The sequence below is a fragment of the Eleutherodactylus coqui genome, chromosome 2 (assembly GCF_035609145.1).
Source record: "Eleutherodactylus coqui strain aEleCoq1 chromosome 2, aEleCoq1.hap1, whole genome shotgun sequence".
Taxonomy (NCBI): Eukaryota; Metazoa; Chordata; class Amphibia; order Anura; family Eleutherodactylidae; genus Eleutherodactylus; species Eleutherodactylus coqui.
Window position 1 is genome coordinate 283,739,838 of NC_089838.1, and position 51,375 is coordinate 283,791,212.

At 46.2% G+C, this 51,375-nt stretch overlaps 2 protein-coding genes across 3 annotated transcripts; one reads left to right on the forward strand and one right to left on the reverse strand.

Annotated features, from left to right (window-relative positions):
* The first annotated feature begins 11,878 nt into the window (after positions 1-11,878).
* CNNM3 (cyclin and CBS domain divalent metal cation transport mediator 3) lies at positions 11,879-36,375 on the forward strand. Of its 2 annotated transcripts, XM_066593100.1 has the most exons (9): positions 11,879-13,387; positions 17,433-17,576; positions 22,661-22,813; positions 23,849-24,018; positions 24,102-24,198; positions 24,297-24,403; positions 25,783-25,918; positions 29,857-29,924; positions 35,856-36,375. In XM_066593100.1, exons 1-8 carry the CDS (start codon positions 11,953-11,955, stop codon positions 29,904-29,906), a joined length of 2,292 nt encoding a protein of 763 aa, XP_066449197.1. In that variant the 5' UTR covers positions 11,879-11,952; the 3' UTR covers positions 29,907-29,924; positions 35,856-36,375. The 2 variants fall into 2 exon arrangements, with proteins under 2 accessions (XP_066449197.1, XP_066449196.1); XM_066593099.1 differs by lacking the exon at positions 29,857-29,924 and having other exon boundaries at positions 11,883-13,387.
* ANKRD39 (ankyrin repeat domain 39) lies at positions 36,007-43,420 on the reverse strand. The gene is made up of 4 exons (XM_066593101.1): positions 43,262-43,420; positions 40,916-41,019; positions 38,066-38,269; positions 36,007-36,683 (listed from the first exon to the last, which is right to left on the reverse strand). Exons 1-4 carry the CDS (start codon positions 43,362-43,364, stop codon positions 36,546-36,548), a joined length of 549 nt encoding a protein of 182 aa, XP_066449198.1. The 5' UTR covers positions 43,365-43,420; the 3' UTR covers positions 36,007-36,545.
* Positions 43,421-51,375: the final 7,955 nt, after the last annotated feature.

The window sequence follows — 51,375 nt, forward strand, 5'->3', positions numbered from 1 at the left end:
TGCAGGTATTAAAGTGAATGGGAACTTTTGCCTGTAGTACCAAGCCTGGCCACTGCTGTGGGAAAAGAGCTGTCTGCCTCCTGCAGAAATCTGCTCGGTGCAGGAACACACCAGCCCAGAGAACAGCTTATTGCTAAGAGTCCTGTACAGCAGATCCTTGCCAATGTACTATTGATGTCCAGTTGTGAGCTATTGATGGTCTATGCCCTCAGGATAGGTCATCTCTCCCTTAAAAAGGGGAAGGATCCAAGATAAGCAACCAGAATTTCTTTGGGAAGACCATGGAGCTGCACTGACCTAGCAAACACCCATCAATCTGCTATTGATGACCTATCCTGAGGATAGACCAGCAGTAGGTTACAACTAGTTGACTCCTTTAATTTATTTTGCAGTTTTCAGTCTCCTCCATAAGACCATATGGAAAAATACATTGTAGTACGGTGGATGGGTGCAATGTATAGCAATCAACCTGCAGACCAATTTGGTCTGCAAACCAATTTTACCCTTGACCTTGTCTGTGTATGACACATGCAGACATTTTTACTTTTGCTCTTGCTCTAGATTATCTGACCACACAATCACTTTATTTTAATGGTACTTTAAGAAGGTGCATTCATGATGGTGTTTTAGGCCGAATGCACAAAGCTGGGTCGGAGCCGGCGGATTCCAACCCTGTGCCCATCCGGTAACCCCTGCGTACCTCTCCAGATTCTTCATAATCTGTATTGCAGATGTGCGGCCGACGCACATGCGCAGTACAAATTATGTCACATCGTCACTAGGCGATGCTGCGGATTACGTGACCTTTTCGCAATGACTATTGTGGAAGAGCCGCGGATCAGAAGGCTTCCATTGACTTCAATGGAAGCCTTCCGCATGGAATCCGCGCTAGAGTAGAACGTGTTGTGATTTTTTTTTTCCCCTCCTTGAGCAAAAAAATCGCAATTGATTTCCGCTCGTAGACATGGAAAGGTGATTTTCCATAGCATGTTTATGGGCGGTACTTGCTGCGGAATCCGGGGATAGACGCCCACTCCGGATTCCGCAATTCAAATACGCCCGTGTGCATTGGGCCTTAGTCGCATTCACCATGTTAAAATGAAAAGGATGGGGTTCCATAGAACATCAAACACATAGTATAACAGTTAGCAGTTGGTTTTTAAGCTCTTTTGATATGTTCAGCTTGATATGTTTTCAGTCCACTTCCAAATCTGGATACGGAATTCAAACCTGCCCAGACCAATAGTACGTAATTAGAGGGGTTGTCTGGTTCCTGGGCAACATTCGCCGGATAGCTGCAACCGCATCAAAACAAAAAGTTGTACTTACTCCTCTGCTGTGTGGACCCTGCGTTGTAGCTCCGTCATCCTTCCAGTGATTGTCGTGGAAGATGACGGAGCTACAACGCAGAATCCGCAGAGCAGAGAAGTACAACTTTTTGTTTTGTTTCAGTTGCAGCTATTGAAGTGTTGTACGGTAACCCGACGACTTCTTTTAAGGTAGGAGGCGAATGGAGAAAACTCGTTGACTCTTCGTTGAAATATCCCTAGTTCCAAGGCCTAGACTAAGCCACCCTAAGCAAGTAGACCAAAGTAGCATACCTTGGCCGCTGTTGTTGGTGTAGCACTTAGAGGGAGAGGTGAATAACCTGTAACAGCACTCATTAGGGATAAGAAGGGGTCTTTTCACACAAACATAAATACGCAATAAATAACTTCAATGTGTTTATTCACATCTGCGTATTTTTCACTTTCGGTTGCGTAAAAAAAACAACATGGCCTATCCTGGTGCATATTGCGCACCAAAATAGCCCATTGAAATGATGTGCATTCACTGCCTATTAACGCATGTAAAAACAATTATGCATAGGCAAAAATACGTGGGGAAATCGTCGTATTTTGGTCCATGAATACGCTGCGTATTCATGGACTGAAATACGCAATATGTGTGTAAAAGAGCCCAAAAGAGTGGCGGAGTCTGTTACTACAGGAGTGAGTGGTGCAACTCTACTGAGGTTGGCCATGGACCTGGCGGTATATTTCATTCTCACCAGTTTTATCGTTGTTGGAAAGTTTAATTAAAGTATATTACATGGAAAGTTTTTGTTATCCATGAGCTGTACTGATCAGTAATGCAAATGGTTAGATATAGAGCAGGATGCTCTTGACCTCTATCCACACCTTTACTTGTGGGCATGAGCCATAGTTTTGTGACTAGAGTTAGCATAAGAATGGGTTATACAGGGTCGGCCAAAAGTCAGTGACCCAGTTTTCAATTTTAAAAGTTGTGTTTAAGATAAAAGCAACATATGTCATAGGTACGGCCAGTGGGAATCTACACAATGGTGATACGGTCAGTCTAGTTTGAGTTATATTCAGCTTAGAACAACATTTTACAGTTAAAGGGGTATTCCCAAAATTGACTTGTCACCTATCCATAGGCTGGGTGATGAGTCTGATCGGTACAGGTTTTACCACTGAGACCACCATCCCTGAGAATGGGAGTCCCATGTCCCCCTCTTCTCCTCACTATACCCCCCGCAGTGATGTGCAGACTGGGACTGATGGAAATAGCCAGGTACAGGCGCTGGGCTCTTGACATCAGGCCAACTGAAGATGAATGGAGCAGCATGACGCTTGTTCGACCGCCACTCCATTGTGGTCTCCTCACTGCTGGGGATGCAGTGGGCCCGCAGTGTGGAGGAGGGGGTATAAAGGAATCCTATGCTTGGTGATCGGTGAGGGTTTCAGCGTTGAGACCCCACCACTCAGACTTTTATCATCTATCCTATATGTATCTTAGAGAGAAAATGAGATTGTCAGCCCCCTGTGGAGAAAGGACCTACGAGTGGTTACAATGGGTGTAAAATGCTGGAGAACATGATCAAAAAGTATACATTATAATTATCTGCATAAAAAGTTGAATAACTTTGAAAGTATATTGCATGATTTATCTTGTACTGGTCCTAAGTTTTGGGCCTCATGTGAGTAGGTCGGATTCCACGTGCGGGAGCATGCAGCGGAATTAGACCCTGCCCGCAGCCAAGGACTGTTCTTACCTGTGCAGGTCTTCACTGCGGATGTGTGCGGAAGCGCTGTCCGGCGCAGATGCGCAGTAGAGGTTTAAAAATGAATAATCTTTTGCTTTCCCGCAGAATCCACAACTGTCCGCAATTCAATTGCGGGCGGGCCTCAGATTGGACGGCTTTCATTGACTTCAATGGAAGCAGCCCGTGTGGAAACTGCAGCAAAATGGAGCATCCTGCGATTTGTTTTCTCGACCAGAAGATACGCAAAACAAATCCTCATGCTTCAATTAAGCTACGGACGCGCATGTCTCCCTATGGGCAGCTTGAATTGCGGACCGTCCGTGCAGGTGCCCCCGCATGGATTCCGCAATTCAAATTTGCCCGTAGACATTCGGCCTTAGCCTGTATTATGATTTAGAGCTGCATTCACAATTCAGCTGGTTATTAGAGCCAGTCATCAAGCTTTTGATGGGCGCACCACTTATAGTTGACCTATAACATGAGTCTTCTCTAGATCAGATTCCTGAAGATTTGCATTCTGGGAACTGCAGGCACTGTATAGTAAAGGCTTTGTTCAGATATTAAGCCAGTAAGGAGTACGAGGAGATTTCAGCTTTGCAGGCTGCAGAATTGTGAATGCAGCTCTGGGCTGTAATAGAAGCTGTAATTTAGCATCAATATGAGAGGAGGAATGCATTTATATTTAGAAAGTTAATCAACTCATGCAAATGAGCTAAAACAATCAACAATGGTTCATTGACAGATGTATGCAGGATAGTTCAAATGTTACACATGATCACATTGTTATTGAAGTTCATTGTTTCACCTGTCAGGGGAATGGAACAATGTCAGTAAGCTGCAATCACTTTGTGTTACAGATAGGATCTTGTCCCATATAAGTCAAGAACAGCAGTTGTCTGAAAATCACTTGCTGACAATGTAGCAGCCTCCGTTTTTGTTCTAATGACAAGTACTATTTAAATTTAAAAAATGCTGCTCTGTTTCTTTAGGTTGCGGGATATTACAAATATACACTTAAGGAGTTGTCCAACTTTATTTTTAGTTTTTGTTTTTTTTTTGTTTTTTTTTTCAAACAGTTGACCATGCCATAAAATAACAAAATAAACCGTACTCGCCTCTCTTCTCCTCCCAGGAAATGGCAGACTCGCTGTTGCGACCCTCCGGTCTGTGCTGATAGCGGAAGTCAGGTGACCACTGCTGCCAGTCAGAGGCTGCAGCGTCGTTGTTTGCATGGTGGCGGATGTGAGTGCTGATGCCAGGAGAACGAATGTTTATTTTGCGGCATCTGGCTGCAGCCATCACTTGACTTCCGCTGTCGGAACAAATCGGGAGGATGACGGGAACCGCTGTGCTGTTTGCCGGGAGGAGAAGAGAATATTGAGCTTTTGTTATTTTATGGCATGGCCAGTTGTTCACTACTTTTTGGTTAAAAAAATTAAATATATATATAATATATTTTTATTTGTTTTTCTTTAGATTAAAGGGGTTGTCTGAGACTAGAAAAAAAGGGTCTACTTTTGTTTCCTCCGCATGAAACGGAGCAACACTTGTATTTGTAGCTCGGTCCTGTTCAATTGACTTGAACTGTGCTGCAGTACCAGATACAGCCTATGGACAGGCGGGGAAATACGGTGATCTCCTAAATCCTTTTTCGGGTTTGTCCACTCGCAGCCGATATGTTGCTGTTTTTTTTCTGTGGTGGATTAGTTCGCAGAAAATCTTCAGTGTATTATGGCAGCTGCAAAGTGAGATTTTTACCAAATCTCATCCACAAGCGGTGGAAAATGACCCACGGTACAAATTTCAAATCCGTGGTATGTTAATTTATGCTGTGGTTCTTCACCACAGATTTGACCCCTTTTATTGAGGGGGGCAAGACCCATGGCAAATCTGTAGCGCGTACAGATTTTGCTGTGGATTACCAGTAAAATCCGCTCTGTGTAGCCAATACCCATAGAGCGTGTTTTTCGGGTACTAAATTATACTCTAAGAGCTTAAAATGGTAATATACTTCGTAACAGACTGACCATTCCCATGTTGCTTCTCCAGCCATTTCTGACCCGCTTACGAATTATATGCAATGCCTTGGCGTCCCCGTGGACAAATTGTCATACTCTGGGTATGTCCTTGTGTACACTTTGTAAGCCATGTAGGCTGGCAGAGGCTTTGTGGGAAGAAAGTGACAACTTTTTTTTTTTTCCCCCAACTTATTTATTTTAAAGGGCTTCACTGGGACTTAAGGTAACTTTTTCTATTGATGACCCATCCTCAACACAGGCCGTCAATGGGAAAAATCTCCAAAGTCTCGGACAACCCCTCTAAAGCAATTCAGGTACTCTTACACAAGATGAGTGTTGGACGTGGAAGCACCAAACAGTCGTTCCAATTACTTTTTGCTCCTCTCTTTTTACACAGGAGTGATGGTCGTTCGATGAATGGAGGTGGAGTGCGCCAAAGATCTCTTCCGGCCGCCCGCCTCCATTCAAAGTGGACAGATGAATGACTGCCTGTTTACACTGAGCGAGAGAAGTCGCTCACTAGTTGGTGAGCTGAAATGAAGCGACTAATGAACGGCGGGTCCTGTGTTTACGTGGGACATCTATCACTTAAGATTGCTTGCTTGAAGGATCTTTCTGCTGATAGATGGTCCGTGTAAAAGAGCCCTTAGATTCATTCTTATAACATGAGTAACCCCTTCAAAAATAGGTCTCATAGATAAAAACACGGAATGGTTTCCCTATACCAACCAATCAGATTGCAGCTTTCATTATTTCAGTACCGATTTGGTATATGAAAGCAGTGATCTGATTGGTTACTACGGTCACTAGTCTGGATACGAGGCCCGCTGTGTTCCTGGCATTACGCACAAGCCATACATTGTTTCGTGCAGGATCCTTCACTGCTGTCGTAGATCAGCGGATCGCAGGATCTGATCCTTCTTGCTCAGGGATATTCCTGTTTACGGAGTTCCAGAAGAAGGGAAATGGTTATTTTTATTTTTTTTCCTTGTTTCCTTTACCCTCAGGAGGGGTGATGGGTGAAAAAAGTGTGTACGATTTATGATGATTGTAAATATATAAATTGTTTAATTATTAAAGAGTTTATTATTTAATTGTGTTGTTGGGGGACATTTTGTAGCGGCTCCATGTGGATTGTGGCGTACACAATTTTGACCTGTAACTGGGATTATTCTTATATTCCATGTCAATTTTATTACTACACATTAGTGAAAATATGGTGGATATACTCTGTGTTTAAAGTGCCAAAAACTGTCCTATGTGGACAATTTTACAAAGCTTTCAGAAATTTGCCTTGATGCCGGTAGCAACCAATCACAGAATAGCTTTCATTTTTATAGGGCAGCTTAAGAAATAAAAGCAAAGCTCTGATTGGTTGCTACTGGCCCCAAGATTCATACTCTATATTACTGTTAAAAGATTTAAAAAAATCGCCATCCATTTAATGCCAATACCTTAACTTGGGTATTAGTATGGGGAACAAAATTTGCCTCAGACCTAGTAGTTGTATTCTGGCTGGCAACTATCTAAGTTGTACGGGTGCCTTCAAACAGTGACTCCTTTTCAACTCGGCGCTTTCGCTTGATCACCCTAAGCCTCGGCAATACAGCGCTGCACCCTCGCAGTCATCCTGATGTCGACCGGCTGCCACCTCACTGCTGCAGCCAATCAGAGGCCGCCATGCCCAGGTACTGTTCTGGCATATCTGCTCGCAGCATCTGAGCAGATATGTCAGGAGAACGACAAATAACCACTGTTGGCCTCCGATTTATTCCACAACTTTTTTAGGTGTTTTGAATTGAACAATTATTTTTTGATAGATAATCGTTCCAACGAGCGAAAGTAAAAGTTTATCATTCAGTCAAAATGTGAGCGAACGATGAATGAGAATTTGTTTTTATGCTTGCTTAAAATGGAAGAGCGAAAAGCGATCATTGGCTCGTTTATGTCCATGGGAGGATTTGATTTATGGAATCCGCACAGGTCACCCGCAATTTAAAGTTCCCATAGCGAAGCATTGGCATCCGCAATTGAATTGAACCCTTTCCAATCCACTGTCTGACCTCTGAAGACATTATGATTTAAGGCTGTACAGCTCCGATGTTGGAAGACGTCCGTCGAGGTTCTCTTACTGTATAGTCCCAGCCTCTCTGATGTCAGAGCCTATCCAACGTGTCACCTCATGCAGTACTGGCTTTAGCCAGCATATAGCGCTGTTGTATAACAGCAGAAAAACAGTAAGCCTCCTAGGAAAACCAGGATACAAATTGGATTGGAAAGGGTTAAGCATGCAGATTTGATTTGCCGACCATTTGGTGCGGAAAACAAATCGCAGCATGCTCCATTTCAGTGCGGATGGGCTCAATAAAAGTCAATGGGTGCAGGCGATCCACAGTGCATCCTCAAATACAATTACGGATGCACTGCATAGTTGAAGGCTAAAATCGATTGGGGAGGTGGAGAGAAGGCTTGAGGGTGGTGGGGTTGCAGATTTTTTTTTCTGTGTGGAAAAACCATTACAACTACAATCTCCCGCAAATGGTTTCCCACTGCGGAAATCCGCATGCGGAAACAGATCCTCCTGTGGACGTGAGGCCTTATGGTTCAGTCTTTCGCATTTGCTTATACAGTGAATGTGAAAGACCGAACGATTCTCGTTTGAACGAGCCAACGATGTATTTGCCGGTCTATTCAGGCTGAGCGAAAGCGAATGAGCCAGCGGTGACGTCACTCATTCAAACGAGGATCAGCTCATCTAAAAGCAGCCAAAGAAAGAGTAGACCATAAGCCTGCAGCGTTGGATCACCGGGGGTGGACGGGGAAGTAATGCTAGTTTTGTAACCGCTGTTTGTTTGTTTCTTAAGGCTGGCTGTCCACGGGCGAGTTGTCATTGCGAGATTCATGGCGATAAATTGCCTGCGGACCTCGCATGACACGCTTTCCCTAGGCTAACTATGGAAAGAGCAGCCCGACGTCCATGAGCAGAGAATCATAGCGATTCTCTGCTCGTGGGATTAAAATCGTGGCATGCCGCAATTCTCTGTGGTGAGCCTAGCTATTAGATAGGCTCATTGCGGAGACCTTTTAGAACCCCCCCCCCCCTCCCCTACGGCGGAATATCGATAGCAGTATTCCGCCTTTGCCGTGGGCAGGCAGCCTAAGGCTAGGGTCACACAGGGCGGATTTGTTGCGGTTTTGCTGCGGTTTTTCCGTTGCGGTTTTGACGCAGCAGAACTGCTTCTGCGCCAAAACTGCTTCAAAGGTGAATTTTGGCTTGCGGATTTTGCTGCGGATTTTCGTGCGGAAAAATCCGCAAGCGTTTTTTTACTTTTGTCGCGTATTTGGTGCGGTTTTGGCTGCGTCCATAGAGGTCTATGGACAAAAAAACGCTGCGGAAACGACCTAAGAATGAACATGCTGCATCTTTTAAAACCGCGCCGCAGTTGCATTTCCGCACTGCGGCTGTGCGGAAAAAATCCGTCCTGTGAGAACAGCTTTTTGGCAAATCTCATTTGTGCTGCATTGCACTGCAAACGCAGCGGTTTTGCTGCAGTGCGGATATGCAGCGGCAAAACCGCGTCAAATCCGCCCTGTGTGAACCCAGCCTAAGGCTTTGTATAGTAAGTAGACACCTCCTGAAAGGGTCGTCCACAAAGTGTATGTTCTGCAGTGCAAACACATAAATTGCCGTGCCGCAGATATTTAATTTGCACTGCAGTCCTACACGGCTTCTATGCGATGTGGGAACATATCCTTGCACACGGGCAGGTTTGCATTACAGAATCTGCAGCGGGTGAAAAATCGCATCATGCTCCCGATTTTGCACAGACGGCTTCCATTGGATTCAATGGAAGCCGTCGGATCTGCGGCTTTCCACAATTGACATTGCGGAAAAGTCTCGGATTCTGTCATCGCTAGGCGTTTAAAAAAAAAAATCTGTACTGCGTATGTCCGACAACGAGCCGTGTGGACCATCCGCAGCACCGAAAAAGCGAAGGAGTTACAGGTATGTGTGGACGCTGATGCCGCCGCCGCATATGGCATCTGACCTGACCGTGTGCATGCGGACTAAGTTTGGGACACCCAGCCATAATACGCTTGTCTGAAACTGCTTTGTGTCAATAAAGCTTTTAATCCGGTTCTGATGAAAAGTTATACAAGGTGGGCCACTGAAGGGTTCCCCAGCAGCAAAGAAACTCTTTGCTGACCCCAGTAACCAATCACAGTGCAGCTTTTGTTTCTTTCACTGCTGAGGTCAAATGAAATCTGCTCTGTGATTGGTTGCTATTTCACTGCTGAGGTAAAAATGAAGGCTGTGATTGGTTGCTATTGGCAACAGACATTTTCTCTTAGCTTTTGTAGGAGTGTGGTGTCGGTCTACTTTTTAGTGGCCACCATGTCATATATTTTGTCTTATTACATGTTACTGGAAGGTTATCTGAGGGTTTGGCAGCCGGGTGACGTATTCTTTATACTCGCACGCCTCCGCGATCCAGCGCTGTCTCCCCTCTGCAGTAACCATGCAGCACGAAAATCCCATCTGTGTGCTCTCCCATAGACTTGCATAGACGAGTGCGTATGGGGCTCTAAAAGTCCCCCAGTGAGGACAGTGTTAAACTAAAAAAAAAAAAGGCTATATTTTTGGGCAGTTCCGTTTTTCTGCTCTTAGTCTGAAATAGAGAATGAAAAGATGATGTGAATATATTATATAGCGATCTGGACTAGAGGGGTTCCCTCCTCAGCCACAGGGGTAGGGGTTGTCCCAATGACTTAATAAGTGTGCACCTGCTTTGGTGGACATGATCAGGATCAATAAGAATGTGTTGGTTCATTCATTGACAGCAAGCAGAGATTGTGCAACTGAACAAAGTATATGAGGAAGCTGCAGAACTCTCTATTCTAGAACGACTGCACCATAACTTCAGACGCTGAGCTGAACACAAATACTTCTGCACTCCTTATCGCGCCAAAGTTGCAGTTTAATGCAATTTAGGTTACTTTTACATCCAACCAAAAAAAAGTTCGACAGAGCAAACGATGTCCCGGTTTCCCCGTTCGCTCGGCCATTCAGCTTACACACGGATAAATTGTTCTTTGTCCTGTTCAGACGTTCACTTCTCTATCCGTGCCTGAGAACGGCTGAACCATCGGGGGTTAAGGTTGGGTTCCCATGGGATGGAAATCCCGTGGAATGTCTGCAGCGCGACCACACGAAAATTCCGCAGTGGAAAGGCTGCTTCAAAACCCACGGCTTCTCCACCTGTATTCTGCTGCGTAAATCTCTCGCCATAGAGGAGCGAGCCCGCAGCGCAAATGGGGATACAAGTCGCATGTTGCAGATATGGGTTTCTGCGCGGCTTGTCCACAGCGGACTGCTGGCAGCATGTGAATGGGATTTTTGCAAATCTCGTCCACTTTGCTCCTCAGTCTCGGGTTTCAAAATGGCTACAGAACGCAGCCTCAACCGAGCGGTAAGCGAATGTGCAGATGATTTTTATGCTCTCGTTCAATCATCGCCATGTTTCCACTAAGCGGTTATCGATCAAATACAAATGATCCACTGATTGATTTTTTTTTTTTAAAAATGATCCTTCCATGTAAAAGTGCCCCTGAGGACTGTTCACGCGGGCGGAAGCACATTTCACTTATGCCCGCATTTTTCAGTCAGGTCCGTGTTTGCGCACACGAAAAAAAATTGTGTGTACATGCACAGCATATACTCAGGTTTACTACATGTGACTTGCGCATGTACGCACGCCCATTCATTTCAATGGGCTCAGGCTCTTGCGGTGTGCACCAATAGGTCATGCTGCATATCTTTTTACTTGATCGCATCTCGTGAAATAATACGCTCATGTGAATGAACCCCTTTGCAAATTTGCACTTGTACTATACTGCACAAATACATTTGTGTGAACGCGCCCTTAGTGCAATGTATGCAAGTCACCGCTCCATTCATTACAACGGCAGTCTTGCAATATTGATGCAGCAGTAATTCGATACCTGGCTTGGCATGTATAGAAAGCGGCTGTGTCCCAGATCCTGGCACTGCCAGGTGCCCCAGGACTTGAGATGCCAGCCCCCACATAATGGAGTCCTGTGTTCTCTGCAGCAGCGAGTCTTCTCTATTGTTTTTTAATCCTAAACTCTTGGCAATGAATGGGTTAAGCGTCTCTTAGCTCTGCTCCTTGTTTACAGCTGCCCTGCAAGTAGCCACGCCCCACATTCGAACCTTGCGCTTTCTATTGGTCGCTGGAGATTCCCACCTTTCCTATTTGTCAAGCTGTGGTAGTAGCGGCGCCTTATGATTGGCTTGTGGACATACAGTGTGTTCGGGGGTGCATAGTAACTTTTTCCACCCCAGTTCTGCCCTAATCAGCAATTCCAGCAACCTGATTGGCTGGATGTGCACGAGGCTAGAGTTCCGGAGATGTGCCCGTGAAGCCCGTGCTGAGCCGTCAGTGGCAGTGATCGGAGCTCGGGGCTCATGTTTATGCAATACACACGACCACACGCTTATATGCTCTGGCTACATTACACACGCTTATACCACATACACATGACCACACCACATGTACTGTATGAAAACACTAAGACAACACATACACGCTAACTACATACACCCATGGCCACATGCTAGCACACCACCACACATACCTGCATACACACATATCCACATACTAATATGCACCATATTCACACAGCACACCACATGTATTGCATAAACATGAGCCCCGAGCTCCGATCACTGGCACTGACGGCTCAGCACGGGCTTCACGGGCACATCTCCGGAACTCTATCCCCGTGCACATCCAGCCAACCCAAACAACCAATCAGGTTGCTGGAATTGCTGAATAGGGCAGAAGTGGGGTGGAAAAAGGTAATATGCATCTGGGGGCGGCTTTTCCCTTCACCAACATGGCCGCTGCAGCTGTGCGGCTTCTGCTTGTCGCTGGGCTGGGGGTAACACGAGCGGCGGCACTGGTAGGTGATGCTGGTGACCACCAGGCTCAGGTTTTAGGGCTGCGACTGGAAAATGGCACTGGAGTGTCTATGAACGGGGGTGTCATTAGGGCTCGTCCCGGGTCTCTGTTTCGTCTCCGTCTGTATGGCTCAGGTTTACGGAATGATACCTGGCCATGGTTGTCCATTGGGGCCTCCGAGGGCCAAGGCTGCAGCCCTGCCACAGACTCTCCGGTGCACCTGCTGGATGAGTTCGTGGTGTGCAGTGAGCACTCGGGCCTGGTCACTGTGAAGGTTCAAGATGGGGTCAAAAGGGGGAAAGGCCTTATCTATCCCCTGTGTATCCGCCAGGGGGCAGAATGGAGTCTATATCCAGGGGGGGACACAGTAGTGACCGTGGCGGAGGATGAGGAAGAGAAGCCCCCGTGGCTGCGGGCCGAGCAGCAGTGCGTCCAGTTTTCGCCCACCTCTCGGCTTCAGACTCCGCGCCAACAGGACTACCTGGAGGTGTGGCTAGTGGCGGTCCTCATCCTCCTATGCGTCCTGCTGTCCGGCCTCCTCCGGGGGTTACAGCTGAGCACCCTAAGTCTAGAACCTCCAGAACTTGGCATCCTTAAGGATTGGGGTTCGCCCTTGGAAAGATCCGGTGCCACACGGCTGGATTACCTCAGGACTCGATGGGGCGGCTACACGCTTACCTCCCTCCTGGCCTTGTGCTGTATTACTAATGCCGCTGTAGCCGTCCTACTACACCAGGCCATAGACTCAATAGCTGGCGCCATCTTTTCAGCAGCTGGACTGCTCTTGTTTGCCGGAGAAGCTCTGCCAGCTGCCATTAGTTCCGTCTGGGGTCCTTGGTTGGCATCCAAGTCATTATGGCTCACCCACTTCTTTTTGCTTCTGCCTGTCCCCGTTTCCTTCCCCCTATCCTGGCTTCTTGAGAAGGTGTTTGGGCAGGACCCAAGCTGCTGCCGCATGCGATTGCGAATTTTAGAACTGGCCAGATGTGGCGATCCCTACAGCGAGCTGGTGCGGGATGAGTTCAGCAAAGGAGCGCTGAGGAACCGGACGGTGGAAGATATATTAACGCGGGTGAACGATTGCTTCATGCTACCTAGCGATGCCCTCTTGGACTTTACCACCATGTCCAATATCATGGAGAGTGGCTACACCCGTATCCCCGTGTATGAGAACGAGCGCTCCAACATCGTGGACATCCTCTATTTGAAAGACTTGGCCTTTGTGGACCCGGAAGATTGCACCCCCCTGAGCACCATCACCCGCTTCTACAGTCACCCCGTGCACTTCGTGTTTAGTGACACCAAGCTGGATGCTGTGCTGGAGGAGTTCAAGAAGGGTGAGGGGCTCCGGTGATAGTCCAGTAGGGACTGTAAGAAAAAAATATATAGACCGTGTTTCCCCGAAAATAAGACCCTGTCGTATATGAAATTTTGGGGGATGTCGTCTTATACTTACCTAGAAGGCTCGGTCCACAGCTCCAATGTGCTTACCACAGTCCTCGGCCGCTCGTACAACATCACTTCCTGCTTATGGGATTCATAAATCCCACCTCCAGAAAGCGATAGCTGTGATTGGTTCTTTTACCACTGTTCAGCCAATCGATGCAACGCTGGATGAACCAATGTGATGGCTGTGATTGGCTGAGCAATGGTCAAAGAACCAATCAATGCAACTCTGGATGAACCAATGTGATGGCTGTGATTGGTTTATCCAATGCTGCATGGATTGGCTGAGCAGCGGTGGAAGAACCAATCAACAGCCATCGTGTTGTAAAGGTGGGATTTATGAATTGGCTAAGATGCGGCCAACCACAGCCATCGCATTGGTTCATCCAGTGCTGCATTGATTGGCTGAGTAGCGCTACATGAGCCAATCAGAGCCATCGCTTACTGGAGGTGGGATTTATGAATCCCGTAACAAGGAAGTGATGTACGAGAGGCCGAGGACTGCGGGAACCATGCCAAACCTCTAGAGAGCAGTGGGAGGGACCTGGACTGAACCTGCTAGATAATGTAAACATTTTTAAAGTGCTGTAACTGGGGCTTATTTTCAGGATATGGCTTATAGTTCAAGCCTACCTGAAAACTAGGCTAGGGCTTATTTTCGGGGTAGGTTTTATTTCTGATGAAACTGTGTGTGTGTGTGTGTGTGTGTGTGTGTGTGTGTATATATAATATATATATAATTAAAGAGTTCAATAAAATATGGCTGGGGAGCAGACTTCATACGGGATGGGGACAGACCCTATACATGACTGATGGTGGATTTATAGAGTAGCTACAATTAATGATGGCAAAGTTAAATCCAGTAGGGGTGGCTTTACACGGGCAACTCCATGTGAATAGTCACTTGCTAGGGCGATTCAAGTATCAGTTGTTCCATGTGAACACGGCTACCAACCAATCTGTTCACCAGTTACTTTGTTTCAGCTCACCTAAAAATAGTCGCTGGTTGATTAATCATCATCTGGTGTAAACAGGTAATCTTTTTGCAACGACTAGCCAACAGCTTTGCAGGGAGGTGCGCTCTTGTTTGGAGTGTGCCTCTCGCGTAAGACTAATTTCACACAGGCGAGCGTGAACTCGGCCCTATGTCCCGCGATATTGTGCCAAAAACACCTCCCATCACTTTTGGGAAGTTGCGATCCTCCGACACGGCTTTCAGCTGCAGCGGAGGATCAGCAAGTCTTTCCCATTGAAAACAATGGGAAACAGTGCATGCATCTCGAACGCGGTGCAATGTTTTTTCTGGTGTTCCGAGGTAACGCCCAAAGATAGGATGACGTGATTTTTCTTTATAACCCAGAGGGCGGCTTCAGACGACCATATATTGGCCCAGCCGATATACGGTGACCCTCTGTGCAGGGGGAGGAGGCTGGGAGAGCCAGGAGCAGTGCACTGAGCTTGCACCCCCTCTCTGCCCCTCAGCACTATTTGCAATGGGAGGGGCGGGGCAGGGGTGGAGCTAAGTTCTGGGACTTAGCTCCGCCCCATCCTATTGCAAATAGTGGCAGGGGGCGGGAGCTTAGTGCACTGCTCCTGGCTCTCCCAGCCTCCTCCCCCTGCACAGAGGGACACCGTATATCGGCTTGGCGTGAAAACCCAGCTGATATACAGTCGTCTGAAGCCGTCCTAAGAATGGGTTTTATATTCGTGTGAGACTTGTGCATCTCGCATCGCACAAATCTTGTGCGATTTTGTCGGCCGTGTGAAAGCGGCCTAACACTAATTGTCTCCCGCTTTTTTTTTTTTCTCTTTCTTTTTTCTTTTTTTTTTTTTTAACATTTTGCCCTCCAACTTAACAGTAATTGGTTCCCAAAGACACGTAAATGCGTGCGAGTGATTCTCGACAGAGTTGCTGGTCTTCGAAAGAAATTCCGCTGCTGCATTCTCTGGCTGGTCTTGATCTACAAAGATAGTCGCTCCAACCCCGACTGTTCCGTCGCACTAGGAAGAGATGGCAGCAGCAAGCGTATTTATGGACTCGGCATCCAATGAGAGTGCATTGGGGAGAGGTTGAAATCTTAACTGCGTGCACGCCAAAGAATCTCATGCCACCTAACCGGTCAGCAAACCATATATCGGCTCGTGTAAACGCCCCCAACAATTCATCCAGCGATCGTAAAATTGAGCAAGCAAATAATTGCTCTGTAAAAACCCACAAGCAGGCGTTCGTTGGGAAAGCGTACAATTTCAAGTGACTATTCAGAAGATAATTGTCCTGTGTGAAGCCACCCTAAAGGTACCTTTATACGGGACAACTGTCAGGCTCGGTAGCACAGGAGTGATAGTCATTCTGTGAATGGAGGCGGAGCTGGCTGGAGCTCGCTCCGCCCATCCAGCCGTCTCCATTCATTCTAAGTAGATTGAGAGACTTTGTTTACGGTGGCCAATAGTTGGTTCTAAGTTCTGCTAAAAACATAGTGAGTTCGACAAGTGAGCAATTCGTAGCTCAGTGCCCCATCAGTGGCGGCATGTATACAGAGAAACTATCCCCCGAACTTGCTGTTTCCAGCGATAATCGCCCAAACTTGCCGTTTCCAGCGATAATCGCCCAAACTTGCCGTTTCCAGCGATAATCGCCCAAACTTGCCGTTTCCAGCGATAATCGCCCAAACTTGCCGTTTCCAGCGATAATCGCCCGAGCTTGCCGTTTCCAGCGATAATCGCCCGAGCTTGCCGTTTCCAGCGATAATCGCCCGAGCTTGCCGTTTCCAGCGATAATCGCCCGAGCTTGCCGTTTCCAGCGATAATCGCCCGAGCTTGCCGTTTCCAGCGATAATCGCCCGAGCTTGCCGTTTCCAGCGATAATCGCCCGAGCTTGCCGTTTCCAGCGATAATCGCCCGAGCTTGCCGTTTCCAGCGATAATCGCCCGAGCTTGCCGTTTCCAGCGATAATCGCCCGAGCTTGCCGTTTCCAGCGATAATCGCCCGAGCTTGCCGTTTCCAGCGATAATCGCCCGAGCTTGCCGTTTCCAGCGATAATCGCCCGAGCTTGCCGTTTCCAGCGATAATCGCCCGAGCTTGCCGTTTCCAGCGATAATCGCCCGAGCTTGCCGTTTCCAGCGATAATCGCCCGAGCTTGCCGTTTCCAGCGATAATCGCCCGAGCTTGCCGTTTCCAGCGATAATCGCCCTAGCTTGCCGTTTCCAGCGATAATCGCCCGAGCTTGCCGTTTCCAGCGATAGGCCGCCTGCACACGAGCGGGTCAGATCCAGCAGCGAGAATTCTCGCCGCGGGACCCGACCCGAGAGCCTGCAGGGACGAGCGCGTAGTCTCCTGCGCCTGGCGGCCCCAGCTCTTTCATGTGCCGGCTGCGGCGCAGCCGGCGCATTCGCAGACCGGGGTCGGCGGCCGGGTGAGTGCGTGCCCCGCACAAAAATAGGACAGGTCGCGGTTTGTTTGCCGCGCGAGATTTCGCGCAGCCAAACCGCGGCCGTCTGCATAGGAGTGCGTATTGTAATGCACTCCTATGCAAACTTTCAGTGGCGGAAATCCCGCGGCGGGATTTCCGCCCGTGTGCAGGCGGCCATAATCGCCCGAACTTGCTGTTTCCAGCGATAATCGCCCGAACTTGCGTTTCCAGCGATAATCGCCCGAACTTGCTGTTTCCAGCGATAATCGCCCGAACTTGCTGTTTCCAGCGATAATCGCCCGAACTTGCTGTTTCCAGCGATAATCGCCCGAACTTGCTGTTTCCAGCGATACTCGCCCCATGTAAAGGTATCTCAAGGGATATGAAAAAGTTTCCATTATCAAATCCTCATCTTGCTGTAACCTACTTCTCATACAAATTATTACATATCTTCTCCCCCATGGCTCTCATGAAATCGCAAACGACCTGTTCTCTTTATTCATATCCTGTCGTATGTGTCTTCCCAGGCAAGTCCCACATGGCCATTGTACAGAAGGTGAACAATGAAGGAGAAGGAGACCCGTTCTACGAAGTGATGGGGCTGGTCACTCTGGAAGATGTCATTGAAGAGATAATAAAATCTGAGATCCTGGATGAATCGGAAGACTGCAGTAAGAAGCTGGGTTGGAGTTTTCTTGGCTGTGGGTGCATGATGGCTCAGGAATGCCCATCACTTGAGCTCTGTTCATACCTTCTTATGGAGGTTATATTCAGGGTTTCCATTATAAATGACGGAGTGCTATATTTTCTCTGGTAAAATGATGGACACAATGACAGAAAAGCATCAGAGATTCTAGCGAATGGGTTTTATGGGTGCCATTGGTGACCATCAAATGATGGGTCTGACACACCATTATTTTAATTTTTATGTTCCCATGATGGAAAGGAAAAATAGAAATGTTAACGGAGCCTTAGTGCCTGCTCTCATATAGTACACAAGGCCTACTGTCAATTTCCATCCTCATCACCAGCAGTGATATTATTTAGGGTCATTTTACATGGCACTGAAAGGGCTTATCTAGTTATTTAAATTTCTGGCTCCAGAGTAGGAAGGAGGGGTTTGGGTTCCTGGAGAATTGGGCCGACTTTGCAGCCAGCTACAGGTTCTACCATAGGGATGGGCTGCATCTGAATGGGGAGGGTGCAGCTATGCTGGGAAAGAGGATGGTTGAAAGGTTGGGGAGTGTTTAAACTAGGAACTGTAGAGGAGGGCAACCAGAGAGATGGGGGGGAGACAGTTTAGACAGACATCTGGGTTTAAGTAATAAAAATGTGAGTGGAGCGGTGGGAGGGGTTAGTACAGTTAGAACTTACAGAGCAGTTAGTAGGCATGCACTTAATATAAAAAATAACCAAAACCTTCTAAACTGTATGGTGACTAATGCTAGAAGTCTGACCAATAGGGATGAATGTCTAAAGAAAACTATGACATAGTGGGAATAGAGGAGACCTGGTTGGACGAAAGCTGTGACTGGGCAGTGAACTTACAGGGTGACATTCTATTCGTCTGAGGGTTTGTCTTTATGTAAAATCCTGTTTGAAGCCCACATTACAGAAAGATATGTTTGTGAGGGAGATGAACATGTGGCGTTTATGGGTAAAGATACACGGGGGGAAGGCCAATAAAAAATCCTCATAGGGGTTTTCTATAGACCATCAAATACAACAGGAGCTACTGACAATCTATTACTGAGGCAAATAGATGAAAATGCAAATCACAATGAGGTAATTATTATGAGGGACTTTAATTATCCAGATAGAAGCTGGGAAGCCGAAACCTGTGGATCTCATAAAGGTAAGAAGTTTCCTTCAATAGCTAAAAACAATTGCCTAACCCAATTTGTGCAGGACCCAACTAGGGGGACTGATATTCTGGACTTATTAACCAACAGACCTGACAGAATAATAGGGGTGCAGGGTGTGGAGCACCTGTGAAATACTGACCATAATATAATAAATTTGCCTTGTCTTTCAAGAGAGAGTTTTATCAGATAGCTATGAAAATACTAAACTTTAGGAATGCAAAGTTTAACCCTTTCCAATCCAATTTGTATCCTGGTTTTCCTAGGGGGCTTACTCTTTTTCTGCTGTTATACAATGGCGCTATATGCTGGCTAAAGCCAGTACTGCATGAGGTGACACGTTGGATAAGCTCCGACAGCAGAGAGGCTAGAAATATACAGTAAGAGTACCCCGACGGATGTCTTCCAACATCGGAGCTGTACAGCCTTAAATCATAATGTCTTCAGAGGTCAGACAGTGGATTGGAAAGGGTTAAACAGCTTAGTAATGCCCTTAACATTATTGACTTGGACAATACGCGAAAATATAAGTACGGACAGTAAATGGGAAATTTTTAAAATCATCTTAAAACGCACTGTGAGCAGCTGATACCTTACAGAAATACAAGGGTTAGGTATAGGAGAAAAACAATGTGACTCAAAAATGTAAAGTGGGCAATAAACAACAAAAAATCATTTAAACTGCTAAACCTAGAAGGTAGCGAAGAAGCACTAAAAACCTATAAGGCTCTCCCCCACACAGGCTTTGCTGCAGCGCTTTGCAGCGTTTTTACTTTCATTTTCGGACGCAGCGTCCATTGATGAGAAGCTTTAAACTCTCAAAAATACAACACGCACTGCTCGAAAATCTCGTGGCTGAAAAGCGCTATGATCGAGCGCCTGTCTGAGCGGTTCCATTGAAAACAAGTGCCCCCCTCACACAGGCGCTAATCGCGGTAAAAAGCACCTGTGTGAGGGGGGCCTAATTTAAAAAAATGCATAAAAAGCAGCGAAGGTGGAGACAGAAGACTGCTTGCCAGAGAGAGTAAAACTAATCCTAAACTATTCAACTATATAATAGTAAAAAGATTAATATTTAAAGTGTTGGTTCTTTAAAAAATGTAGAAAAAGAGGCTGATAAGGAGAAAGCAAATCTATTGAATATTTCATTTTCCTGAGAGAAGACACTGGCAAAATACTGCCAGGTGAAATGCAGAGTTGTAAAGTAAACTCTCCATTAAATGTCACCAGTCTAACCCAGGAATAATTGTCAGATCCCAATGGCATACACCACCAGGTTCTAAGTGAATTAAGGAATATGATAGCTAGACCTTTATTACTTCTATTTACAGACTCTATAGTGACTCGTGACTAGATTGGCACATAGGAAATGTGCCAATATTCCGAACCTAGAACTTATAGGTGGGTAACTCTAACTTGGTACTGTGGGTAAAATGTTTGAGGGGTTTCTAAGAGATGCTGTCCTGGAGTCCTTAAGGAAAATAGCTGTATAGGTCTGTATCAGCATGGATTTATGAGAGGTCGCTCTTGTCAAGCCAAGCTGATCAGCTTTTACGTGTGATCTCGAAATTTGCATGTCCCAAATGTACCATGTGAATGGAGTAGTTGTGTGCATGTGTGACCACCACTCTGTTTACTTCTAGAGCAGTGATGGTGAACCTTTTAGAGACCGAGTGCCCAAACTGCAACCTAAAACCCACTTATTTATCGCAAAGTGCCAATACGTCAGGGGGCGGGGCTTATCACAACGTATGATTTTACCCCCGTCGTTCTAAAAAGGACAGGGCCGCTTCAAAATAGACAGCGTGCAGATTTTGACTTCTTTTTGGATGCGGAAATACTGCAGAATGTCCTCAGGGGAAATTTCTGTGGAAAATTCTGCAGCATTTCCGCATCCAAAAAGTAGTCAAAATCTGCACGCTGTCTATTTTGAAGCGGCCCTGCCCATGTCCGCCACATGTAAACATTCCCCACCACACAGCAGCCCCAGCGGTAATAGTGACACCCCCCCCAGCAGCCCCAGCGGTAATAGTGACCCCCACCGCACAGCGGCCCTTAGCGGTAATAGTGACCCCCCCCCAGAGTGATAATAGTGACCCCCCACCACACAGCAGCCTTAGCGGTAATAGTGACCCCCACCCCCAGCGGTAATAGTGACACCCCCCAGCACCCCCAGCGATAATAGTGACCCCCACCCAGCAGTAATAGGGACCCCCACCCCACAGCGGCTCCAGCGGTGATAGTGACCCCCACCCCACAGCGGCTCCAGCGGTGATAGTGACCCCCACCCCATAGCGGCCCTAGCGGTAATCGTGTCCCCCACCCCACAGCGATAATAGTGACCCCCCCCCAGCGGCCCCCAGTGCATTAGGGACACCCCCCAGCGGCCCCCCAGTGCAGTAGTGACACCCCCCCCAGCGGCCCCCCAGTGCATTAGTGACACCCTCCCAGCGGCCCCCCAGTGCATTAGTGACACCCTCCCAGCGGCCCCCCCCGTGCATTAGTGACACCCCACAGTGCCCCTCCCGAGACCCACATACTTACCTCCTCCTCCTCCTCCTCCTCCTCCCCCTCCTCCTGTAAGCTCAGCTCCTCTTCTGGTCAGCGATGGTCCCGGCATGCATATTAACTTTTTCTTCCCCACTTCTGCCTCAATAGGTAATTCCCAGCAACCTGATTGGTTGTTTGGTGAATCAGCCAAACCAAGCAACCAATCAGGTTGCTGGGAATTGCTGATTGCTGCAGAAGTGGGGAAGAAAGTGTTAATATGCTCCCGGCACACATTCTGACACACACGCTGCTGGACACCGCCCCCTCCCGGTGGAACCAAGTAGTAGGAGACGTCGGGGCAGGGGGGAGGGGGATTCCAGCTGCAGACTGAAGTCAGTGTGTGCCGGGATCAGCGCGGCTAGCAGTGCCGTTTGTGAATGCCGGCAGGGGAGCCGCGGCCCCTGCTGGTATTCACAAGTGGTGAGCGGCCGATGTGGCGCGTGCCAGCAGGGAAGGCTCTGCGTGCCGCCTCTGGCACGCATGTCATAGGTTCGCCACCACTGTTCTAGAGGATAAAGGAAGATTGAAGAGTGCATGCATTTCCTTTGTCTGCTAGTAGCGAATGGAGCTGTGGTCATGCATTTATCCCCCATTATTTTGATATATTACATGTACAATTTGGGGTTATTGGGTTGGTGCTAGCGCTTTTTAGTTTTTTTGCTAACATTTTCAGAATTTTATTTTCCTCTAGTAGACATTTATTATTATTTAAGGATCCGGAGCCTCACTCTTACAGTCCAAATTAGGGACTAACCACTCTAGCTTTAGCATCGTCCATTTCACATACAGAGTTCTGAAGTGTTATCTGGCCTGACTGCGGGTCTCCAGACTTGAACTTGGAGCATCATATGCATGTATGATCTTCCAAGTTCGGGTTTGGAGACCCGCGGTCAGGTTGGGACACACTTCAGAACTCTTCGAGGTAGAGTATACAGGCAATTAAAAGTAGTTCATAACACCTGCGGGTTTCTCCTCCTGTTTTAATTTAGCCAAAGTGGCCAACTTTTTAACTTCTGTGTATGGCCAGCTGACAATCTTAAGTTTATCTGGGGACTCTTGAATCTCCCTTATATTTCAAAATGCCCAGCCCTCTGTCCCCATGGGAGATAATTTACTGGCAGCAATTTTGTCCCCTTCTCCAAACTGAAAAACCATGCATGCTCTACGGAGCAGAGTCTATGTTTATGGTGCAGTTGGGGTCAGGTGACGGTTATTTCATGTGTACGATTAGACTTTGTTCCTATAGAAGCTATGATGTCTGGTGTGGTCGTCGATGATAACATATGGGCGATGCATCACATAAGCAGCTATTTGATATCAGTCTTCCTTTACTGTCTTTGTAGAGCAAAACCTAAAGAAGAAGCGTCACAAAGTGCAGCCTGTCCCAATGCCCCGAGGCGGGGACGACCTGTCAATTTTTAAGACCAGTGACATAGAACAGAAAGTCAAGCTGTCGCCCCAACTCTTACTGGCGACTCAGCGCTTCTTATCACAAGGTATTTCCTTTCCGATGTGCTTGTCCAGAGCTTCAGTTCTGGATTTCTACAGTTTCTTTGTTTGCCTTTTCCTTATAGTATTCCGGTCAGTAAAGGTCTTCCCTGGGATTGTTCCTCTTGTCACTCGCATCAGAGACCATCAGGTTTTTCTGAATTACTTTGTGGAATGACTTTTAAAGCAGTTTTTCAACCAGCTCAGATTGGCCGCAAAACATTTTTAAAAATAGCCGTGCTCACTTCACTTGCTATCCTGCTGCTTCTGTTCCGCCGCTGCCCGACCTCTGCTGGTCTTCACTTGCTATCCTGCTGCTTCTGTTCCGCCGCTGCCCGGACCTCTGCTGGTCTTCACTTCCGGCTGCAGCATTGACGACGTCCTGCCGATGCATGAATCACCAGCTGAAGTAAACCAGTGACTAGCTGCAGCATCCACCTGTCCCTGGTGTTGGTGACATCTTGCCTGGCTTGCTGCAGAAGGTAGTGAAGATCAGTGGGGTCCAGGACATTGGAGGTGGGGGAGAAGGTGAGCATGCCTTTTTTTTTTCTTCCTTCTCTCTTCTTCTTTATATATTTTGACACCACTCTGTGCTGCTTTGAAACTTTTTTTTCTATCTCCCTGGATAACCCCTTTAAGGTTTGGCTATTTTCATGGCTACATCTTGTAGGAAAGTTTGCTGACAGCCAAGAGTCTATACTGCCATTACAGAATTACACAAGAATTGTCACTGTTCTTTGCAGGACTCCTATATGGCAACATTTTTCTAGATTCACAGCTTGAGTAAAGAAATGTGTCTTCATTTAAAATTGAACTTTTATCTTTAGGATAGATAGTGTTTGATTGCGGGGGGTTCAATGAAGCTAGGTGGCAGTGCCAAGTATAGTTGTGCCAATGTGTGAGGGAAATCCTTGAATCCCTACAGCCTCTTCGATCCTTTGGATGATAGGCCCTTTCACATTAGGCTGTGGATAAACTATTAATGTGGTGAACAGCCCATTGGGACAATAAATGAATCTAAGCTGTGTTGTTCTCATTGATAGAAGTTGAGCTCTTCAGCGCCTCCCGAGTGTCAGAAAAGGTCCTCTTGCACTTACTGAAGCTTCCAGGGGTCACACAGGAGGTAAAGTTTGATGACAGTGATCGTCTCGCCCCTGATCACTACCTGTACTTGCGAAGCCAGCCTGTAGACTACTTTATTCTCATTCTGCAGGTGAGTGTGTAAGGAGAAACATGGTGTCTGGAGGTCCATAATGTACTCCAGTGATCTTACTTTATATATATTTTTATTTTCAGGGCCGAGTACAGGTGGAAATTGGAAAGGAATGTCTGAGGTTTGAGAATGGAGCATTTACATACTATGGTGTGGCTGCACTGAGCCCCTGCATGCTAGGTGAGAGCACTAGTTATACCGTATTACAGAACCAAAACAATCCCTGCTGGAGGATTTAGAACCATAGATATAAGATCTCCTGCTTTTCCTTTTTTTAGGTCACCACTCTCCTACCAACGGCCAAGAGCAATCCGAGTCTCCAGATTCTGGCCTCTACTGTCCAGACTACTCTGTGAGAGCCTTAACTGACCTTCAAATAATCAAGGTGAGGCACAAACTTCTTCTAAGAGCCCGAATACACTAAACGACAATTCATTCAGTTTCTGCAGGCATAAAAATCAAACGACGATCGGCCTGTTTTCTGTGAATGGAGGCAGGCGGTTGGAGCCATCTCCGGTGTGCTCCGCCTCCATTCACTGAGCGATCATCTCTCCTGTGTGAAAGCACAGGAGCGATTAGAACTGTTGTCCTGTGTAAAAAGACCCCAACTCTCTCCATCTCTTCCTATCCTCCATTTTCGCCAAAAAATGAAGAGGAAGAGTTTAGCTTGTCCCCATCGCAGACTAAAGAGTGCAGGAAGGTTCCTGCAGCAGCAAGCTGCTTCCCTAGCTAGAGATTTGACTGCGAGAGGGAATGGTGAGCAAAAGTGCATTCCTTCTGGGTGACGTCGAAAGCTTATATTTGTTTGTATTTTATTACTTATTGGGGTAGTGGTGATTTTTGTGTTCCCTTCTGCAGTACACTGCGGAATATTCCGCTGTCAAAATCTGCATGTCTTAGACCCCCAATGCCCACGAACGGATTATCGCTGCGGAATTCGCAACCAGACACTGGCCGTGAATTCCGCAGCAATGTCCATCCATAGCATGCCATGGTAAAAGATTCTTCCAAGCCCATGAGCGGAAATCAACTGCGGTGAGATCGGGAGAGCCGTGTGGGTATCATGGCAGCCAGGGTCCTTCTGAAAGACCCCAAGGCTGTCACGGCAGAATGCAGTATGATGTAATGCCATGGCTGCATAAGCGATCTAAGCATCACTAGTTGTGGTCCCACAGGAGGACTGAAAGAAAAAGTAAAAATAAGAACAATAAAGTTTTATTAATTTTTTTTTTTTTAAGTAATAAAAGTAAAAAAAACAAACCTTTTGCCATATGTACAATAGAAAATCAAAATAATAAAACAAAAATACATATATGGTATCGCTGCGTTCGTAAAAGTCCGTTCTATCAAAGTAAGACATTATTTACCGTGCACAGGAAACATCTTCCGGGGAAAAAAACCGCCAGAAATACGCTTTTTTGGTCGCACTGTTGCCAAGAAAAGAATCTAATAAAAAGCGATCAAAAAGTCTTAAGTATTCCAAAATGGTACCAACGGAAACTGCAGGACATACCGCACAAAATGAGCCCCACCCAACTATATTTACGGAAAAATAAAAAGGTTATTTTGGGCAGAAATGGAGACAGAAAATAATTTTAAAAAATTAAATAATTAAACATTTTATATATATATATATATATATATATATATATATATATATATATATATATATATAGACTCCTGTTGCTGTACACGATGTGTTAGCAGAGGCGTTAATGTGATGTTCCGTAAAGCATGTCCTCTATCCACCACCATTGTATGCAGGTCTCCCGGCTCCAGTATCTGAATGCTCTCCGGACCTCGCACTCCCACACCACTGCCCAGTCTCCAGACAGCATAGAACTGAAGATATTTCCAAGCAGCCAAACTCAACTACTGAACGAGAAGAATGCCGGCTCAGGTACAGCTCATCATATTTTAAGCTAAACATACTAACTTTTAGACAATTCCGAAAGCTGTGCTCCCTTCTAGTTGTGGAATCCTGTCTAGACGTTCTGCAGCCTTTAGGCTCTTGTTCTCTAGAGGGAATGTGTTACCTCAATATGAGCCACTCCTCACACTGCAATTCTTGCACATTTATTTTTGCTTTTGGGTTAGCCAAAATCATTAGTGGGTCCAAAAAATAGGAAAAGCGTAAAGCCCCTTGCAGTACTTTTTAAAGAGGTTGTCCGACTAAAAGAACTCATCAGGGTGAACACACTGTTCGAACTGCAGGCATCAGGTTATAGAGCCGGAGGAGCTGAGCAGATTATTATATAGTTTTATGGGGAGCAATTTAGTAGAACTCGTATTTTCTTCAGGTATAACTCTGCTGAGGTCCAGTGGGCGGTTCTATGTGGAGAGTTATTTATATACCGTACTGTCATACACAAATAGCCATTAATCACTGATAGCTCCGCCCACTGGACTACTAAACTCAGATTAGCAGACATTTAAATGAATAAAATACAAGTTATACGGTCTCTTTCCCCATAAATCTATATAACAATCTGCTCAGCTCCTCCTGCTCTATAACATCATGCCTGCGGTTTTAACAGCATAATTCAGCTGACAGATTACCTTTAACCCATTTGGGACACACATACAGCTATAGATGTCCTAACTGCACATATATAGCTGTCCACTGCATTTGCTGTATATGTAGTGGGATCACTCCATACTCTGTAAATGTCAGTTGTCTCCAACAGCTGAGTTCAGAGAGAACTCTGATCACGGCTGTTAGTCCTTCAACTCTTTCCAATCCAGTTTGTATCTTGGTTTTCCTAGGGGGGCTTAATCTTTTTATGCCGTCATACAACGGCGCACTCTGCTGGATAAAGTCAGTACTGCATGAGGTGACACGTTGGATAGGCTCAGACAGCAGAGAGGCTGGCAATATACAGTAAGAGAACCCCGACGGACGTCTTCCAACATCGGAGCTGTACAGCCCTAAATCATAATGTCTTAAGACGTCAGACCGTGGATTGGAAAGGGTTAAATGCCACAGAATTGCGCTTTTTTTTGGTCATTCAGTCCAATACAATAAACAGCACTATCAAAAGGAAACATTTTAAAAATGATGGGGGTCAAAAGATAGCGGCAGAGAGCAATTACCTTTTTAAATTTAAGTAAAAAAAAAACAAAAAACTATATAGATTTTGGTATTGCTCTACTCTCACTGACCCGCAAGATAAAGACAATGTGTTACTTTTACGGTGTTCATGGTGCAGTAAAAGTAAAGAAACCCCAAAATGGTTCAATTGTGGGGAGGATTTTCCCCACTCTGCCCCATTTATATATTTTTTTTAAATCTTCTAATACAATAAGTTCTACATTAAATGGTACCACTGAAAAATACAACTCATCCCGCAAGAACCAAATCCTGAGATGTCCTCTGAAAAATCAAAAAGTTATGATTTTTTTTTTGAAAGTGTGGGATAGCAGAACTGCGGAATATGACCTGGACACAGGAGCAGCAATGATCCTTGGTCATGAAAGGGTTAAAGAAGGAACCCAGCTTATCACCATTGGACATGTTACAGTGATGTCGGATGATTTTAAAGCCCCATTAACGGTAACGCTAGACACGACCCATGGCCAGAGGCGAGCGTTTCTGGGAAGAAGAAAAAAAAGGTTGCTGACTTTTTCTGTAATGCTGGAAGACCTATTTAGTGGCTGCGGGTCACAGATATCAGTTCGGGGCTCCGTGTCAGCGCTAGAAGAGAAACATTGTCCTTATGTTATGTCTGCAGCTTCATTACTGCATCTCTGCGTGGATGGGGTAGGACAGTAGATGGGGTGCTGGCCCAATTTAGATAGACTAACCCTCTTCAATTATGGTTTGTAACCTCATGAATCCAAATCACAATAAGAAACCACTGATGCTCCAAGTAATGTTACTAATCTCTGGTGTATGTGACCGAGATAAAGCCGGTAAGTGAGCACCATACTAATATACTTTACTGGTCTCGGAGAAAGAAAGGCCTGCGTATTTTAGCTTCGTATTTGGTCCATGTTTTGGGGACAGTGATACAGAAATAATGTAAAGTCATAAATCAATTCAAATGGATGTATTTTTTTTTTTTCGTCCATTTTTTGAAAATGCAGCATAACCTATTTTTTGTGTCTTTATCTTTTGCTATTCTTTTCTATTGTGCAAAAACTGATCAGTATTTGACCACTAGGAAAAACCTATTCGGAGGCCAATACTGATAAAGATACTGCGGATACAGTTCTAATGTCATCCGAAACTTGTCCCTAATACGGATCCATATTACGGACAAGTTTCCATAGGCTTGTCTGAAACCAGCCTGACGCTGGGTTCACATGTAAATCATAGTATACAGTACAATGCATGTGAATAGGGTTTTACAAAACCCCTTTTGCAAGAAAAAAAATGGATTTTAGGGCACGCTCTACATGGACCTTGCCTAGTAAGTGTAATATAGGATAATCTATTCTGGTACAAATCCCTTTAGGCCAACTTCACTTGGGCCAGAGCGATATGGGGCTGTGAATCCCGCCCCCATATCACACTCCCCAGGGATGCGAGGCGGTTTCATGATTCATTTCGGGGATGCAGGGATGCTCCGGCGTGCCAGTGGATCATGGAGTTTCTCCCATTGCGTTCAGTAGGGCCGGCGCTTCTGCTGCTGGTCTCATTGAAAACGACAGGAGCATTCACATGATAGAACATGCCGCGATTTGTTTCCTGCATCGCGGTGCCATACAAGAAAGCATCGTTCATGTGCATGACCCCATTCAAAAGAAGGGGGTTCATATTTGTGCGCCACAAATCGTGTTAAGCCGGCATTAATGTTATCTATGTTTTTAATATATAACTGTTTATAAATATTACAAATAACTTTCTATAACCCGTAGGCTGGGTTCCCACGGGATGGAAACCTCACAGTTTGGCTGCACCGAAAAATCACAAGATTGCTGCGGGAGTGCTGCAGCTTCAAAGTCCGCGGCATTTCGACACGGGTTTTGGAGTGGTTCAGCCACCGGCATTCCGCTGCAGCTTTCTCTTACCAGAGAGAAGAGTAAGGCCACAGTGGGAAAAAAAAAAAGAATTAACATGCTGCGCCTGTAAATTCTGCACCGCATCTCCAGTTCCATCCGGCTTTGCCGCCCCATGTGGCTAATTCCGGGGTTAGGAGCCACGGGCAGTATTGCCGCATGGCTTAGGCTGGTTCATACAGGGCGAAAATTCTGCATGCATTCGAAAGCTTAAGCAGCAAAGTGAATGAGATTTGCAAAATTTGCACGCAAGCTGTGCAGTAACTGACATGTGGTGCGGAATTCAAATCCACAACATGTCAATTGTATTGCAGTTTACGCCGCGGGCTCTCTCCTCTCGATGGGGGAGAGATTCCAACAGCAGAAGACAGGTGGACAAGCCGCTTCAAACCCTCGCAGGTTTTGAAGCTGCCTTTCTGCTGCGGAATTTCCGTGCGGTCCTGCTGCAAACATTCCACAGGTTTCGGTCCTGTGGGAACGCGACCTCAAGGTTTATTTGGCTGTTTGCAGGCAAATTGTTTGGGTATTAACCCCGTGTTTATATATTTGATTAGTAGGTATGTAGATGCTATATATGCAGTGTTTCCATTCTGTATTTTAGCTGCAGATATTGTTTTACGCTAACTGGGAAATCCGTAGTGCAGTTTGCAGAATTGCCTACATGTAAAGCATGTGTTTTTGCCCCAGATTTGTCGGGCAGTTTTCTGTAAGGTCTTTCCCAGCTCCCATGTACAAAGGCTCTTATACACCAGACTGTGTGAGGGCCCACAAACTACAATTGACCTTTTCCCCCAGTCTTGTGTTTGACGATCTCTTTGTAACCCTATTTATTTCCAGTACTTCTATTCAACACTGCAGTCATGGGCACAATTGAGAGTGTCAGCTAATAGCTGCTAATCGCAGAGGTAACTATATACAGTGTGCTTGATGTCCGTGCGCTTCATGATCAGTACACCCATCATCTTCCTCCGCTTGCTGCACACCTGCGCTTTGAATGAGTTAAGGGGAATCTATCATGGCCTCATTTTCCTTTTTATTCACTTTTCTACATGGTTTTATGCAATTACCTACTCTAACATTTTTTTCGATTTGTCCCCACGATACGGGATATTTATAGTCAAGGTGACATAAAACTGGAATTACTGGTTCATCTACCCTGAAGCTGTTGGCTTCCTGCACACTTGCAGCATCCAGGTTCTCTATTCTATTCAGGTTATGTCACGGAAAGCAGACAATAAATTATTTCTATCCACCACTGAAAAATTAAACACTACAACGGGCCGCTTCCGCCTCGCTACGCATCTTCTGAAATGGTGTACTAATAAAATACATCGTCTGCTGATGCTTGGAATAGATGGGAAATCCTAGGTGATAGATTCCCTTTAAACGCCGCCGCTTGCTGTGCTCTTTCCAAAACCAATAGGCACCAGTGTAACGAGATTTGTTCAGTCTCGCACATTTCGTTTACTTCTGCACAAAGTATCCGTGAAATTCAAGCATTAGGTTTTACCACATGGGAGCCCGAGGGGCCACAGAACTCGAGCTCCTATAGATATTGCTCAGTGTTATAAGGGTAGTGCTAGATTTTCAATGAAAAGCGTCATTGCATGTGACAGATATGTTGAAGTAGAAGGATTGCTCTGTTAGCAGATGCCTTTGGTTGCTATGAGTGTAACAGGGCTTGTAGAGAACAACAAGTGAAGCGCCATCTGGTGTCCCAATTGGGGACTTAAAAAAAAAAAGTCATTACTTTAAACATTTAAAAACTGGTACTACGGTAAATTTGTCAGGCCCCTTTCTGTTCTCTTAGGTCTCTTTTCAGTCCAGCCTTAAGCACCACTACAATCCACTGCTGACTCTGCAGAGCTAAGAGGGTCAGTGCGTTACACAAACAGCTACTTGATTTCAAAGAGCTTCATTTCAAGGTCCGGACTCTTGCAATCAGCTATTTTCTGAGATTCCTGTTCATATGAAAGGAACGGTTCCCTTTAATCCACTCCTACCATCTGCCATCTACATGTGGCGGAGGATGGAAGGGAGTGTATGCAGCGGGTGCCGGCTGTGTTTGGGCGAGCTCACACATTGCAGATTTGCTGTAGAATTTCTGCTGTGGACTTCAACCCCAATGTGCAGTACAATGTTAATGTATGAGGTTTTAACCCCTTAAGGACCAGGCATTTTGGGGGAATTTTACTGCCCTATTTGTTTGGGGTTTTTTTTTTCTGCAGCTACAAAAATTATTTTTGCTAGGTTTTTTTTCCACGTTTAAGTTTTATTAGGGGTAAAAGGCTTAAAGGAAAAAAAAACTGTAAATAAATTTTAGCGTAAATATTCAAATTTAAAAATTAAAGTACAGAAATGGGTTCCTCATTTTGTTTCGGACGTTTTAAAATCTAAATTTGTATACTTTTGGATTATAGGGCACATATGGCGATTGTTTTGGTTGACCCACCATGCTTTTTTTCTTTAGATGTATATATTTTTTTATTTTCTTTTGTCATTTTTTAAACTTTTTTTTTACCATCTATGTCCCCACGATATCCATATAAAACCTCTGGGGATTATTCACATGTTGTGATTTCAGGAACTGAGACTTTAATCCTGCGCCATATTTTTTATCATCAGTTGGGATTAAAGCCCAGTACCAAGCCCTGTAAACTTATGGTGCTTGGTCTTTAAGGGGTTAATAAAACCCATTCACTTACAGTAGAAAAAAACCCTGTAGCGGAAGATTCATGCTGCGGAGTCTCAAAAGATGTGTAGAGAAGCCGCTGTACACCTCTCTATGGTGCTCTTGGGTCGGTCTTTAGAGTATCACTGCCAGTCTTTGTTACATTGGTCATCTTTATGGCACATTGAATTGCGCAGATGAAAAAAAGTGTTATTAATGAGATTTCCAACAGCATTGACCATGGATAAAGAAGTATTTGTCAGGTGCGTTCCTGCAACATAATACCTAATAAGACGATGTGGTGTGTCTGCCAGCACAGGAGGAGAATGATCTTGAAATCAGAGGCAAACCTTGAGAAGCCTAAATTACTTTGGCAACTAGCGCCGCCACTTTATGAGGAATGTGGTCTATTCTCAGGAATAAGACAGTGTAATGTTCTTTCTTCTTCAAATTCTGGCCACAAATACATAGCGGAAGTCATCGAGTTTGTGATTCCTCTGCCAATGTGAAGACATGAAGATTCCCAAGTAATCGTGATTGCTTTTGCTAGAATTTTACATTTATTTTTTCTTAATGGGGTATTCCTATGGCAGGAATCTTATTTCAGTATCTTCGAAATCCCATAATATGTCTATTTCTAAAATGCTCCATTCTCCGTCCATTGATTCCTCTATCCCCTGGTTGTTTACTGCTCATTAAAAGCCAAGGAAACAACATTTCGACCTACAAAAGGTCTTTTTCAAGGTGGAAACATTGTTGCCTTGGCTTTTATGGAGGAATAACGTTTTGCTTTTTATCTGCATCCATAACTGCTGCCACTCGTTCATTTGCTCTTGGAATATTGGGTTGAGGTTTTTGGTCCAAAACTAGAGATGAGCGAGCATATTCGTTAAGGCGATTTACTCGAGAGAGCGTCGCCTTTTTCGAGTAACTGCTGGCTCGTCCCTGAAGATTCGGAGGGGCAGCGGGTGGTTGCGGAGGGGATTGGGAGAGAGAGAGAGAGATCTCTCTGACTCTCCACCCCGCTCCCCTCCGTCGCGCCCCTGAATCTTCAGGAACGAGCCAGCAGTTACTCGAAAAAGGTGATGCTCTCTCGAGTAAATCAACTTAAGGAGTATGGTCGCTCATCTCTATCCAAAACCTATCTTGAGTGGTGGGCAGACATAGTCGAGTTAGGATTTCCTCACCCTTTGGTTTTTCTGCTATTCTTTGCTGCTGGCCATCTTTGGTAGAGTTTACTGCTTATTGACACGGAAAAAAGGGCCTCCTCTTTATGGAAGTAGAGCCCAGATGTAAGCTGGTGGCCAGGAGCTAGTTTACATACACTCCTGCGCTCCTGGCCATCAGATTAAGGCCTCCTTCCCACGAACGGATTTCCGCCGCGTAATTCGCGGCGAAAATCCGCTGCGTTGCCCGCAGCTATTAGGTTCTATTGAACCTAATAGCACAATGCTCACGATGCGTAATTCCACCGCGGAATTACGCACCGCGATTTCTCCCGTCCTCACCCGCAGCATGCTCTATTTTCTGCGGGTGAGGACGGGCTGTACGCACTGACGGCTTCCATTGCAGTCAATGGAAGCCGTCCGTTCACGCTATCTCCCGCTGTAACCAGCGGGAGATAGCGTGAAAAAACGCTTTCCCGCCCACCGCCGCGCGTCATATGACGCTGTATGACGCGGCCGGCCGCGTCACGTGACACGGCCAGTGACGCGGCGGCGGTGGCGCGGCGGGCGGGGAAGCGATTTCACGCTATCTCCCGCAGGTAAGTATAGGGGCTCTGGGGGGTGCCGTGACGGGCTTCACAGCGTAATATTACGCGGCGGAGCCCGTCACGCTCGTGGGAAGGAGGCCTTAGATGCAAGTACCAGCCTCCTCTGCCACTTTTTCTATAGAAGAGGTGGTCTGTTTCCCTGTCAACAAACCATAAATGACCAGAGGAAGCAATGTCTGCTATAGCTGGAGCCAAAGTAAAAAAGAAAAATAGGCAGCAGAATCCAGATCTTCAGGTGCAATAAAGACTTATATTTCCATCAGAACATCACATCATCATGAAATACAGCGACGTTTCGACCGTTACATAGATGGTCTTTGTCAAGCTTTGGCTTTAGGTTGCATATAGATCAACCTCCTAAGGCCATAGACCTATAGGGTCAAACCCCTTTCTGGACTTCCTGTCACTTATCCTATTGTTATACAGAGGCAACAACGAACAATGGGCCATTTAGTAAATGATTTGTGCCAGTTTTATGGTATACAAAAGTAGCAAATTTTGGCACAGGTCAGATTTGCAATTGTTGTCGGCACTTTTTAAAATGGGGGGGGGGCGGGCAGCCAATATTGAGAGACGTAGGCTAGGGCCAAATTGCAGGAAAGCCACAGCCGCATGCGACTTGCATTGATGTTTGTGGTGGAAAACGTTGAATGCGACTTATGACTTGGTGGATTTTCTGCAACTGTCCTGTCGCAATTGTATTAGTTCACAACATGACACCATTGACAATCCTTAAACGCAACATGTGGCCCTAATCTCATCACTGAAGACAGAAATTGGCTCAAATTGTAGCATAAGTCCATGCCTGCTCCCATCAGGGGTACATTTCATTTTTAGTACAGTAAAACATGCCCTAAATTTATTAAAAGGGCACATTTTCACTCTGATGCCAGTCAGTATGTCATTTTAAACGCCAGTCTTTACTCTCCCCATAGCATTGTTTTTTGTTTAAACTAGCTTACCTAAAAACCATGTTGTGAAGCCCTGATGGTAAACTATTTTTTGACTGCAGTGCAGCCACTGGGTACGGCTTTATCCGAAAATTTAATCTAGGATGATATTGCTTGAATTCGCCATAACTTTATAAATCGGTGGGGTTCCAACCTCTAGACACCCCCTCCCTACTGATCCTTAGACTGTATGGGGCCGTAATGCTTGTACCAAGATAAATTGTATCGCCTATTCACAGGAATAGGTGATAAACATCTGATCAGTGGGTGTCTCACCTGAGACCTCCACCGATCATGAGAACAGAGGTCCTGCCCCCCCCCCCCCCCCCTAAATCCAGCACAGCAAGAAAGATTGAATGGAGCGTCGGTATATTGAGCATTTGTACTCAGCCATTTCTGTCTGCCCCATTGAAATAAATAGAGAGGCACAGCACATGTGTGACCACCGTTCCATTCAACCTTATCACAGTAAGTGGGTGCAGTGAGCTCAAAGCAGGGACATGCTCCTGTTCTTAGGATTGGTGGGGGCCTCACCAATCAGACTTACCACCTATGCATAGATAGGGGTTAAACGGTAATCTTGGTGCACAGCAGTCTCCTTCACAGCAGCACTCTGGCCGCTCACTTTGCAAATGACTGCAGCCAGCCTCATTCAAGTGAAGGGGCTGAACGGGAGGTCAGGAGCGCCGCTGTGCAGGGAAGCTTAGAAGTGGATGCAGCGCTAAACCAGCTCTGTGGCGTCTCCATTCTCTTTGGGGCAGTCGGAGAGGTCGGAAACCCAGCTATTATAATGTTATTACGTATTTTGGCAATATGCTGCCAACGATGCGGATAAGCCTTTGACCATCGACTTTCTGTGCATTTGGAGTCGAATGCACATCCCGCTAGCTTGTTAGCAAGCACTGCAGCTCATGGCAGGGGTCCCGAGGAACCCATTTTGAAACACATAAATGAAAGGATCTGTATTCTTTTGTACAACCCATTATAGGCCAAGGTGTTGATTATAAAGGGAACCGCTAACAACAGACACCAGTAGATTGTATCCAACTGCATAGGGAATATGTAGGACGATGGCATTTTATTCACGTTATTGGGAAGGGTTTAGGCTTCTCCTTTTCTGAAGCCTTTAGGCTAGTTCACAGGTCTGCTGCAGATTCAATGTACGGTACAATCGCAGGGAATGGGATTTTAACAAACCCCATTCACTTACAGCAGAAAAAAAAAAATCTGCGAAGAGTCAGGCTGCGGATTCTGAAATCCGCAGCATACTCTTTGCTGCAGAAATAGTGCAGATTATTACCATGGACTTCATTCATTGCAATGCAGTGAGTGAACGCTGTCGGATCCATGCACGGATGTGTGCAAATCATCATCTCCACCAAGTAAACCAGTGAGGCGCCTGACGTGGAGTCACTTAATAACTGTGTTTATGAACTTACAGAAACAAGAAAGGAAGGAACTAAAGATGCTGGGAGACTGAGTGCCGGAGTGCAGCGGAGAGCAGAGGGGTCGTCACCCTAACCACCCTTACCTCACCAGAAAAGCCTGGGATCAACCTTGACCAGAGACTCCTTCTTGGACTGGACAACGGCTTACCGATGCCATTTCAGCGTGCCATTTTATTCCTAAACAATGAACAGAGCCGTGCAAAAAAATAAGCATTAATGTAGTGGATTTCCCTGGCAGGTCACAGGGACATCACCTCCTCCTTGGCTGGAGCTCCGCAGACATTTCCTTAAGAGATTCCATCCATGGAGTTGTACATTAACACATAGTGTTCTAGTAGCCCTGCTGCCACTTCTCCTGTAGAGGGGGAGCCTGAAGATTGTGAAGGGTGTATTAATACTTTATAGGATCTCTAGATACGATACTGTATATGATTATTTTGTATTAAGCTAATCATGGGCTGGATTGTGGAAATTGGAAACATTTATGACAATGAAAACATTTTATCCTCATGATCGATAGAATGGGATTTCTTCTTCTTCACCCCGTCTGCCGCCAACTGCACCAGGTCAAATGAGGAGGACATCCATAATGTAACCCGTCGTATCATGCTAGAAGTTGGAGAATGTTCCTGTGATAGTCACAGAGAGATCTCTGAGATTGATGGAGTACTGACCATGAAGTTTTAAGACATGAACACATCAGCCATACAGGAAGGCGCGAGGTCTGCGGCTGTGTGTCCTCTGCAGTCTTTTAGATCCAGGAGACCTTTACAGCGATGTAGAAGGAAGACCGACAACTCCCGGTGACCACCTTCTGCTGCCTGTCCAAGAAAGAGCAGATGTAAACATATAGACCATCAAACATATCCATAAGACACCACCACCTTCTCCAAGGAGTTAGTGCCGGTTACTATGTGCAGGAACCCGTTATTTGATAGCATAGCTTGAACTGAATAATGCAAGCTGTTAGAGACGTGGAAGGGGTCATCCCAACTTCCATCACCTATCCAAAGATAGTGATAAATGGCTGGTGGGAGGTTTCACCGCGGAGACTCCCGGGTCACATGTTGCCCTGTCCTCTCTGCACCCTTTCAAGTGAAATGAAGCTTGAAGGGAGTGGCCGCTAAGTATGCACGTTACCGTGCCAGTCCTTTCAACAGTGTCTGGAGACAGCGGAGTATAGACTTCAACTTGAATCCCGTAGGCATACTCAGCGGCAGCTCCACTCCAGGTGAGACAATGAGGAGAATAGAGGGACAGGTGGGTCCAGTTGGTAGACCCCCAGTAATATCGTTTTCATCACCCATCCTATCCTTTAACAGTTCATAGTAGATCTAGCTCACCTAGCCAAGGAGTAAAAATTTGCCCAAATTAGATGGATACCCTAATGAGATTGTATTACTGTCCTTCATTAGACAGTAGTCTGTGCTACTGAGAGACTACCAGATATGGAAGTAGATACGTGAGGCTCTACATGCTGACGTTCCCCGCCGGTGCTGTCTGAGTACCATTTAGGGCAGAATAAAAGCACATGAGAGCAAAAACATCTTCACCTAAATCATGTTGCAAATATAAAAAAAAAGTGAATAAAAGTGCATCAATGTACAGATGTATCAAAGTTAAACTTGACTTTTAAATCGATCCTCTAATTTTGAGACAAAGTTTTGTCCCGAGACTGGAGAGAACAGTTACATTACCTGCTATTGGTCTTCTGTACTGATGACTCTGATCCACCCGATCCCGTTTCCAGCTGGCTAAGATGGCTGACAATTTTAAACTACCTAATCCCCGCAGTGTGTTGGTAGCGTTAGACTACTAGTGCGCTGTACCTGATCTCCGATTAGCCAACACTGATCACATGAATCAGAGAACAGTCTGTATTAGGTAGAAAATAGCAGTGGCCATCTTGGATGGCTGAAAACAGGATCACAAACCGGTGGAATGGCGGTACATCAGTATATAAGAACTGCAACAGGTAATGTACCCTTCAGACAGAAGGGAAAGTCGCCTTGATAACTTCTGAAAACTCTGCATCGCTGTTTGCTCACCCGTTCAGTTGCTTCATAAAGGCTTTTGTTGTGTGAAGGGACGAGAATCGCAGCTTTTGATCGTCATAAGATAACTCGCTGCAGAAAGTTATCACAGTCAAGTTAAGCTTTGCAACATCTGTATAGGGAGGTGTTTCTGATGTCAGCTCCCTCACCTTGTGAAGCACGGTCCTCTGGTCCGAGTCCGTCTTAGTGGGGTCAGCGCCGTTCTCCAGTAACAGCTGAACCACTTGGAGGTGGCCGCAGTATGCAGCCCGGTGCAAAGCCGTGCTGCCCCCATGTGTCTGCGCATTACTGTCAGCACCACTCTTCAGAAGAAAGCCGCACACCGGTAAGTGGCCGTGGCGGCTGCTGTAGTGCTAAAACAATGAGCAAGAAAAGGATTTCAGTAATGAAGCACTCACACCATTCAATCAGTATGTCATCACCTACATTGACAGTGGATATTGTCCCACATTTAAAGGCCCTTCTACACGCAATGATTATTGCTCGAAATTCGTCCACACGTCCGAAAATGAGCGATAATCATGACACGGGCATCGCGCACTTGTCGTTTGAATGGCGGATTTTAGTTCAACTTAAAACCCATAGTTCAGCCGCTGAAAGACTGAGCAGATACATTCCATTTGAATAAATTTTGCTCATCTTTCAAAAGACTGCAGGATGTTCTCCTACATGTTTACACTAGCCGTGAGGAGAACAATGTGGTGGCAGCTGTTTGCACAGCTGGGAGTGACGAAACACATGCTGGGCTCTGCAAACAACTCCTGGAGGTCCTTTTACATGCAAATAAAGAGTCTGCGGCCAAAATGTATATATTAATGTCTATTATACAGGGGGCTGTGTATATGACATGTTAATAGCAGCCATTGCGCCACATTGGGACCTACGTGCAGTAGTGGTGTGCGTAGCTCAGTAACTGTTGGATTGCAGAGATAGGCGCACTAGTTGTGGTTTTATTAAACAGTTTGCGACTAATCGTTTAACAAAATAAATAAGGCCTCCTTCACACGGGCGACACCGCATTGCTGCGAGAAAAATCGCAGCGATATTGCATCGCTGCACTGTATATCGCTGCGATTTTCTCGCAGCAATACCGCGATTTTGTAGCGCTACAAAGTCGCATGTGACGCTACAAAATCACGCAACTTTGTAGCATCTGCTACTGTCAAAGTTGCATCGCATGCAAACCGCGTTTTCGTGCGATGCAACAGAGAGGAAGGCTCCATAGGGAAATATGGGCTACAAAACCTCACGAGTCGCGGGCATATCGCCGGACCTGCGAGGTTTGTGTGTCGTTTTGTAGCATGCTACAAAACATCTCATGTGTGAAGGAACCCATAGGAAACCACGGGCTTCACATACATGCGATTTGTAGCATCGTAGCAATGCTAGAAAATTGTGCGCCTTTGTCGCCCGTGTGAAGGAGGCCTAAAGGTTATGTTTTAGTAGAAAGGCGCTTAGGAGAGCCGGTGGGGCTGATGGACGAATACATTCTGCACCATTGGTGCAAATTTCGACATGGATCCACAGCAGACTTCATAACGTCAACGGAAGGGGTGAAGTCTGCAGCGGATTCACCACAAAATCTGCACTAGTTGTTGGGTTTTTGGTTTTTTTACGTTTATACGCAGGTCCACAGCTTAGTTCACCTTGTCAAGTGAAGGGATGAAGTCCACTGTGGATCCGTGTCAGAATCAGCAACAATTCCACTGCGTGTGAACGTGCCCTAGAGGAGGACCTTCTTACTGCCAATGTTACCTTATGGTCCTTTTAGACGGAGCGATTTGTTCCAGTAGACAAGCGCCAATCAATAAGATTGAGCAGGCCTTTACACAGGCAGACTCAGACTCCAGCAAGAAACAAACAATAGTTCATAGGATCATTGTTGGCAGCACATCTTTCATTCACACGGTGAGATGTGCTGCCGCTAAAGATACATTTTTTGTGCCACATCAAGGATGCGATCACTAGATAAACGAGCGTTTCCCTATTCACCGCGTGATCAGCAGCACGTTCACACTGCCTAATGATCAGAAAACAACCGTTCCTAGGAACATTCCTACCTGATCATCAGGCCTTGTAACGCGCCTTTGGCACACGGGCCTATAGACAGTTTCCGGAGTTAAATGCGAGATCTGGTTGACATTTGACAGGAAGGATAAGCTGAGGGTACAAACCTAGAGAATCTGCATGTGGAATGCCCCATCGCATCCTCATGGGCACAAAATATATAGTACTATTAACCTTTTCCAATCCAATTTGTATCCTGGTTTTCCTAGGGGGCTTACTCTGTTTCTGCCGTTATACAATGGCGCTATCTGCTGGCTAAAGCCAGTACTGCATGAGGTGACACGTTGGATAGGCTCTAACAGCAGAGAGGCTGGCAACATACAGTAAGAGAACTCTGACGGACGTCTTCCAATATCGGAGCTGTACAGCCTTAAATCATAATGTCTTCAGACGTCAGACAGTGGATTGGAAAGGGTTAAACTCACCCGTTGCTCCAGCACTGATGCTCTGCTGCAGCCAATCACAGGCTGGTCTCTGCTGGAAAAAGCCGCAATGCAGGACAGCAAACTCTGGTGCAAAAGCTGGTATTAAAACATCCAAAGATGTGTCTTCATTGGCTCACATAGCGTTAAAAGATAGCGACGTTTCGGCTACCCACTGTAGCCTTTGTCAAGCTCTGGCTGGTCTCTGCTGTCACATACCATAGAAACTGGCATCACCGCTGAGGTTAGGGATTGGCTGTAGTGATCATGTGCCAGTACCGCACCTCATCCGCCAAACCTCTGACTCCTTCATTTAGGCCTCAGGAATTTTAAGTCGTACATTTAGTGTATAATTTTTTTTTTTTTTTTGGAACCTTTCTGCCGACTCCAACTCCCTCGCCCTGCACACCATTGCTGCTGAGAAGTAAACAGCAGCAGGAAGCATCGGCACAAGTGTGACGGAGGCCTAAAACAAAGGAGACAATGTAACAGATCACCAATCTCACTCACCAGGGCTGTGTAGCCAAAGTTATCAGGCAGGTTAGCATCTGTTCCCTTCTCGATGAAGCCCTGGACTCTCTTCAGGTCTCCATCCATCGCAGCTGACCAGATCCCTGGAACAATCAGATTGCGTACTATTAGCCCTCACATCAACCTCAGAACATGGATCACAAGTGCGACAGGATCATTCTTATCATAAGACACAGGATTAAACTTACCCTCACAAATCGGGGCATGTCAGAAGAATGCTGGGGATCTGAGCAAAGACCCTGTCATGAAGGTGAAGAGGCCGTGGCTACGGTCCTTTGGCCTATCCTTAAAGGGGTTGTCCCGCGCCGAAACGTTTTTTTTTTTTTCAAACCCCCCCCCCCCCCCCCCGTTCGGCGCGAGACAACCCCGATGCAGGGGTTAAAAAAGAACACCGCACAGCGCTTACCTGAATCCCCGCGCTCCGGTGACTTCTTACTTACCTGCTGAAGATGGCCGCCGGGATCTTCTCCCTCGGTGGACCGCAGGGCTTCTGTGCGGTCCATTGCCGATTCCAGCCTCCTGATTGGCTGGAATCGGCACGTGACGGGGCGGAGCTACACGGAGCCCCATTGAGAAAAGAAGAAGACGACCGGACTGCGCAAGCGCGTCTAATTTGGCCATTAGACGCTAAAAATTAGTCGGCTCCATGGAAACGAGGACGCTAGCAACGGAACAGGTAAGTGAAAAACTTCTGATAACTTCTGTATGGCTCATAATTAATGCACAATGTATATTACAAAGTGCATTAATATGGCCATACAGAAGTGTATAGACCCACTTGCTTTCGCGGGACAACCCCTTTAAGAATCCCCATCAATCAGCTGTTCACTGGGCCGGAGTGCTTGAGCATGCAGATGATTTCTGTAAGAAGTAGACAGTTCCGTTCTCACTGCAGTGGCCAGGCTTGGTATTACAGCCAAGTTACCATCGATGGGAATAGGAACTTTGCCTATAATACCAAGCCTTGACATTGCAGTGAGAACAAAGCTGCCTGCTTCTTGCAGAAATTAGCTCAGTGCATGAACATACTGGCCCAGTGAACAGCTGATCGGCGGGGGTTCTGAGCAGCAGACCCCCAGCGATCCATTATTGTTGGCCTGTACAAACCCTATGATGTACATATATGTCGAATGTGTGGGGCTTATATGGAGTGGGCTTGGAAGCACACTTGGCCACAGCAGCTGGGATCGGAGATTACTCTGATCCCAGCTGTTAGGCTGGGTCCACAAGGGGCAGAAATCCCGCAGAATGTCCGCAGTAGGACTGCACAGAAATTCTGCAAGATTTACGCAGCTTCTGCGGGTTTTCAAGCGCCTTATTCCGCTGCAGTCAGCTCTTCCCCATAGAGAGGAGAGTGGCCACAGCGGAAATGGTGATAAAATTGACATGCCACGGCTTTGAATTATGCACGGCATGTCAATTTCAGCGCAGCGTGGACGCCATTTTTGAAGGTCTTGTGCACTTTGCTGCTTTATGCCGGGGTAAAAATTGCAGGTGGAATTTCCGTGAAATTTCCCCGTGTGAACCCAGCCTGAATCGTTTAAATGTGCCAATTCAGTTGCCATGGTAGTCGGGGGGCTTGTGAAGACTCCTGCCCTGCCAAGGGTCTTTGACAATTAAAAAGTCATATGTATCCCAAAATGGTACCAATAGAAACTACGGGTCGTGTTCAGACAACCCCACTGATGGAGAAATAAGGGCCTGTTCACATCAGGGTCGGCGGCGATTACCATTCAAATACAGAAAAAAACAAATCGGCACGCTCTAATTCAGCTGCCCCCATCCCCCGCACACGCACGACGCAGCAGAAAACGCTTTAGAGGTCTGCAGCGATTCCGCAGATGACCAATAACGCAGCGCGCTCCATTTGGCTCATCTGCACCCCCAAGACAACGCGCAGGGATTGGCGGATCGTGGCAGGCGCGGGTCATTGTGGGCTTGGTGCGTACCGGTACGCAGAATATTCACACACAGGCGCCCCTGACCGTATGAGAAGGGCCTGAGCCACACACCGCACGGCAGGACAACGCACACTATGGTGCACGCTTTGGCACCCGAACAAAAGGGGCTGCGACGATCACAGGATCCCATCCGCTTGGGACTTCTTACGATTACCGTGGCGCGGTAACTTACCGGTCGCGGCGTGAACGGATCCACTTACGTTTCGTGTTATTTTGGCTTGCGGCAACATGCAAGTCACATGACCGCATTCGCTTACGTTAGGATGTAATGTAGCAGCGCCAAAGTGCAATCTTGTACGGCGCTGCGGAGCCTTCCTTACTGTAGGGCCACAGGAGGACTACAAGCACCAGCAGCCCCAGTTACCTCTCTGGAAGTCCATCTCCTGCACCGTCTCCCGCACCGCCGGGCCCCCCGTACAGCACCCGTCACCGGGTCGGTGAGACGAGCAGCCGCCGGGCTCCATCATCCCCCCTCAGACCTCACACTGAGCCGCCGCCATGTCTGACAACCAGCGGAGCCGGGCCGCAGCCAATCAGCGCGGGAGAAAGCTCAGCCAATCAAACGGCGCGTAGACACTTTTCTATCGAAGGTGCATTACTGGAAAACGTCCAGCAGATGGCGGGCTTCTAATAGTCCGATTACATCATTATTATTGTTATTGTTGTGATTGTTCTACAGAATACAGAAATAAATTCAATAAAACGTTTGGTATTAGCAAAATGCTGTTTACGAACAACGCAAGTTGTTGCAGTATGGCTGGTAGTCCTGCAGGTGGCGCTGTGGTCACACGCTTGCTGATCCTTCTGCAGCAGTTGTGCCCCGTCTGGCAGCAGTGCGGGTCTGGATGGCATCTGCTGGGAAGTTTGGCATCGGTTCAGGCAACTATTGTACGGATTACATTGTGCCAGTAAATATCTAGCAGCAGGGTGAAGCCTGCAGTGACCTCCAGCTAGAATGGGCATTTATGGACATTATCTGAGGGTGGTTTCACACCTGCACTAGGGGGTTCCACTCTTCTGGGAGTTCTGCTCTTCTACTCCCCTGCCTTTCACTCTTCTGGGAGTTCCGCTCTTCTGCTCCCCTTGGCTTCCACTCTTCTGGGGGTTCTGTTTTTCTGTGCCCCCAGCTTCCACTCTTCTGGGGGTTCTGTTTTTCTGTGCCCCCAGCTTCCACTCTTCTGGGGGTTCTGCTTTTCTGTGCCCCCAGCTTCCACACTTCTGGGGGTTCTGCTCTTCTGCTCCCCCTGGCTTCCACTCTTCTGGGGGTTCTGCTTTTCTGCGCCCCCAGCTTCCACTCTTCTGGGGGTTCCGCTCTTCTGCACCCCCAGCTTCCACTCTTTTGGGGGCTCCCCTCTTCTACTCCCCTGCCTTCCACTCTTCTGGAGTTCCGCGCTTCTGCTCCCCCTGGCTTCCACTCTTCTGGGGGTTCTGCTTTTCTGCACTCCCAGCTTCCACTCTTCTGGGGGTTCCGCTCTTCTACTCCCCTGCCTTTCACTCTTTTGGGGTTCCGTGCTTCTGCTCCACTCAGGAAGCAGGGAAGGGGAATCCCCCGCAGCTGACCGGCTCCATCTCTTGAAAGACCCAAACAGCATCGGATGGACCCTATTGACTATTATGGGGTCCATCCGCTGTCCGGCTTTTGGACGGAAAAAAAAGAGCTGAGTGCATCTGACTTGTTAATGAAGAAAGGAAACCTGCCACCTCAGCACATCACTTATGGTGCTGGTTCGGGAGGTGATGGGGAGTTGGGAGATGCATTTTTTAATATTCATCTGCTCCCAGATTTCTCTGAAGATGACACACAGCACAAAATCAGACTATTCAGAGTGCCTCACTTCCTCTCATATAAGTCTATGGGGAGTGCATGTGCAGGAGTCTGAAGAGAGTCAGATTTTTAGACCATGCCAATCTTAAAATGGGGCACTGAAGGAACCAGGGAGCTGGTGAGTATAAAAAAGAAATCCACAACTCCCCCATCACAGCAGCGTAACTTAGTTTATAGTGTTGTGCCAAGGTGAAAGGTTCCTTTTAACTGTTCACTGGCCTAAAACTGCAGCCATTAAGTATGAACAGTTAATTAATTAGCAAGTTATGTTGACCTGTTATGGCAGTGAAGCACCTGAAAACTACACCCCAACATGAGCATATTACACACGTGTATCCCGTACATAACACACGGTGAATGGAGGCAATAAAAGTCAATGAACTTTCATTCATACATACACACCTGCGTGTAGACACTGCATATTGATATGCAGGAGAAATAAATCGCAGTATGCTCCGTTTCTCTGCATATCATAATGCACAGCCCTGGTATGATACACAGAGAAATAGATGTTGAGAAGTCCGAACTTTAAATTCTTATTTTGTATCTGTTTTCTCTCAGAAAGTAGATGTAGCACTAGCTGATCTTCCCCGTGCGATTAGGGGAATAAAAGAATGCAGGCTATCTATAAGCAGAGACATGGTGAGGGAGCACATAGCTAATAGAGTTGAGCGAACGTATTCTGCCGAGCTTGATACTCGTTCGAGGATTAGCGTTCTCGATGGTGCTCGCTACTCGAACGAGCATCACGCCATGTTCGACCCCTTCCCAGTTTTTGGCTCCTCCCCACTGTGACATGCCTATTTTGAGAGACAGAGAGAACACGAACCAAGAAAAAAAAAAGAAAAAGCTCGGGACCCGGCGTCCCACATACAAAAATGCTCGAGTCTCCCATTGTAGTCAATGGGGTTCGTTACTCGAGTAGAGCTCTCGAATTTTACAGAAAGCTCGACTCAAATAACGCGGACCTGAGCATTTGGGTGCTCGCTCATCTCTAATAGCTAACTTAAATGAATTCAAGTCTCAAGGTCCAGATGAATTACATCCTAGGATACTAAAGGAAGCAGCGGAGGTAATTGCTGAACCACTCGCCATAATCTTTGAAAATTCCTGGAGAACAGGATAAGTCCCAGAAGATTGGAAAAGGGCAAATGTTGTCCCTATCTTCAAACAAAGGAAGAAGATGGATCCAGGAAACTAGAGGCCTGTGAGCCTGACTTCTATACCGGGCAAGATCTTTGAACAAATTATTAAACAGCATATATTGAAGTACTTGGATAGAAATGGAGTAATTAATCAGAGCCAGCATGGGTTTGTACCAAACAAGTCATGCCAGATGAATCTAATTTCCTTCTATGACAGAATCACTGACCGTGTGGATCAGGATAATGCGGTGGATATAGTATATCTTGACTATAGTAAAGCATGTGACAAAGTATCTCATATCATACTTATTGAAAAAATGACCAAATATGGGATTGACAAGGCAACTGTTAGATGGATTCACAAATGATCGTACTCAAAGAGTGGTCATAAATGGCTGCACATCCAAGTGGAAGAATGTATCAAGTGGGGTGCTACATGGCTCTGTCCTAGGCCCAGTGTTGATCAACATTTTATAAATGATCTGGAGGAGGAAATTGAGGAAAAAATGATCAAATTTGCAGACGACACAAAGCTAGGAGGGATATCTAACACTAGAGGAGATTCAAAAAGATTTAGACAAGCTTGCACAGTGGGCGGCGACTAACAGAATGGTATTTAACAGGGAGAAATGTAAAGTTCCATGTCTAGGCAAGAAAAATGAAAAAAAGCACATACAGAATGGGAGGAATTGAGCTACAAATATCTGAGGGGCTGTCACAGTGCAGGGGGATCAGCCATATTCTCATTTGTACAAGGAAAGACTAGAAGCAATGGGATGAAACTGAAAGGGAGGAGAAACAGATTAGATATTAGAAGACACTTTCTGACAGTCAGGGTGATCAATGAGTGGAACAGGTTACCACAGGAGGTAACATAGTAACATAGTATGTTAGGCTGAAGAGAGACAATGTCCATCTAGTTCAGCCTGTTTGGCATATGAGCTATAATGTGTACAATGTTGCGAAAACTTACAGTATTGTACGCATACACATGTGAACAAGCTCTAAGGCCTCATGTCCACGGGGAAAATCAGGCCTGCTGTGGATTCTTCATGCAGAATCCCACAGCGGGTCCCTCCATTCCCGCGTACATGAGGCCTAAAAAGAAGAATTACACACCTGTCCGGATGCTGCAGATCTGCCCTCCGTCGCGGCCAGATCTTCTTTCTTCGGCCCGGCGGATGTGCTCGGTACGCCGGCAGCGTGCCGCACGCATGCGTCGTGCACTTTTTTTTTCTAAACTCCTTCTCTACCGCTCCGGAGAGCAGGAATTCAGCTGCGGGTGTGCCGCAGATCCGGACGGCTTCCATAGGCTTCAATAGAAGCCTGCGGGAGACCCGCACTAAAATGGAGCATGCTGCGGGTGTTTTCCCGCACACGCAATCCGTGCCTCAGGGGAAAATGACATCCGCAGGTATTAAATTACCTGCAGGTGTCCAATGCATCCCTATAGGCGCAGATCACGCGTGCGGGTGATCCGCTGCGAATTTTAAATTTTATTTTACCCGTGGACATGAGGCCTAACCCACACAAATGGTAGATGTAGAGTGACCGTTCTATGGGACCATACCCTAAGGGCTTATTCACACGGGCGTATAGTCATCGCGCATTATGGACATGTATTTCTCATACATAATATGTGGTTAATGGAGGCAATGAAAGGCAATGGACATTCACTCTTCCATTCACGCAGCGTATGGGCCCTGTGTATCGATATGCAGGAGAAATAAATCGCAGCATGCTCTATTTCTGCACGTATCAAACGTAGCCCTTGAATGGGCTGTATTTGAAACTCTGTCCATACACACAGAGTGGGGAATTAAAAAATAAAAAAATCCCAGTGCACATGTACGTGACGTCATATTCCCGGGCATGGGCAGGGCCAATCACAGCCCATACGTGATCTCTGCCGGCGGATTGAAAGGGCTGCGATGTGTACAATCCTGCAAAATATTCGCAGTGTTGTACGCAATTGTCTGTGTAAATGAGCCCTTAGACAAAGCGCTGCAGGGATTAACAATGAATAGTCTGCTACCATTTAATGTTACCTTTACACCGGCCGAATACCACCTGAATAAATCAGCAATTTTGGACCATAGTCAGCCCATGTGCATACGACCACCAACAGGGCACTGGGGGGGGAGAAAAAAAAAACGCTCAACTATCGGCCCGTGTAATCAGGCAGTTGTTCATCTATGTACAACTGCCTGTTTACTGTAAATGGAGGTGGGGAGCTGGAAGGGATCTCTGGTGCGCTCCGCCTCCATCCTCTGAACAACTGTCCAGGAGTGATAGTCAATGGGACGCTTGTCGGGCACTTAAACGCCCCACAGTCATCCCCTATAAAGGTACCCTAAGCATAACAACACAGCAGACACTGCGTGGGACCCGTCTCATGGTCCAGTGTGGTTTGTTATTAATTCATGACAAATTACAGAAATGAAGGGTCTGGAGTTGGTTTCAAGTGTTGAATTTGCATTCGGTAGCTGTTCATGGAAACTTTCAATATATAGTCCAAAAATGTATCAAAGCAAATGAAGGAGGACATTATTACATGTATGGTCTCATCACAGACATTTATGGAATATCAGTCTAAATGTCCAAACAGAAGCAAATTCCATCTCTGAGACCCCATCTGAACTCACCTCCAGCGTCTGAGATGGGTGGGACACAGAAATAGCTGAACTGGCCATTGTACACGTTTTCCGTAACTCCCATAGAAATGAATGGGACTTATGGAAACAGCATAGAGCAGCCAGATCAGCTGCTTCTGTAAGCCTGGCCACCAGTGGTCATGGCGTACTTGATATTTCCATCTCAGCCATGTCTGGTTGTGACAGGAATATCCTTTTAAGCTAAATGATGAAAGTTTTCACTGTCTGAATATTTTTGGACCCAACTGTATATTCATTGTTTGTTAGGAATAGTTTCCCTTCTAGGATCTGAGTGTCTAAAGTGCAGAAACAGAAGTCGGTCTTAAGCAGCCAAAGTAGAAGATTAAAACTGAAAGTGAAAAAAATTGGCCCCTACCTAAATATACAAGGAGAAAAGCAATGACGACTACAAACAAAAAAAAAAATGAACAATGAGGCCGTAGAATGCATGAGAGACTTCATCTTCCTTAGTTCCAAAATTGAGCAGGCTGGAGAATCTATGCCAGAAATAAAACGTAGGATAGCACTGGGGCGAAGTGTGATGTTAAATATGGACAATATGGGCAAAATCTGGAAAAGTAGGGATATCGGCCAAAGCTGCTGCCTATACCGTGGATGGTGAGAGTAACAAACAGAGAAATCCTGAATCGTATAAGACCCGATATATCACTGGAGGGTAAGATGACTGGACTCAGGCTCATGGATTTTGGCCATGTAATGCAGACCGAGTCGCTGAAAAGTCTATAAGTCTTAGACAGACCAGTGGCAAAAGAAGATCTGGGTGCCAAAGAACACGATGGCCGATACTGTCAGAGCAGATACTGACATGGATATCAGGGCGCTCACCTTTAGGGTCGCTGAGGGTCGTGAATGACGACTAAATGGCTAACAACAAACTTTACCTTGAAGGACGTAGTATTACCCCCATCTCCTTGCAGGGAGATAAAAATGGGCTCTGTATGTGTTTTCTGGAATCATCATTGGAGTAACACTTTATACGTCAAGGATTTAAAGGGATCGTCCAAACATTTTTCGCTTTACATGATTGGTGCTAAACTGCATTTCCAAACACTGCCATTGGCAGACGTGGCGCTGTCTCTAGAAAGAGAGCAGCCCCTTTTTTTATCCTGGAGAAATCCCTTTAACCCCGTTCACAGGTTTGGTGTTTTTCTCAGTGTAAAGTGAAACAAAATCACCTCTACTAAAACAACACTAATTAAATCTTAGAATGCTAGGTGAGAATACAACATGGCAAAGTGCCTATAGTTCCATAGGTGCTTATGGCACTGCTTGCTGGGCTCGGACCTGTCAGGGTATTGGCATGCAGAGACAGGAAAACACCTTCCCTAAACTTTCCATACAGTTGAGGATGCTCACAATTCTCTAGCTCTTCCAAATTGTGCGGCGTTTCTTCCTTCAAACCGCCAGATGAATGGCGAGATGTGACACTTTACCACAGAAAACATATTTCCTCTGTTCTAGCGTTCAGTGACGACACCTTTCCAGCTGCCACTTGGCATTACATGTGGTGATCTCAGACTAGTGAGCTGCTACTCATTCATGGAAATACCAATATATTGTTGAAGCAGCGTCCAACTTGAATCACCAGCGGTGAGTGTTGCAACTACAATGCTGATGGCCATTTTTTGTGCGCTACGACCACAGAGCAGCGTCATGATTAATGCCCCCTCATGCCTCAGGAACTGACACTTTCTAACAGATGTGGTGACAACTGGACATAAAAAGTGACTTTACGCAGTGAAATAGTATGGGGTTAAACGGCGCATTACTGTGGCTTGTTTCCCAAATCAGTCCCTGGGAACCCTTGAAAGAAGAAAACAGGCTCCAATTTTCCCTCTCCCACGGGAAGTGAATTATCTTATCTAAGCAGCTGCACTATGTCAAATCCCCTTCCAAGTAAATGTTCCCAGCCGCTCCAGAAGCCGCCCCACATACAAGAAGAATAGGGAATTAGTTTGATTAAGTAGCAGAGATTTTCTTCAACATATATCTTACCCCTTTTTTTCTAACTGAGCAAATTTCATGATATCTCGTGAATTGCCGGTTCGCTCATTATAGGAGATAAGACGTTATATTGCCAAAAGCTGATTTTTCCATACAGATCATGACCTAAAAAATGATAATCCTATTAATGTGAAGCTGATAAATAAAAATCCATCAGGCAGTTTTATTTTAAAATCTTAAATAATTTTTTACGATCCCCTTCTGTATATCCTAATAGATCATATGGACTTCAGAGAGGGTGTTCCCCAATCAGGACCCCACACCTAATAGCTGGAGCAGATCAGCGAGACTAGTTCCCACTCTGGCCCTGCCATGGACTACATGGTCAGACAGAATACATTGGCCCTAGAGCTGTAATAAGTGATAGCCAAGGGTTTCAGGAGCTGGAAATTGGGCAAGTAGATTTTCAAATGTCCATTCACATTAGATAGACGTAGGCTGGGGTTTAACCCTTTGCGATACAATTTTGGATTCAGGGGTTCCTAGGGGGCTTTCTCTTTCTGCCATTATACAATAGCGCCATCTGCTGGCTAGAGCCAGTACTGCAGTATGGGACATGCCGGAGAGGCCCCCTGACAGCAGAGCGGCCAGTAATATACAGTAAGAATACCCTGCCGGACGTCTTCCGACATCGCAGCTGTACAGCCTTCAATCAGAATGTCTTTAGACGTCAGACAGTGGATTGGAAAGGGTTAAAAAAAAACAACAAAACATTGAACAGACAGTCATCTGGTGAAGATTCATTTTGCACAGGCAGCCCTATGCATTTTAAGGTGCATCCACATGGGCAAATTATGGGACCCAAACGGTTGACCCGTGTAAATGATCA

Bases quoted from the DNA above. Each gene is read 5' to 3' on its own strand.
- CNNM3 (XM_066593099.1), top strand. From the start codon at position 11,953: ATGCATCTGGGGGCGGCTTTTCCCTTCACCAACATGGCCGCTGCAGCT. The intron at 22,814-23,848 runs GTATTTCCTTTC...TCTCATTGATAG, and splicing joins TCAGCGCTTCTTATCACAAG to AAGTTGAGCTCTTCAGCGCC. The intron at 24,019-24,101 runs GTGAGTGTGTAA...TTTTATTTTCAG, and splicing joins ACTTTATTCTCATTCTGCAG to GGCCGAGTACAGGTGGAAAT.
- ANKRD39 (XM_066593101.1), bottom strand. From the start codon at position 43,364: ATGATGGAGCCCGGCGGCTGCTCGTCTCACCGACCCGGTGACGGGTGC. The intron at 41,020-43,261 runs GTAACTGGGGCT...TGATTGTTCCAG, and splicing joins GGAGATGGACTTCCAGAGAG to GGATCTGGTCAGCTGCGATG. The intron at 38,270-40,915 runs GTGAGTGAGATT...TCATTGTTTTAG, and splicing joins ACTTTGGCTACACAGCCCTG to CACTACAGCAGCCGCCACGG.